General features: G+C 33.2%; 9 protein-coding genes across 11 annotated transcripts in view; 5 read left to right on the top strand and 4 right to left on the bottom strand.

Moving 5' to 3' along the window:
- LOC110783026 (GDSL esterase/lipase At4g10955) overlaps positions 1–1,876 on the bottom strand; it is a 2,947-nt gene extending 1,071 nt beyond the window's left edge. The window contains exons 1-3 of the mRNA XM_021987323.2: positions 1,615–1,876; positions 1,250–1,363; positions 1–15 (exon numbers count right to left, since the gene is read on the bottom strand). The exon at positions 1–15 is cut by the window's left edge and continues 1,071 nt beyond it. Of these exons, the coding sequence (XP_021843015.1) occupies positions 1–15; positions 1,250–1,335 (101 nt within the window). The 5' untranslated portion in view covers positions 1,336–1,363; positions 1,615–1,876. The remainder of the gene's footprint in view (positions 16–1,249; positions 1,364–1,614) is intronic.
- A 3,818-nt stretch (positions 1,877–5,694) lies between these two features.
- LOC110783025 (GDSL esterase/lipase At4g10955-like) lies at positions 5,695–8,155 on the bottom strand. Its single transcript, XM_056838426.1, has 3 exons — positions 7,878–8,155; positions 7,571–7,668; positions 5,695–6,907 (listed from the first exon to the last, which is right to left on the bottom strand). The coding sequence occupies exons 2-3, from the start codon at positions 7,666–7,668 to the stop codon at positions 5,920–5,922; spliced, it is 1,086 nt and encodes a 361-aa protein (XP_056694404.1). The 5' UTR covers positions 7,878–8,155; the 3' UTR covers positions 5,695–5,919.
- Positions 8,156–13,904: 5,749 nt separating this feature from the next.
- On the top strand, positions 13,905–18,166 carry LOC110783104 (uncharacterized). Of its 2 annotated transcripts, none has more exons than XM_021987401.2 (8): positions 13,905–14,062; positions 14,742–14,844; positions 14,940–14,995; positions 15,621–15,701; positions 15,912–15,962; positions 16,526–16,606; positions 16,834–16,887; positions 17,770–18,166. In XM_021987401.2, exons 2-8 carry the CDS (start codon positions 14,769–14,771, stop codon positions 17,968–17,970), a joined length of 600 nt encoding a protein of 199 aa, XP_021843093.2. In that variant the 5' UTR covers positions 13,905–14,062; positions 14,742–14,768; the 3' UTR covers positions 17,971–18,166. The 2 variants fall into 2 exon arrangements, with proteins under 2 accessions (XP_021843093.2, XP_056694403.1); XM_056838425.1 differs by having other exon boundaries at positions 13,943–14,062; positions 14,712–14,844.
- Positions 18,167–18,818: 652 nt separating this feature from the next.
- LOC110783103 (serine/threonine-protein kinase TIO) lies at positions 18,819–32,925 on the bottom strand. Its single transcript, XM_021987400.2, has 22 exons — positions 32,602–32,925; positions 32,437–32,511; positions 31,443–31,535; positions 31,137–31,211; positions 30,871–30,963; positions 30,268–30,331; positions 29,898–29,982; positions 29,635–29,707; positions 29,478–29,546; positions 29,307–29,387; positions 29,113–29,218; positions 28,912–29,022; positions 27,853–27,991; positions 27,221–27,389; positions 25,960–26,058; positions 24,722–25,243; positions 22,137–23,285; positions 21,429–21,659; positions 20,470–20,613; positions 20,198–20,278; positions 19,886–20,074; positions 18,819–19,244 (listed from the first exon to the last, which is right to left on the bottom strand). The coding sequence occupies exons 1-22, from the start codon at positions 32,689–32,691 to the stop codon at positions 18,999–19,001; spliced, it is 3,984 nt and encodes a 1,327-aa protein (XP_021843092.1). The 5' UTR covers positions 32,692–32,925; the 3' UTR covers positions 18,819–18,998.
- Positions 32,926–36,509: 3,584 nt separating this feature from the next.
- On the top strand, positions 36,510–39,053 carry LOC110783054 (putative F-box protein At1g33530). The gene is made up of 2 exons (XM_021987348.2): positions 36,510–37,773; positions 38,820–39,053. The coding sequence occupies exons 1-2, from the start codon at positions 36,591–36,593 to the stop codon at positions 38,858–38,860; spliced, it is 1,224 nt and encodes a 407-aa protein (XP_021843040.2). The 5' UTR covers positions 36,510–36,590; the 3' UTR covers positions 38,861–39,053.
- A 176-nt stretch (positions 39,054–39,229) lies between these two features.
- Positions 39,230–41,552, bottom strand: LOC110783053 (B3 domain-containing protein At2g31420-like). Its single transcript, XM_056838424.1, has 2 exons — positions 41,185–41,552; positions 39,230–40,113 (listed from the first exon to the last, which is right to left on the bottom strand). Exons 1-2 carry the CDS (start codon positions 41,243–41,245, stop codon positions 39,470–39,472), a joined length of 705 nt encoding a protein of 234 aa, XP_056694402.1. The 5' UTR covers positions 41,246–41,552; the 3' UTR covers positions 39,230–39,469.
- An 816-nt stretch (positions 41,553–42,368) lies between these two features.
- Positions 42,369–48,965, top strand: LOC110783102 (wax ester synthase/diacylglycerol acyltransferase 11). 2 transcript variants are annotated; one of them, XR_008929757.1, is made up of 8 exons: positions 42,369–42,620; positions 43,588–43,800; positions 44,876–45,472; positions 45,585–45,651; positions 46,369–46,472; positions 46,592–46,813; positions 46,910–47,055; positions 48,695–48,927. XR_008929757.1 is itself a non-coding variant. In XM_021987398.2 (8 exons), the coding sequence occupies exons 1-8, from the start codon at positions 42,552–42,554 to the stop codon at positions 48,854–48,856; spliced, it is 1,572 nt and encodes a 523-aa protein (XP_021843090.2). In that variant the 5' UTR covers positions 42,372–42,551; the 3' UTR covers positions 48,857–48,965. The 2 variants fall into 2 exon arrangements, 1 of the variants encoding a protein (XP_021843090.2); XM_021987398.2 differs by having other exon boundaries at positions 42,372–42,620; positions 46,918–47,055; positions 48,695–48,965.
- Positions 48,966–49,747: 782 nt separating this feature from the next.
- On the top strand, positions 49,748–51,130 carry LOC130469308 (F-box protein CPR1-like). The gene has a single exon (XM_056838422.1). The coding sequence runs from the start codon at positions 49,803–49,805 to the stop codon at positions 50,871–50,873; it is 1,071 nt and encodes a 356-aa protein (XP_056694400.1). The 5' UTR covers positions 49,748–49,802; the 3' UTR covers positions 50,874–51,130.
- A 2,448-nt stretch (positions 51,131–53,578) lies between these two features.
- On the top strand, positions 53,579–60,810 carry LOC110783101 (protein BOBBER 1). Its single transcript, XM_021987397.2, has 6 exons — positions 53,579–54,073; positions 58,715–58,887; positions 58,991–59,039; positions 59,824–59,990; positions 60,127–60,210; positions 60,442–60,810. Exons 1-6 carry the CDS (start codon positions 53,701–53,703, stop codon positions 60,478–60,480), a joined length of 885 nt encoding a protein of 294 aa, XP_021843089.1. The 5' UTR covers positions 53,579–53,700; the 3' UTR covers positions 60,481–60,810.
- Positions 60,811–70,594: the final 9,784 nt, after the last annotated feature.

Below are 70,594 nucleotides of genomic sequence, written 5' to 3'. Positions count from 1 at the left end.
TGTTCTGCTAATCTCCTGCAATAGGATTTTATTACATGAATACTTACACCCCAAAAACTATGTAGTTGGACTAAAATGTTCTTATTTTTCATGCTAATTCCTAACCTCACTTCTCACAAATAATGTTTTGATTAGTTTGTTGTCTTTACATACATTGAGTTGAGGTGGCACCATTAACCACACTTAGACTTTGTTTCGTTCAACTGAATTTAACTGAAGTTAAACCTATGTGAACTCATTTGTTTGCGTAAATTATCTGAAAAAACTTATCTGAACTAGCTTACTTTTGCTTAAATAAATCAAAATAAGTTTAAATAAATTGAAACAAACAAACTCTTGATCCAAACCATCGGTTTTTACTTCGAAGGGATTGTTTTTTTTTTTTTTTTTTGTGGTATAGAGAGTCACACAAGAGAAAACGATATAAACGAGATTTGAAGTTAGCTTTCGATAAAACCCCCAACACTTTAACCAAATAACCTAGTTGACATCACTATAAGTAAATCTAGCTAATAGGACACCATTATTAAAATGGGTCGATAAACTATCAACGTTATTTATAACAAAAAGTTAGATATGATTATTATTACACCCTCCGTCCCAATTTGCTTGTCCATTTGACTAATTTTTGCGAGTCTTTTGATCAAAATATGCCAAGTAAAACGAGACAGAAAAAGTAATGTGAATAAAGGGATTAGGCCATATTAACCCAGTACTCCTTAATTAACTAGTGCATAGGCAAAGCAATTAACGGTATTCTATTTGCAAAAGGTCTTGCGCGCATAAGGTGTACAATAAATTTATTGTACACCAACATAACTTTAACCTAATTTTGATTAACTTTTATTAGTAAAAAAAAGTTGATAGATAAACATTGTAAATGATTAAATGATTAATTTTATACATTAATCAGTGATTTTGAAGAAATAAGTTTTATTAAAATGAAAAAAATTATCACTAAAAAGTAGATAACTTTTACATATATAAGCATAACTTTAAGCATTTTGAGTTAACTTTTACTCCGGTGTACAATAATTATTGTACAACCCTTGTAAATAAGAATTTGTGTTCTATTTGTAACTAATCTACCTATTTTTCCCCTCGAATAATCATGGTGCATACATTAAAAAAATCGTAACTAAATCTACCTATTTTTTCCCTCGAATTAGTAACAAATCTACAAAACATATGAGATTTCTATCCATCCATCATCACCAAAACAAAAATGAGAATGAATTGGAAAAATTACCAATCAATAGAAGTGAGGTGGTGAGGGCCACAAATATCAAAATTTTCTTTCTCCACTGGCTTTACTTCCTCCTTTTTTCCCTTCATTTTTTCCCTCTTTAATCAACAATGAAACCTGCCAATTAGAAAGTCAATCATTGATTAATTATCCAAATTAACTCTTACCCTTTTGTAATCAATCATAAACCAAATTAATTTCTAAGTAATCGAAGATTATAACGATGAACAACTCCACATTAATTAGATTTGCTTTTCTTTTTTGTTTTTGCAAGTCAAAAGCAAGACGATGAACAAGAAATGAAGAGTAAATTAATTATGATTGAGTAAATTAATAAAAGATTAAGATGGAATAATGAAGAAAATTACCAATAATAATAGGAGGGTGCTAAAAGCTGGACTGCTGGAGAGATGATGGAGCAAGGATTTTGCTCAATGGAGGAGATGGTGGAAAAATAGGGAGTATTAAATTTAATTTGTGAGTATTTTAATTTTGAAAAAATTAAATGAAAATAAATAAAAATTGAGTAAAATATTGAATGAGATTTGGTCATTCTTGTTCTATAATGTCCAAGAGAAGAGTTTTTCTACCAAAAAGTAGGAAGTTGGAAGTTTCCACCAAAGAGGCAGAAACTGGTATGAGGGTTTGGACTTTAGGAGATTGGACGCGGTGACTTACACCTTACTCGTTCGTGTTTGTACGCGCTTTGAGAAAGAGTGGTATATGGTAATACCTAGCACAGGTTAAGATGAGGCTTGGTCCCTGTGACCTCCAACTCTACCAACTTATGTTGGTTATATATTGGTAATGATGCGGGAGTGGATCTATAGTATTTTGAAAGCTTCGAAGTGCTTCACTATTTTCGAGAGTCGAATAAGACTGCGGACTTTTGTGCTAACATAGGTCACTCGTGTTCGTCGCTCGACTATTGTTTTGAAGATTTCGATGCTGGTTAGTTGTTAGTCATCTGAAAAGATGAGTTAGATTATTCTTATATTAAGAGTTGGCCTATTCTTTCTTCCGACCCTTATAAAAAAATGATTTCATGAAAAATATCTATACTATATATTAAAAGGCGTTTATATTACGGTCTATCTGCCACGTGACACTCTACTAAAGGATTTCATTATATGTCATTCACATATTTATATATACTTAAACATAAAAATTGAAACATTGTTAGAGTAGGAATCAAACTCATGATCTCAAGTTTAAATAATAAAGACTTAACCATTGGGCTATACAAAATTACATGTTATCTTTTCAAAATAGAATATATACATAAGAAAATTTAATCAAAGAATTACTCAATCATAAATTTCATAGAAAGCCACAACCATAATACATGTAATAACCAGGGGCGTAGCCCGGGTCCAAAATCTAGTTTTTTCAAAACTAACTTCTATGTTTTAAACTAACTCAATGTTCACATTTCTCAATGTTTCAATGTTCACATTTCTCAATGTTTCAATGTTCACATTAATCTTGTCAATAACTCATAATAAAATGGGGTCGCAACGGTTTTGTCGCCTGAGGGCGATAACTAGGGATCCTTTGAGGCCTTTGGGAGTTACGTGATGCGCGATGCGAAGCGTTATGGGCAAAGCCCTGTCTAGTTGTCTACCACCTATATATCGTCGCGACAGTTTGTAATCGTGGCTCTCATTTAGATCATCCGTGTAGTTTCCTAAGGCTATATTTGGTAACATTAGCTGAAATTGAGCTGAACTGATAAGGTAACTGAAATTGAAAGGCTAGCATCTGAAATTAATAAGGTCCTGAAAATGATAAGATACGGATTTACATCAACTGTTTGGTAAAACTAGTTTTATAAGTACCTGAAATTTAAGTAAGTTTTCAATTGATTTTCTATATAATACCGATATACTACATTCTAAATACTTATGTGTCATAAATAGTTACAAATAAAATACACAAATTAATTCATAATTTTATTTACTTTATTGTAACTAAAATTTTTATATGAGTAGTCCGTAATGTGATTATGTGAACATAAAAAATCAAGGCCATACTTTCCACGTAAAGCCCAACCCTTCCTGCAAAACAAATAGAAGCCAATAACCCAACCCTAAAAACTTACCTTCCCTACTCTCGCAAAGTCACATCTCCCCTGTCCTTCTATTTTCTTCTCGTCTTCTTCAAGTTCATTCTGGGAAAAAAAAACTTGTAGATTCGATCAAGATTCATTGGTTTATATAAACTTTCGTTTGGATTGAATTTTAGGATTTAGGCATATTAAATTTGCAACCTTAATTTCTTATAATATAGGCTCCTTGTATTGATTATGGTTTTTTTTTTTTTAATTATCATTAATCAATTTTTCTGCTATTTGTTTGAAGGAAACAAAAAATTTCAGGTCCTGATCCACTGACATTACTTTTAGTAACGATTTGATTTCAATCTATTAACCCACCTTAAATTCTATTTGAGCTCCCTACCAAACACTCCTAATCATTTAAGGTGACTTATACTATTAGCATCTAATCATTTAAGCTAGGTGACTGAAAGTGCTTGCCAAACAGAGGCTAAACCTATAGAAACACGTGAATATATTACTCTAACGTAACTCTATCGTAATACTATGGAAAAAAATTCAAATAAAAACAACCAAAATAGTTTAGGCTACTTACTCGTTCGTGTTGATACGCGCTTAGAGAAAGAGTGTTATACGGAAATATACAACGCTTATGCTTTGTTTGATTTAACAGAAAGCATTTTTCATAGAAAAAAACTGTCAAACTAGTTTTCTTTTATTTTTCTTTTGCTAGAAAAGTTTATTATAAAGAAAAGGAAACAAAAGTAGATGGATGGGAACAAAGGACTAATGGAACGAGAGAAGACGGAGGAAAAGTGGTTCCTTTCCTTTCAAAAAGAAATTGTTTTCACTCATTATTGGAAACTTGTTTTCTACCCACTTATATAACCGACATAAGAAACAACAGAAAATAATGGCAAATGCGAAAATCATGAAAATCATGAAATTTATTTTCTTGGAAAACATTTTTTTTATCAATCTAAACAATCAAAACGGCATATGAAGATATAAAAATGAAATACGAGTTGGTTATACCCTCAAAATCTCTTGTTACTCTTACAACGCAAATTTATTGCCAATACAGAGTAAGTTATGTGTAAGATTTAGATACACATTATGTTTTTCCTCATTTTTGTAGGGGAAAGCACGATGGCAACGGATTTTTAACAGGAGGATTACGGTTTCGTACCTTATAATTAGCAATTTTTCTAAACAAAATTGAACAATTTTTTTGAAATGTCATCATCAATATCAAGATTTTTTTTAATCTATTTAAGGCAAATGAAGATTTTACGGGTACACATTGTCACGAGACGAGCGCAAATTACATGTGTGGTGCCTAATTCTCCAGAGGCTTGATCCAGGTCAACCAGCTTTTTCCACATGTGTTATAGTCCGCATATGATAACATGCTATCCTAATACTCCCTCCGTTCCGGATTACTTGAACCGGTTTGACTGACATAGAGTTTAATAAAAAGTAATTGACTTATTATTTAATTAGATGGTAGTTGATACTCCCTCCGTCCCTTAATACTCGCACCGTTTTCCTTTTCGGGCCGTCCCTTAATACTTGCACCGCTTCTATAAATGGAAATTTATATCAATATTATATTATTTCTCACACTTACTTACTAACCCCACCTACACCTCTATTCCCTACAAAAATCATTTAAAAATTCACACCCCCACTCACCACCTCTTACATTTCCCACTAACTATATTAAAAAAATACCCCAATACCAACTAACACCCATTAAATTAATAAGTCAATTCAAATGTCTTAAACTCCGCACCGGTCAAACCGGTGCGAGTATTAAGGGACGGAGGGAGTAGTTGGTTATTTTTAATATAGATAGGGATCTGTGTCAACTTTTTAAAGGGGGTAAAATGGTAGGGGGGGGGGTGGATGGGACCCCAAAATGACATGTGAAGGGGGTAATTGATATAATATTTATAAAAGTTTACCATGTATAGAAACTGTGCAAGTAATCCGGAACGACTTTATAAGGAAAGCAGTGCAAGTATTCCCGGACGGAGGGAATCTTAATAATACGTATGAATATTGCTATTTCATACTCTTGAGCCCGACCTGATGGGTCGACCCGAAAATAGCGGATTTTGGGCTAATGTCTGGGTCCGATTTTGGTCCTGACCTGACCTAGCCCGATTTAGAGTTTTTTGGGCAACTCAAAATTCAAATTTTAGTTATAAAAGTAGTCCATTTCGAAAATGGCCTAGAATAGCGGATCTTAGGCAAAAAACCAATCCCGAAGTTTGACCCGATCCAACCTGATTTAATGGGCATAATTCTTAGACATAACCCAACAGTACCGACCCATCTTTTAATCAGGTCTACTTTGTCAACACAAAGAAAAAGTAAATGCAAGAAATAGAGCCAATTAATCTCTTCCCACGATTTCATTTGATGATCAATCCAATCATGACAATTTGACAATTACAACAAAAAAAGTAGAAGGCTTAACTTGTGGTAAAAAGTATACACTATTTAGTGTGAGACGTCAAAAGTACCCCATACAAGTTACCCCGTGCAACCACCCAAAAAGCGCACAAAAATAACTCACACAACTCTCTCTTTGTAGTTACATGACTTCATGTCACCTAAATTTGTAAAGCTTTGGGTGCCAATATGGATGAGGTTCCCACCATTGATGAATTCCATGGGCTAACTTCAAATCTTGTTCCTTAACAATCACATTTTGAATCACAAATGCAGAAGGAATCAAATGTAACGCCTCGCCTTCTCTCCCTAATGCACCCGATAACAAACCCACGACCGAATTTTTGGTTGCAATCCTTTCAATCCCACCTATTCCCCATCCTTCCATCTTCTCCCGATGCTCGAAATACCCGATATACTCGCAACAAATCGGGTCTTTCGGGTTCACAAACAAGTACGGGATCCAAGAACTAAGTACAGTAAACGGGTCATGTTGTTGTGTCGTGTGTTTATTTTTAGTACCCTTTAGAGCAAGTGAAAGACCAGCTGTTACAACACTAGTAGCAATACGGGCCCCGGTTTTGAGTCTCGGGTTATTGAGTTTCTCAATCGGGGCGGACGTGTACGGAGGGTTAAAAAGGTAAGTTTCTATGTAACAACCTTTTTTAGCCATTTCTTTTCCTGCTTGTAGTGCTATTGCTGCCCCTAGAGAATGCCCTGCTAACCAAACATTCCCTTGACCAACTTTGGTTATAATGTTGTTAACTGCTTGGAGTGATGTTTGGTACCGGGAATTACGGGTTATACCGTTTAGAGCGAGTTGGATATCTAAATGGAGGTCTCGTTTTCGTGTGTCGGGTTTGGTAACCGTGCCCCGGAAAGCGATAACGTACTTAGGGGGTGCAGTTTGGGATGCCATTGGGTGGTAATAATTCGGGTTGTGGTGTTTGTATTCGAATACCGCCCCGAATGTGGAGGAATCGACTTGATCTACAAGGATTTGGATCAATTGGAAATGGAAAAAATCCCACCAAATTGGGGCTAATGCTTTGTGCCCTAATCTCTTTTCTTGGCGATCTCTTTCTAGGATGTATACTCCTTGAACTAAACTAGCTGCAATTGATCTTCGTTGGTCCGGTATTCTCCTGTAATTAAAAATTAGATATGAGCATTTGGTCAATTTGAAGTAGAGCTGGCAGTATCTGAGACGACATGATTGAAACTGTAACGAATTGAACACGAAATTACTGAGAGGAAACACAACGTCGACACAACAAGAAACCAACATGTACATGACTACACGACCATTTCAAATCATGTATTCCATGTATACGGGTGTTTGATTCGTGAATTCTAAAGTATGAGTTTAGAATGGTTTAAATCCAATTTGATTGATAATTTTAAGAGTTCTCAAACTCCCTAGGTATAAGGTTTAGAAATCCGATGAGGTGATTTTGACTCATACCTCCAGTGTATGTATCAAATTAAAGCAAAAACTCATTCTTGAACTGAACAAACACATAGTTTTAAGAATCACATTCCAAACTAATACCATCTTGATACCGATTGATATAATCATGGTGTTATTAGTATTCATATAATCATGTATCCAAAATTTATCTACTAGAAAAGCAAATTGAACTAATACATCCTACTCTTAGGAGTGATAGAATCAAATAAATAAGTGACAAGAAAATGTGCATATATCTCTATGGTTCTATGATTGTCTTACATGTGTTTTGAAATTTAAAACACGCATCACGTGTATTTAGATCTGAGCGAAAAAGTGAGGGGTTTAGAAAAATTACCAATCAACACAATTGAGGTGTAAAGGGCCACATATACCAAAAATTTCCCTCTCCGAAGTTTTCGTCTCCTTTTCATCTTCTTTATTGTTCCCCTTCATCTACACAACCAATAAGAAGAAATTCAATCAGGAAGATCACAACATTAACTAAAAATTTCATTAACTCAAATACAATTATTCATTAAAATTAAAATGGAAACAAAATCAAAGATCTGGTAGATTAATCTTTATGATCAAGAAAAACAATAATGCTAGCTAATAAATGTACAAGCAATTAAGGAAAATAAGATTTAGGGCAAGAAGAATACCTCAAAAACAGGGGAATGCAGGGAGATGATAAAAACTTGATCTTTTGCTTTAGTTTAAGTATTGTGATAAAAGAAGAGGCCAAATCATGGTGAGAAAAGCTCAATGGGTGTGAGTAGACTTAATTAAATCCCTTGATGGGTTGACCTAATTTTGTACTTCGTATATCAAGTCAATGTGATTTGCCAAAGTCAATGAATTTTGCCTATTCTTCCCAAATTCCGAAAGAGTGAGTGTGGGGTGAAATAAGGAGAGATAGAGAGTTTTGAAGACGAGTTAAAGATTTCATGTTCCTAGTACTACCATCTCATGGACTCCGTGACATGTGAAGTTGACCCTCACCAACTAAAGATAGATGTGGGTCGGGCCGGCCCGAGGCCCGACTCGACACAAAAAAACACGGCCCGATATGAGCACGAAATCGTGTGCCGGGCTTAGGCCGATTGTTTGGGGGAAAAGCACGACAAGGCACGACACGACTCGACCCGACACGACAAAGCACACTAAATTTAATAAAATTAGGCTTAGGCTCGACGGCCCGGCCCGACTCGACACGAAAGCCCGTGGACCTGGGCCCCGTTTTAAACTTTTCAGCTCGGCCCGGTCCGGCATGAAGTTGAGTGGGTCTGGCTTGGGCCCGACCCCGTTTAGGCCCACGACCATCTCACGTGCACTCTAGAGATTTGAATTCGTAACCTTAAGCTTAAACACTAGATGCTTATCCAATGAACTACGTTTTATTACATGTTTTCTTTTCAAAATTATTATACTAATTACTAACATAGTAAAAACTATTTTGTTCAAAGGATTAAGTCATAATTTCATGCATAATCCGATATAACATTAATTGTCCGCGTAATACCCAAGGGCATCATTCAAACCCTAAAACTAGTTAAATTATAAATTGCGTATTGATCGGTGTCGTTAATATTTTCATTTATAACTACTTATAAACCATCTTTTTTACTAATTGACTACATATTCAAGTATCATTTTCCTGTTAAATATTATAAAAATTTAACAAAAACTTAGCAAGTAAGAATTCACAAACAAGATCATACTTTATACAAAGTAAAATGATAAAATAAATCTTCTTAATGTTGTCAAATTGTAAAGTGCGCAATGCTAAAGTTGTTTTGAAAAGTTGTGATAGCGAATACAACAATCATGTGGATACACGTCAGATACTCAATGGAAGTACATAAAGTATTGCATGGGAGGCCATTATCCCTTATTGTCATGGAACGTCTCAAAAATGAAGACCACAGAATTTTGCTCAATACAAAAATAAAGAAAAATGCAACTTTTTGCTCTGTTTATTTGAGCGTAAAATATATTTTCGGCCTAAAACATAAATAGCACAAAGTTGCATTTTTTTGTATTGAGTAAATAGTGTTTAAGTTGGTTCTACAAATTTGCAAGTTCCCTCCTAGACAAGGTGTGACTTTTTACCATGATTGACTTAGTAGAATAGTTGACTTATTAACTAATGATTGACTTAGTTATATTTATTACTATTATACGCCTACTTGGTGTATATAATTAGCATAGTGGCTCTTTAATTAGGTTTGGTTTCTGTCATAGATCTTTGATTCCAATGGACAAGACACTACAAGAAATTGTACTATTAACGACGGGAAATTCCATCACTAAAGGCCAATAATTGTTGATTAACGACGAGATTTTCCGTCGCGAGCCCGTCATATAAGGGGGCCGTCGTTAATGAAAAATCCCGTCGTTAACTCATCGTAAAAGACATTTGCGACGGTTGTTCCCGTCTTTGTTGGGTTGTTATCCCCGTCACAAAAGTCCTTTTACGACGGAATTTTTACCCGTCGTTATTAGGTTGTCATAAAAGATACAAATTTTTGTAGTGAGATATTAGTTAGTTAATGATGTAATGTTATTAGATCTATGAAAAATAATTTTCAGTTTTCTAAATTAACATGATTATTTAAAATGGATATTGACCAATTTGAAATTTATAATTCAACCGAATCAACAAACTTGTAAAATTATAAAACCAAAAACTGAAAGTTGCATGGTATTAGGTCTGAATCCATATCAATCATGTAGTTGTTTTTCTGCTAGCATTTTAACAAAACTTTATTTTAGACGATTAAGTAACAAATTATATCACAATTATTGTATTTTTTAATTTTTATGAATTTTCACATTCATGAATGAGTAAGGATGAAGTGAAAATTTGTGCAAGTTTGAAAGGGTCTTGATTGACAAGAATATGATAAATTATACATAAAATAAAAATAGATAAAAAGCTAATGTGGAAGTCTTAAGCTCATATTCCACTAACGTTGATCTAAGGGGAAAAAAACATAGACATGTAGGTTTTATTTGATTTCACGCTTCGAGTGTTTTAAACATTTTAAATTTTATAGTTTTTACTAATACGAAATTAAAGATAGTAATGATTAAAGATGTATACTAAAAAAAATATGCACAGTTAAAATAGAAAGATCAATGAGAAACGGGGAAGTAGGACGGAGAGAAAATGTGGGGTCTTAGGGAACTCCGTAACTACCAGTCAACAAAAGTGATATGGACCGGCCCACAAATGAAAGCCCGGCTAGTAAAGCCCACACAAATGATTAGCATTTACATTAAAGTGTTAAACACACACAAATTTGCAATTAAACACATCCTTTTTTGCAATTAAGATATCTAAGATCGAACACGTACCAAAGAGGGGGAAAAAACATGTAAAATCAAGAAGTTAAATACTTCAGAAAATTAAGCGAATAAATGATGTTTTTTACTCCGTACAACCAAAGATTTTTCAACTTTAGACACAAATTTCAAAATGTCAAGAGTTTTTAGAAATTGAGGTAGTACCTTATGATCGAGTTACAAAGTGCACGGATTTCAAAGCAGGATTATTAGAGGTTATTATGTTGAAAAATATATATAGATGATGCATTCGTCTATTGGTGATAGAGAAAGGAGAGTCAAGTTTGAAGGGACCTTAATTATTTATTAGCTTCAAAGATGCCATTAGAATTTGGAAATTGTATTCTTTAAATATAATAACATGGTTAATGACTTGATGAATGTGTCCTTTTTATGCACTTTTTGGACCAAAGATGACAATGTATATGGAGTATATGGTGGAGTACTTAATTATACGGAGTATGAAAGAATGCCATTGTTTGAAACTTTTCCTATAATTTTATGGGATTATTACATTGTCCACATGTATCATACTATATATACATTATTATCCTCGTGAATAATAATTTGACAATGTGAGAAAATTATTCCATGCACTCGGGATTTCATTATAAGGGATCAATTGCGATCAGTTTGACAATTAATTTTTGATGGAGGATGTATTTTTTTAATGGATTGTGAATATCATAATGATTTTTCCCCTAATGGATTCTAAACATGATGATTTTGAATCATGTTGTCATTTCCGTATAAGAATGACATATTTTCACGTTGTTAATTCATGAATAGAAACCATTTCTTGTTTCTTTAATTTGTCACGATGCATTATAATTGTTTTAGTAGTAGATCTTGTATGCAATATTTTACCATGGACGGTATAATCTTTCTTTCCTTCTCAAATGCCATAAAATTCTATAGTCTTGAGAGAAGACTATCCTAACTTCTGTGTACTATTAGCATAAAATTTTATAAAAAAATGCCATAAAATTCACTTTTATTACTATTATATATTATCAATTACCAAACGGGTTGTATCTACTAGCCCCTTATATGAGTCTAAATATCTACATCAACTTTTCTCTTTTTCTAGGAAATTTCCATGCATGTACTTGATCAATCTAACTCTAGCATGCATCTTGCTTACTATGGAGTAATCCAAATAACACCTTGCTTACTAAAATACAAAATAACAATGTTACCAAAATCATTACTAAATACTTGAAAAATATTTACAGAAAATAGACATAGGTCAGTAATTAGTAAAGGACGGAGTATGAGACATTGGAAAGGCATGCTCATATGTTGAGGCACCCCTGCCGTTAACATCATTTGTCCTTTGGACACATTAGGGAGTTATATTCCTAATTATCTTTTTTCGGTTTTTTCACGAGATGTCCTTGATTTGTCACAAATACCTTTCAAGGGTTGTTACGTTTCAAAAAAGGCCAAACACTCTCAATATTTAACAATTACACTCAACTGATCATACTTCCAAGGGAGTTACACTTCTAATTATGCTTATGATCATCCAAGAAGCATAGAAAGTGATTGTACTCCCAGACAGTGACGGTTGTCACTGTTGGACATTAGAGCATGGTGTGTCACGTGATAAGAGACGAAAATAGTACATACTATGGGTATGCACTTGCATACCCCTAGCTTGTAACTTGATTAAAACATTTAAGGGACAATAATATCAATTACATCAGTTTGGCAAGTTAGACAACGTGTTCCACATAGAGCTCTAGATGATCATGGGTTCGATTCTTATCTCCATAATTATGAAAATACTTAACTATTTGGGCATGTGAGCCTTAACAATCATGTTATAAATAATTTTCAACTATAAGAATCGTCACGTTTTAAGCATCTATATCCTCTTAGTTTTTCTTTTCCTTTTAAAAAAAGCATCTAATCTTCATTATTCATTGCCATGGGGCATCAAGACATGCTTTTGTCTCCTCAAATTTGGTATCAATTCATATTTCATAACCCCTTTATAGAAATGCAAACCTACAACTTCTATTATTAGTTAAGTGAAAGGAGATTATGATGTTTTGTTCTTAGATAAAGTAGACATGCACGTCATAAACCTTGATATAATACATTACCAAGATCAATATATTGACTTCAACCCTGTTTCTTTTAGTTCGAATGAATCATATGTACAATACAAATTTAAATGAAAATCGGAGAACCCAAAAGATAGCCTACATGTAGCTTTTTTTTCCGTAAGCAAGAAGCTAGTGAAGCCCAACCCATTACATCAACTATTGGTCCGGCTCAATTTCAACTTATTAGCCCATGATGGATCTTAGCCCAATGCTGACTTAAATAATTTGCTCAAGACCTTAACGACCGACCTAATGTATTTTTTTTTTTTTTTTTTTGGTTCTACTACGAGGAGTTCCTACCGCCTTCGCCGAGGTAATCTCCCGTGGGAGTTTGTATGGGTACCTCGATGGGCAGCATCCCTCCCAGTTGAGATTTTTTCCATTCCCAAGGCTCAAACCCGAGACCTTGGTTAAAGAGTAAGAGGCCCATATTAACCACTCATGCCAACCTCAATTTGTGCCGACCACATGTAGTTGTACAAGGACATTATAAAGTATAAATTCCAATGATGTTTTGGCGTAGTGGTAAAAAATGAGGGCACGAGTACAACAGGTTTCAGGTTCGAATCTCCTCGCCCCCATTTGTAATTTATAGCTCATTCGCACCAAAAAAATATCATAAATTATAAATGGGAAGGAGAGGTATTCGAATATGTGACCTTAGCGTTTGATAGATTGTCATTACTTATTAGCCCGACACCTTATTAGTAGTCAAACTATGCTATAAACTAAAAAGCAAGGGGGGGAGTACTACATACTTTTTTCTTTGCTCGAATAAGCCACAAAGTGATACTACCTACGTTTTTCAAATAGCTGCACTACTTTGACTTTTGACACTATTTATTTATCTTACTTTGACCATAATTTTCTACCAATAAATGAAAGCGAATATTATTATGTAAAATGTTGTTGGGTTTATCTCAATGTAGTACGGAGTAGCATATTTTAAATATTTCAATTTTTTATACGAGTAAACTAACATATGCCGATATTAGATTATTTACAACTAATCATTATACTAAGACCTCATTCGCCAGAGTACACCGTCAATAGCGTCATTGAACTATTGAAGACATATTGGGCTAAAGCCGCTAAACACATCAATACGGGCAATATGTTATTTTTTTGGTGCAAATGAGCCATTAGGGCAAATAAATTACAAATGGAGACGAGAATTCGAACCTGAGACCTATTATACACAGTAACACAGACCCTCAGTCTTAACAATTAGGCCAAGACCTCGTTGGTATCAATACGGGCAATATGTAAAGACACGTATCCTTGATTGCTTGATTCAGAAAGCTGAAATTCAACCGTACTGAAGCCGTACCCTTAGTTCTGTTCTGTTCTTCCGAGGTCTAACAATCTCAGGTTTCCAAACCCAGGTACTCAAAACTGTCGTCTTTTTTAATCATCCCTTCTTTAATTACTGCTTGTCTGCAAAGTATTTTTGGGGAATCATAAAATTATGGAAAATTAATTAAAAAGATGAATTCTTGTATGAAGTTAGGGATGTCTAATTGCTTATGTTGTTGAATTTTTCCTGTAATTTACAATAATCCGTACGATATTCTGTTTTCAATTTGGCAACGATTCCTGTGATGTTTGAGCTGTTTTTATTTTAATTGTTTGGTATTTTCTATATGAATTTTCATGGGATTTATGCGTTCTGAAAATTTGAGCCCACGAAATTGGTTTATTGATTGTTATATGAATCCTGAATTCATGGTAGAAGGGATAAAGTGTTACAAAATAGAGGAAATTATTGAGGAATAAACGATTTCGGGTTCGAATAAGTTATTGACTTGTGATTATTAAGTTGTTGTGGCATATAGAACATTAGACTGTGTGAATCACTTAGGAGAAAGGATGTATGTTGTTGTCAATGCCTTGCATCTAATTACTTTCCCTACATTATTAGCATTGGTTTCGATATGTTTAATTGTCGTAAGTTATGAATTGCATTCTGAACTGTCTTTTATTGACTAAGAATGAAATGATAGTATTGAATTTTGTTTAATTTTTCTGTTTAAGGTAACCTGATGTTTAGTTTTGTAATGCTAGTTCGTGTTTCGTTGACTTGAGAAGGACATGGTTGATGTCAATGTAAGTAAAAGCAAACTGAGGGAAGCGACTGATTCTGAACTTTCTGATTCTGATTCTGAAGGTATATTTACCTTCAGTCATTATTTCTGATCACCTTATGATACCTTGTATCCGTTTGACTCCGTTTTTTAATCCATGAAAGAGTTCTTTGTGCAGATGATAGTAACGAGGTTTCTGATTCAGAGAACCTTTCTGACATAGATGATGCAGAGGTCTGTTATACTTGTTAATCTCACTGATTCTCTATCATTTTGTGATTCAATTTTTTTTTTTTTGTTGAAAGGACATGACGACTTGAGGATTTAGAGAGTTAGAGAGTTAGAGTGGTAAAAACCTAACAATAGACAAAGAAACAAATGTTAAACCTGATAACATTGTCATTCACCTCAGGTGTGCTTCACTGAAAACGCACTTGCAGGAGCTAAAAATGCATACTGTAGAATAGTAGTATTAAATGTGAGGGGATGTTCAACTTTTTTTTGGACAAATTCTACTTTAAGCCCTAATTTTCTCTACTGATGCTGCTTTCCCTTAGAAGTTCATAAGTCAAAATCCGCCTCTTTTTTTTTCTGTTGTCCAGATTACTCATGTTGCAAAGAATGTCAAACATTGACAATGCTCTTTTTGGGTTATGGAAAACTCTAAACACACATTACCTTTTACTAGTCGTGGATATCATTTACTCTTGTGGCTCATTTCATGAGGATTTCTCAAGAATTATGAGAACAAGGGTAACAACTTCATTGTAATGTGTCTGTTTGTAATAATGAACTTTAGCCTTTGAGTGAAAATTTTCTTCTAATTGTCTTATATTGCACCTTTTTCTTCATTTTGTAGATTGGAAGCTACTTAAATAATGACAAAGAAAAGCATTTCAAGAAAATAATCTGGGAAATGATGAATCGGAAGTATCTTCAGGTGACCAAATGTTCAATGCTGTAATTTACCATGTTCTAGCATCAATATCCCGAGGGAGGACATGTAGTTTGCACTATTTAAGGAAATATTATGTTCTTTGTCACTCTGGTCCTAATGTGAAGCTGATTGTTAACCCCCATCACTTTTGATCCTTGTTTCCTGAGCAAAGCAAGTAAATTGTTATTTGCTTATATTTTTGTTTGTATGCAGGATCAAGCCAAAAAAGGTGCTGCAGCTGATAATGTCAAGAACTCCAAAAGGGTGAGTTCTTTCTTTACTGCACTTGTGCACACTCTAGCTCCAAGTGCGTTCCTGTCACTGATTTTATATTGACCAACTATTGGAAATTATTTTCACAACATGCACAAAGTAGGAATTTACTTAAATCATCAATCGGATCGTGATAAGCTCAGGGAAACTTTTGTTGTGGAGGTTGAGAGGCATAGTATTCCAATAGTCTGGAAGTAATCTTGTGTTCTGGAAATATGTAATCAGCAATAGAAAGAATCTCCTGATTAAAATGTAAGGATTTCTGCTATTTAGCTGCATTGATGTGCTAAACTGTATAACTTTCGCGCATTTATGTTTGGGGATACAGATCAAGGCACTATAAAGCTACATAGTTGTCTACATATCTTTCCAACTCTTGTTTTCCAATAGGGGCGGGGTAGGCTTACGGCATAAGCTATTACAGTCCTGAATTACCTCAGGATCTGTGTATATCCTGTAATTTTAATAATTGCCTTAAACTTTGATCAATTTTGATTAGGATCTTCATGTATACTCTCTATCTCTGCTGCTTATTATGGAAAAATTGTTTGCAGGAACCCAGACATAAAAAGGCAACAGGTGTAAAGAAAACCCAATCGACAGCTAAACCAGCTCATCCAACATTGCCTAAGAAGGTAAGTGTGAAAAATGTAAAAGAGAATAAGTTTCCATTTACAGACTATGATGACTAATGTATTTTTGCACAAATTGGAGTCTTCTTTCACTTATGCACAATGTATGGTGAACAAATTATCTGATTGAATAACTAATGTTCTATACTGCAGAACTTGTAAATTCCCTTTGCATTCATACAAAATTTGAAATTTTAGCCTCTCTCTAACAATATACAAATTTTTTTCAGAGGCCTACCACTAGAATCAATTATGAAGCGCTGGCCAAAGTGCTAGATGAACCTGTAAGTCTTGGTTTTGTCAAGTTTCCTTTTCTTTCTTTGTGGTTCTTTAAATCTAGGGTTGTGCTTGTGCTTTACTAGTTTACTGTATACTTCTCATTTCGTAATCAAGAATCTGGTCATGGTATAAGAGAGCTGGAAGTTCTTATGAACTTTTTGTCATTCTCTGGATGTGTTTGAATTTCAGGGTAAGGGGGGATTTATATATCTCAAAATAATCCTTTCCGCTTTATCAACAGCTTTTTTTGTATAAATTGTTTTTTACCACCTAAAAAAATCGAAAATTTGTTTTTTACCACTTAAAAAACTAAAACTTCTATTTTACCACCTAAAAAAACAATTAAAACTTGTTTTTTACCACCTAAAAGATGAAAAATAAATGAAAAATGTTATGTGAGGCCACAATAACGGTAATATTTCTGATATGTTCTCTGCTTCCACGTTTGCATTTATTTAACTTCCTTCTCTTCCCCTACTTCTTTCTTTTCCATGAATTTACATAATTTTCCCCCATTAATTCACAAAATTGACTAAATTCAATGACGAAAAAGAGAGGAGGGTGAAAGAGGTAAAGAAAATCACACATGTGGTGTAAAATATTGGAGGGAAATTGAATTATTGAGCCCCACATAAAGGTTTCATCTATTTTTCCGTTTTCAGTTGGTAAAAAATAAGTTTTAAATTTTTTTCAGGTTTTAAATAAGTTTTAAAATACAAGTTTTAGTTTTTAGGTGGTAAAAAAATAAATCGACTTTTATAGGTGGTGTAAAAACAATTTATCTTTTTCTATTTAATTAAAAAAAAGTTGTTTGTATGGTTAACAATCATGTACAGTCATGATCAATTTCCTGATCCCTAACTAGCAATGCTCTGCTTGCCTAGCAGTTGCCTTCAGATTGCTCAAAGAAAAGACGGACAGATTCAGTAGAAAATGCAGGCGAAAGTTCAGCTGGAAATCAGGTGAATGACGATGCAGAGAATGAAACCGAGGATGGAGAAAATGGCTGGGAAGACGATCCAAATTATTCAAATTATAATAATCAAGAGGAAGAGTACAACTACGATGACGATGATGGGTTATTTTAAGCAACTAGAATACTGACAATACTTACATAGAATGTGTTATACTGAGTTATAAAGGGTTATTGAAGTAAGTAAATGTACACTAGTAGAAACAGCAACATGTATGAAGTGTAAGACAATAGATGTTGAAGTGGAAAATCTTGCAGGCTAAATTGCTTGTTTGAATGGCCAGATTGTTCATCTGCTACATTTTTCTAAACATCCCCAAATTACCTTGTTTTCTGTTATTTATTTGGATTGTTATTTTTTATGGGTTCTTTATCTCAGTAGATTGATGATTTTTGCTGGTTTCCAAATGTTCCAAGGACAAATTTTGGATAACTATTGTCCTTTTTTCTTTTGAATTATACATGTGGTGTATGTTAGTGTGGTTACGTGTTAGGGATGTTTCGTTATCAGAGGTTTGGGGGAAAATACTTTTTGAGGTGAACTAGGGATTGACAATTTTAAAAAGCTAACGGGAGTGTTGGAAATAGAGCATTTTTTGCATTAGAGGTTTGAAAAAATGGATTTTAAATAACAACCTTTGTATTGTCTAAAATTAAAACCCTTACCAACCTACATCACTTTATGTTGTTGTCTTAAATGGTCATTTTACACAAGTACTAGAATTTACACGAATAGCTAATACAAACACTTAATCCAATCAACTAATACAAACCAGCTAACGGCCGACAACTAACATCTAATTGCCAAAGAGGGCCTCATCATTTACATGTAATTTGTGTAATGCTATGTGCATGACATTTTAGTTCTTGATTATTTCCTGAAAGTTCCTTCAATCTTGTACTTAACATCATCAATATAAAGAAGAAGAGCACAAGCTTCTCGGATGCTTGAAGAATAAGATAGATAGATAGATAGATAGATATGCTGAATGCTTGAAACTATTAGTTTATATTACATTGCAGAGGAGAACAAGCCTCTTGAACGCGTGTTGTTTTCCAAAGATATTGATCAATCGATCTTCATCTTCTTCCCCTAATCTTTACATTTGATCTCTTAATTATGTTCTATTTGTAAGATATGGTTCAAACTCCGTTGGCTTTACCATAAATCAGAGACGCATACTTGGCTATAGCTTCTTCAGGTGATTGTCGAAGTTGTGCTAACACAGGAAATAACTCTGAAGAACGAATGCATTGTCTGCAAGGTGAGTGTGTACACATTTTGTCCAAAGCAAACAGAACAATTTTCAGAGGAGACTCGTTCACAGCATCCCTTCTCGGAGGATTCAAGGCTACTGTTGAGCAGTCTGATACCACCTTAAGTAAAGCCTGCAGATATGGAAGTGAAATTCCATGTTATTAAAGACAAAATTCTGTTAGTCAAAGCATATATCAATTGAGAAATAAACAATAGGTCTTGGACACACTTTTGTAACTCTTACCTAATTCTTGAAAATATGAATTTTTGTTTACACAATGTTCTTGCAAAACAAACCTGAATGGGAAGATCTCAGAGAAGCATTTCACAGTGACATTTCGAAATTATATTTTAACATGATTATCTTCCCCCTTTACTGGTCTACAAGGAGGCCTTTTCCATTTGACAAAATATATGTGAGACCCTTTTTTTGGCTAATTAGTACAGGAACTTCTTTTTTTGGTTGAACCTGTAATTTTCTTATCTCCAATTGGAGTAACATTCAAAAAGATCCAAATTTACTTCTTCTACTCTTCACTAAATCCTGTTATACAATTTTTCGAATTCCATATTATTAATCCCTCAGATAATATACCACTGAGATATTAGGAAAAAAGTTCCAGATGTAAACAAATGGGGGAGTGAGCTTCTATCAGTAATGTTCTTTCCTCTCAAATCCCACCAACCAACTAAACTCAATACTGACATTGTGTAAGAAACAGAAAACAACAAGCTAAAGCAAGCATATTACTCCAAATGTAATGAAGCAAACCTGTATAGCACCATGAGACACAATGTCTTCACAGAGTTTGCTGGAATTGCGAACAAGATTACTTAGAGCACCAGCAGCATTAGCTTTTGTCTTGTCTTCCTCAGGTGAAAGCAGCAGATTTGTTAGTTGATGTATGGAACTTCTAAGTTCATCATACAGCAAACTGTTATGGAACGCTGCATTTCCAATCTGAAACAGCATTTGAAAGAGTTAACATACATATCCCAAATTACTGACAATACAAAAATGGTAATCAAAGTAACTGTACAGTGGTGAAGCAAGATAATAGGTATTTAAGCAGACAAATCTTACAGCAAAACAGGCAAATTTCCTGGTACGCTTGTCCGTGTCAGCACATCGATCGATGAGTAGACTGATGATTCCATGTCTTGCCTGAGCACCAAACAATTAGGAAACACATACAAGTATACTACATGTATGAAGTAAATTACTCTGTATTAATTAAAGAATGCCAGGAAAAAAACGTATGCGACCACATGTCATTGCTATAGGAGAGGAAGTCCCTACAAGCATAAGGATTGCTTAACAACAGTAAAAGAGCAGAGCTTCAGTCTGCAACCTACCAGTGAATCATAAAAGTAAGAGCTATGCCGACACATGTTTCCTATAGCACTACAAGCCTTTGCACGTAAATCAGGATCTTTAGAAGTGAGGAACTCCTTTAAGCGTGTCAATATGTTTGCCTTGTCGATGTATTCATAGAAACCCTGCAAAACATACATGACACGTTATTTGAAGCGGGACTATAATATATTTTACTTTTCAACAGACTAAAACAGTCTTAAGCCTGTATTTAAGACTAAAGAGAGATGGTGAGAGCTTTAGATATTCAGTTCTTGAAGAAACAATAAAAAAAAGAGATTTCTCATCTTTAAGTTTACAGTGCAAATTAATATACTATTGCACAAAGGACAAAAAAGACTAATAGTTATACTTTGAAATTTGAGTGAAGGGCATTATGTTAGTCAGGTGTTTGTTCTAGAAGGCATGAGGTACTTCAGGCAATTGTGTTTGGGAGCGAGTACAAGGAAAAACCAGGAAGCGAGGCACATGTTTCACAACTACAAGACTCGTTGCTAAAGAAAGAATATTATTTGTGACAAACTCCAGCAGATTGCAGAAAATATTAGATGAAAACAGCACAAAAATTTCCACTTTTAACAAACACAGATAGTTAGATTAATATCATATGAGATATGACAAAGCAATAAAAATCCACAATTTCTTTCAGGTAAAATTAAAAAGCAACAGGACAAAACTAGGTCTCAAAGGTGCGCCACAAGAGCCCATTAATTGCACTTAGTAATATCACTTGAAGTGCCACTGGCTCCTCATGACTCAAGTTGGTAGAGCCTAGTTGTGCCTAAGCTATACATATGCACTTTCTAAAATATTGGTTATAACAAATATCAAAATCTATAGGCCAATTTGATGTTAGTGAGTAGAACTGAACCCCAATTCCAGCATTTTTCATCAAGAAAATAGCAGATAAAAGAAAATTCTGATTTTATAATAAACTAACCTTGTTCATACGTGCTAGTTCAGATACGACCATGAGGACATCAAGGATGACGCCTTTCGGGCATGAACAATCAAACAATCTCCTTATCCTGGAAGCTTGCAGTATCCCCTTCCCCACAAGAGGAGCCAAGTGTTTATGGCTAGTCATTTTCGCAAGAAATGCCACTGGCCTTTGCATATCTTTTAACTCCAAACCATCAGCACATCGCAAAATTATGATAGGCAATCCTGCCTGCAGCCAGAAAGAAGGGATTGATTATCAAAAATTTATGGACGGGGAGCATAAAAGCTAAAGAAGGCAAAGCTTTCAAGAAGTTGTTTCAATATGATATACTTAATGCTTGCATTTACTGTGAAATGTGCATGAAGAACAGCAGTTAAATATATACTCATTACTCACGCATGTGCAACAGTGAAAATGATAAATTCTTGTAAAAATTTCCGATTGCACTCCATAAACTGCAACGAGTTCATGAAAGACAGCAGTAAAACCACTTAGTTTAACTCATTGTTCATGCAAGTGAACATGATAGTATTCTTCATACAGAAAGACAGGTCATACACTTTCATTCTCAGTGCCGGTCATGCAGAATTATGATAAAGTACATGTATAAATTATCAGAAAACATGTCCATAGATTTGCTTCCAAATTCATGGAGGCATAAAAGTCGTACAATTTGGATATAGAAATGGTAAAAGACTATCTAACCTCTAGAAGAATCTTTGTGTACTTTTCCATGTTTTCCTTGATTGCTTCCGTAATGTCTGAGTCTTTGCTGCATACTTTTGCACCAGGTGAATCTACATTAAGTAGAAGTCCACTACTCATGGAAGCAGTGGTAGATGGCAAACCAGAGGCATTTTGAACGGCAACAAAAGGAAAGGCCAAAAAATCAATCACTGCATTTATGATATCCCTCACTCCACTCTTCCCCCCGCTAGGCCCAGCCCAAGTTTTAAGGAGCTTCAGATGAGCATCAGATACCAAGTCGCGAATACATTCAACATGTTCATTCCGCAGTAATATCTGTCGGAAAGTCACAGAGCTACCTGGAAGGCAATGGCTTAGACATGAAATAGCCCACAATACTCCAGTAGGAGATAGCCCAACTAGATCGTAACCTGTTGCTTGAGAATCAACGCTAGGATTGTTTCCCAGCAAATCTATAAGGAGTTGTGGTAGTCCACTAGCACAAAATTGTTGGACAGCCAAAGGTCCTCCCCATTTTAATCTACATTCAAGCAAGCCAACATATCCATCCCGTAGCCCATGCCAATAAGAAAGCATATATGTGGCATTGCAGTTGTTCTCATGCTCGACTCTATAATTCATTTTGAGGAGGTCACACAGAGTAGCAGTTCGAGGGACAAAAGGCATTGCAATATCAGATAATGAAGACTCAGCTGAAGATCCAGTCTCAAGAGATAGAATACATGCAAAGGCTAGCATGGCAGATGCACAGTGAGGGTGAAATGAAGATGGAATTCCATCATCAAAAGAAAACAGTTGCGCAAGTGATGACAGCCTTGACTGCTGTTCCTTTGAGGTAGTAGTCAGAATGGATGTTGAGTATCTTCTCCCAACCGACTTAAATGATTGAGCAATCGTTGCAAGCAGCAAACATGAATGCAAAGCAAGCCCATGAGGATTAGCTAATTTGCACTTCGAGCCATTAGCTTCACCAATTTGGGTATTTTTGCTCAAATATGGTCCACAGAGAGATATTATGGAGAATATCTCAGAAACAAACGTGTGATCCCCTCCACCACTAACCTCTGTTGTCACAGGCAAAGAACTGGGAAGGCCACAAAGTACACTCGGCAATATTCCACTGCGCATAGAACACCTCAGTAGGAGCTGAAACAAAAAGAAACCTCATGTTAAATTTGTTTAATAAAATATCAATGAAAATTTACATGTATACACTGTTTGAGACACATCTGAAAGACTCCTGCTTCATTGATTTATAGTTCCCGTTTTGATTTCTTGAGTTAAATCCAGAAACCTCATGTTAAATTTTTTTAATAGAATATCAATGAAAATTTACATGTTCAGACTTTTTGAGACACGTCTGAAAGACAGTCCTGTTTCATTGATTTATAGTTGCCGTTTTGATTTCTTGAGTTAAATACATAAACAAGGTGGTTGCTTCTAATCTTTAAACCAAATAAAACATTCAACATCTCCACCACATACAGGATATGATATCTGATATATTCCTAGTAAGAGAAAGTTCTGATAAGGAAAGCAATCTTTTATGATAAGCCTGTAAAAAAAACAGAATACCCAAAACTTTTGACATGATAAATACAGTTTGTCATTACCTCTATCCCTACCACAGGGTTGGTTAGCAGTAATAATAGAAGGCCTGTGTTCTTACGTAAAGCAGGGTTTCTAGAATCTCCAATAACTTGTAGTTTCTTACAAGACTATGATAAAAGGAAATCACTTCTATGTGTAACCTATTGCCAAATCATTTAACGAGCATGGATGATTCTAGGGTGTGGTTAGGAGATTAGTCAGGGATTATTCCTGTAAGCCCTTACTTATTTGAATCATCCTCCTAAATATCCTACATTTCCACTAGCAAATTTCATCTGGAAAGCAAAATGCTCTCAAGATAAAAGATATGTTCGGACACTAGCTTTGGGAAGGATCGACACGAACTATACGCTTTAGAAGCGTAGACTTGAAGTTGGCTATCTCACCAGATATATGCTTGCTTTGCCAAGTTAACAGTGAATCTTGCTAACATGTTTTCGTACACTGAAATGGCTAGTTATCTCAGAAGAAGACTCTTTACAGTCTATAAACAGGAGATTTGGGAGTGCTCTTCAAACATTCAGGAGTGTTTACAAATTTGGGGTTTGGTAAGGCAAACTATAAAAGACAATCTTGTGGTGCATTTGGCTAGAAAACAATGGTCATTTTTAAAAAAATATTATTATCCCGCATGATTTTCTTTGGGATAAAGTGACTTACTTAGCTTCATTATGGGCTAAGGCCTAAGGTGGTTGGGGCTTTTCCCAAATTATTCTCAAGGGGAGAACAAAAGAATTGGGCTAATCTGTAATTTCAGTAGAGTTTCTTTGTGAGAGCACCTTGTCTTCTTTCTATGTTTAGATGTTACCCTTCTTAAGATTGCATAAATTATTATTTTTTATAAAAAGTAAATAAAGAATACACATTGTAGACCATTTTAGGTTTTTAACATTCCTGGCTATCAACAATAAACTGCCTATTCACACCAAAGGATGGAAGAAAAGATCCGAATCAAAGGCATAATATCAAACCTGGATACCAGCTAAGAGCACAGCTTCATTGCGCTGACGAAGGCAGTACAATATAGCACAATGAACTGGTTTGGAATCCAGAAATGCTCTTGTTATAGCATCAAGAACTTTCTCACAATCGGTTCCAATATCTGGAGACCTGTCGTGCTCTCTGATATCAAGTCGGGCTAATGAATGGCTGCGCAAAGAAGTGAGTGGAAATGTCCCAGCTTTCTCTTTGAGTGACAAACTTTCCAATGCATTAATTAAAAACCAAAGTGCTTTACATCCTTCCGTAGCAACACGGGACAAATTAGCAGAACCCGAAATCAAACTTGTTCCTGAAGCTGCTAAGCACGCACAAAGTTGATCAACCAAACCACTTGTTTTAGCATGATCAAGGATTTGCTTCAGTATATCCATAGGAGGGACGGAAGGAGAAAATGTTTTAATAGCCGAAGTAACTTGATTTAACATGACTGCAATAGAGGAGGTAGATTCATAAAGAACTCTGCCACTCGAATCTTCTGAACTACTAAGGACCTGTCATGAAGGTAAAAGTTTCAGATTTGAGAAATCATTTTAAGTTAGCTAAAGAATACTCAAAGAGAATGAAGAGCACAAAACATTTTGCTAGCGGACAATTAAGTGCTACGGTGAATAGGGTTCAAAAGTGGTTCCACTCCTTCGAAATACCATATATCAAGCATAGAGCGTCACCTTTAACCCTGTCAATAGACGATGGTAACTTTGGGAACCAGACCAATAACAACAACATCAACTAAACACCACCAACCTGAGAAATTAACTTTTACAGAAGAGAAATTTCCCAGCATGGAATGGCCATCACAAAAAAAATTTAAAAAAACGGCATTCAAATTGCAATAATATTTATAAGTCCTATATTGTGCTAATAGTGCAAAGTCAAACAAGTAAGTTGCTCTGGTATCTGACTCATTTTACTATGACTGAAGCATAATACCTGTCTGGCAATGCTCTTCAGCAAAGAAAAGAATGAAACATAATAACACAAGTGCCTTCCAAACGGACAACCAACTTTCTGGTATATGGAAAATTCTCTCATAGAACAGTCCAAATGCATATTTAAGACAAAATGTGAAAAACCATTCTTTGTATTCTTTTTTATTAGATAACCTTTATTAAATGCAATGCTCAACAGTATATTATATACATAAGTTGTCGCATCTATAAAACGTCCATAAAGGGCAAAAACCTACTGGAAATTTTGAAAAACTAACCTGTAAAAACAGCTCGACAAGGGCAACCCACTGGGTAAAACATGAGCTCCCAAAGCTGTCTCCACCACCATCAATCAATTTTCTAATAATCATAAAACTCTGCACAGACAGAAAGCATAACTCAAAAATGGGGTTCTCCAATAGAAGGTAAAAAACTCTTTCTGTGGCGTGATAACATATAAACAAAATTGAGATTTTAAAGTGAAGCTGATATTTAGTTGTAAGTTAAATATGGTGGCAATAAATGACTTCCAAAATCACAAAAAAGACCGCGAGACAATTAAGTAGTGCTATTAGGTTTCTTGAAATTACTACTTTGTATGTTCTTTAGCTCTTCCCGTGACTGTATTGGAAGCAGGGCCTAAAAGCAGACATCAACTGCGTATTTGCACGAAGTATTAAATATTTCACGATACTAATTGGTATTTCCAACAATATAACTGAAGCAGATATGTTTTTCATTGCAGAAAGGTCAGATTATTTAGAAAATGAAATTTCAGGACCTACAGGGTTTCTTTGAAGCAAGATTTTTGTTCTCTTGGTTCTCTAGCTAGGTGCCAAATTTTCAGTATTTTAAGGATGCAATTCAAATATTTTTAGCTACCTACTTATGCCTAACTAATTTACATATGATAAGCTGCAAGGCTTCCTGTGTTTTTTTTTTCTTTCTTGATTGGTTCCATTCCATCTCCTACTTTTTTGAAAAATTGAATAAAATATATATCAATGGATCAAAAAATTAGGCTCAGAACTCGTGAGAGAACTATTAGGAAGATAGTAAATAAAAATGACATTTGATAGCAACAACAAAATGGAGGTAATGCTGGCAATCGAGAAAATTCAACAAGTATTGATATGAAAACTTATTCAAAACTAATACAGAACCTATGGTTCTACAGGTACTTAAATAAATAAGACGTGTACATTTTTCTTAAATAACCGGACTGCAGTTTCGAATCAAAATAAAAAACGAATGTGAAACAGAGAACTACAAAAGAAATAAGCAATCAACTCAAATTTGAATAAGAATCACAAGCAATGGCGTATTTTTATTTTTGGAACCGAGAGATTCCTGAATTCGAATTTGGTGCATGTATAATACTTCAGCAGGAGTAACTTTTCGAGAACATCTGGAACATTCACTTCTGAACAGAACAGCCATTAATAGTCTCTTGTTGTAACGGGTCTAATACTCCAATATATTCATTGAAAAGTGATGATGTTGGTGTCTAGTTCCGATAAAGAAACAACAAAAACATACCTTAGCAATCAAGTCATAAGCATCAATCTTTTTTTGGCTAAGAAGAGCAGAAGTCAGCCCAAGAAGCTCAAAAATGATTTCATCCCGACTAGTATGTGTGACAGCATCAGCTGCAACTAAGTTTGAAAGAATTCTGAGTGACTGACTCAAATTGAGAATGTCTTCCTTCCTGCCAAAGTTACAACAGAAAATTTATTGATATTGCATAAAGCCAAAACAGGTGATTCACTTCAGTTTTGACAAAATCCCGTAGAAACTTTTCTTAACCACACCTCAAATTAGCATTCCGACAAAGCTCTGATACTGTTGTTCTAGCACATTTCTTAATGAAACAAATGAACAACCCAATATTTCGATGCTCAAGATGTTGAAGCTATTTATAATAAAGTATTTGCATTTTAATCAATTCAAATTGAGTGTGAAATGGCCAAAACTATGCAAAACAGTTCAAAGGATACAACTAATGCTGTTGACAGAAACATATATAGAACACAAAAGAACAACAGGACTAGGCTATAAAAACAGTCAGAGAACTCCTATTAACAAAAATCTTGTACTCCATAGAAAATAAATTAGATTAAATTTTGGTCAATAAATGTACATAATCAAATTGAAGCTAAACATTCCTTTACCTGATACAGTTCCCAATTCCTTTAGAAAAGACTTTGACTGGCTCCAGAATGAGTGTTAGGGCCTCCTTTTTTTGGCCTATCACCTTCGCACCTTTGATGGTGCGAGAATTATTTTCCAGCCTATCTACTGGTTGACTGCCTGAACAAAGTATTCATTCTTGACATAAGAGAACAGAATAGATAAATATAATTAAGGTGATTATAATGGATACTTTAGACAAATAAAAAAGATGATTATAGTGCCAATTACAGTAAAAGAGAATAGCAGCAAGGTACTGCTGTGCTGCAGTATAAATGTGAAATGCGAAGTATAGATCTATTAGTGTATAATTTTAAATAAAGTTTTCAAAGAATAAAAAACACAGATTTGAATTTTCCAATAGTGTTCCATAAGACTAGAACAGATACCTTCCATTGTGAAAGGATGAAATATAATTGTATTTCATGACAAAGATAATACAAGACCATTATATTACAAGCATAGACAAGCTAAATATGTACAACGCTGATCAAATCATTTCAGAGAGATATGATATGAGAATTAAGATATTATCACACGTAGTATATTAACATAGTAAAGTCAAATATATGATACTCTACATTCAGAAAAGAGTCATGAAGAATATGTTGGATATAGCAGAATTCTTTCTCTAACAGAATATACAATCAAGACTTTAGTTTTGAGATGATCTTGGAATATCTTAGGCAATCCTTGACACATTGATCCCATCCACATGTACACTGGTGCAAATTGATGCCACCAAAAATACTCAAGCTTAAGTCATACTAACTCATAAGTTATCTTTTCAATTAAAAGAGAAGTAATAGGCTTTAACAACTTCCTGCAAAAAAAAAAAACAAACAAAATTGAAGAAGAAGAGGGTTTAACTACGTAATGGATTCAGAATAACAGATGCAAGATGCTGCAAGTGAGAGAAGTGACCAGTCACATTAAGTGCATCAGTAATTCAGTATCCAAACAATAACTACATAATGGATTCAGAACATTTGTCAATAGGACAATAGAATTTCAGCACAGTATGATAAGGTTACAATAACCTGTAGGCCCAAGAGATGCCTCTGTCACGGCCAAGTCAGACTCGCTGGGTTGGGCATCAGACAGAAGTCCTGGTGAATTACTATCAGAAGCACAAGGGGTATGATTATTACCTGTGGCAGTAGCAAGTAATACAGTTCAGTAAACTATAGTTGCCTAACAGTAAGCTGAATGTGGGTGATTGGTAACTGGTAAGGCCTTACTTTCAGGAGTGACAGTCTTAGAGCGTACTGGCGGGGGAATTTTTGGAGCCTCACCTCTCCGAGCAGCTTCACGCCCCATTGGCGGCTTTATCGGAGAAAGCAATTCCTGAGGAATAATTAAGCAAATACCAATATTAGTCATCTGCTAAAATTATTTGAAAAATGCCTCCACCTACAAAACAAGACCACAGTACCCTTGTCTCCAAATCATCTGAAGAATCTTTAATAAACGGGTGCTCAAGAAGGCCAGGCCAAGAGAGTCTTTGCTGTGGGACCTGATACCCAGGAATGAAATAATAAATTAGCATGAGTTCCAGTAAGACTATTCAGAAGGCTAGGAAAACAGATGTGATGATGTAAATAACCTTATTAAGTAATCCTTTCAAGAAGCTTTTAAAATCTGGGCTCATATTTTCAGGATACTTAACTGGATCCTGCAAATAAAGGAAATAAACTCACGTTTTGGTGGAGCTATAATTTATATTCCTGATAGCATCAGCAGTTTAAACTTTACAGTAGTACCTTGATAATATGTCGTATAAGTGCATACACTGAGTTGGTATAAAATGGAGGTTGGCCAACAAAAAGCTCATACCTGGTGCACAGGCAAGTTAGTGATGTCAAATATGATTGACTTTTTACTGTGCTGATACAAGTATTAAAGTAAAATGAAAACCAGTAAATTTTGAGGTAGGCTGTAAGCCAATGGCATCATTGAGGAGGTTGAGGTAAAATTGGTTATGCATATGATTACAGCGGGATCGGGATAATGTCGAGGTACATACAAAATCACTCCAAGAGACCACAAGTCAGCTGTGTGGTTGTACGGTTGTTCACGAACAAGCTCAGGAGCCATGTATAATGGAGTGCCTGATACAGTCAAATGCATTGTGCATATGAGCAAAAGAAACAGCAGTAACATTTTTAATGGATACATGACCAACTTCTTTAACCCTTTCTTTTTTGCATTGTTTGGAACTGGTGGGAAACTAACAAGGGGTTTGAATGTAAAAGAAAACTAATTGAACAACATAAATGGAAAATTAAGTCCACAGAAAAACAAGCAAAAAGCATTTGCATCAACCATAATGAACTTGGAAAGTAGAAAGTTAGGTCTAAAGTTTACTACCAAAGCAAACAAATCACAAAACTGACCTTTAATGGAGCGAAGTACAACAGTGTTCATTGACATGGCACGAGCAAACCCAAAATCGCAAAGCTGAAGTAAAGAAGACCACATATAAGTACAAGTAGAAGCAATTGGAAAATGAAACAGTAGTACAATAATATCTAATAACACAAACTTAACCCTATTGTCTCTAAGGAGGTGACCGCACTCAGCGGGAAAAGGGGACTAGATGTAGATAAATTTATCCTTGTGCTAACCGCTAATAGAGAGATTGTTGCCAATTGACCCTTAATATGAGACGCAATAGCAATAAAAGGCACAATCAGTTTACTGAGCCATTTCAAGTCAACCCATTATAGTATAAAACCCAGCGAATAGTGAATCTTTGGCTCCGTATTGGACAATTACAGAGTCATAGTCATATCAATCAGACTATGTAATTATGTTAATCCGTGAAACTACAAGCAAGTTGACTTTAAGTAAAGGGCTTGGAAACATAATGTTTCTTTAGCAATGAATATAAACTATTACCACAGAAAATGAGGATAGAAACTATGGATAGGTAAAGGGCCAAAAGTAAATATGTCAGGTAAAAAGTAGAGTAAACGGATAGTTTCTGTATACCTAACCTTAACAATGGAGCCTGAACCAATAAGGATATTCTGCGGCTTCATGTCCCTGTGAATAATTCGATTGGAATGCAAGTAATGCAGCGCTTTTACCTGGAATTTTGGCCAGCAACACAATTAAAAACCACTTTTATTCATTTCAAGTGAAACCCATCAAATATCACACAGTACTTTAGAGCGAAGGAATGTAGAAGTTTGAGAAACACTTTGAAGAGAAAAATGATACGATGTAGATAAATAAAAGAAACTTAAAGATGAAACTGTACCAACTGCTTTGCAATTGCTTTAACTTGTTCCTCAGGCAGGCACTTATCATCCTCAAGGACCTCAAAAAGTTCACCCTAGACCATAAATAAATTCCATCAATTATCATACACGAAAATACTAGAGAAATGCAAGTAGTAGATGCCTTAACATACTTGTGCAGTATGAAAGGGAACCGTAATGTTTCTTCAATGCATGCATCAAGGTCCCCCAAGTTATTTCAAGTCTAGCACTATTCATACAGACAACTGTGGCAGACGTGCATCTGCAGTTTGCCTTTCAAAAGTATGAAGCGGGGAGAAAATAACCTGAGCAAACTCTGTGACTACACAGAATTCTTGTGCAGTCTCAAAGGAGTCGAGCATTTCTATAATATTCTCATGTTTCAGCTTTCTGAGTATCTGGAAATTACATGAAAAAAAGTAACATCAGTAAGTCAGGTAACTGTCACAGTGATCATAGAATGGAATAGATGACTACAAACCAATTGCTTCTGCAAAAAGATCTAAGACAAGTAATTGAAGAACAAACAAACACACATAGTAACTGAAGGTAAAACAGAAACACTTCGCATTTTTCAGACCTCAACAAAATCGAACAGCATGAGTTCAGGACACAAGGAAAATGAACAGGATAGATAACAAAGGAAAATAGCACAAGAAAAAATATAGATCTGTTTTAGTGTATGTTAACATATTTGCACGAATTGCAACTAAAACATTTAAAGTCCAATGTCTAAGAATTGTAAAATGTAAGTCTCCGATACCAAACCCATAATGAATTCATGTGATATTTGTAGGATAACTTATCAAATCGAAACACGTGGATGAATCTCAGCAAACATCCCCTTAAACAAAGAGTGAGACTACGAAGGTGCCAAAGCATTGAGTATAACATTCCCTTCAGGAAGGTAAGAATGAAAAGAAGACCTGGGACTTTTTGAGCATGTAATAATAAGACCTGGGACTATATCTTAACCAGTGACAGTCTGACAGATACTCAAAATTGTTCTGGGTAAATGATAATTCTAAGATTGTCCAAACATGGAATTATTGCTGTTAATGTTTCCTTACTTGGATCATTTGGATAACACTTCTCCAGTACAGTTTCAACAAACCCACAAACCTTCATTCCATTTTCAGCACCAATCATCAAGTACATAATACGATTCACAAGTACACTAATTAAGAAATTCAACTATAATTGCAACTCATAATTCGAATTCCAAAGTCCAAACTTCCCATGTATGAAACCAATTACCATTTTTAGAATAAAAGTTAATAAAAAATCTGCAAATATTACCTCAATCTCCTGCCTAAGATTGTGAAGATCTTTATCACTCTTCCCATGCTTCATTATAAACTTCATAGCAACAGTCTGCAGTTTTACAAACCCAAATCACTAATTAATCCGCCGGAAAATTATGTAAACCCTAAAATCAAACTATAAATAAATTAATTAATTAACCTGGCCAGTGAACTTTCTTCTTCCTTTGTAAACTTTGCCAAAAGATCCTTCACCAACAAGCTCAGTGACGTGATAATTTTCAACCCCCATTTCTTCCGATCTTTGACTCAATTTGATGAATATGCTTGAAATCGATAAGCTTGAAGTTGGAATTTGAAATTTCAATGCGATTTAATCAGTAGAAATTATCGGGTAGGGTTTACGAAATCCTGCGATTTAGGGGTGATTGAGGGATATCCGTTAACTGTGTGGTACGAGGGGTGGAGTTTTTGAATTTTTGCCGCTTCCTCGATTTTCAATTTATTTTTGTCAAAGTATAGGGCTTTAGTCTTGCGAGTTGCGAGTATGTGTTTGAATTAACTAAGGTTAAAAATTAAGGGTCTATACTCTATACTCTATACTGTGAATGATAAGTTTCAATTTTGAATTATCTCATGCGTATACGTTCTATTAAATATGATCCTATCAGTTGAAGAGAATGTATCATAAGTTAGTTGAGTAAGACTTGAGAGTTACTTCGTGTGACTTTAAAATTTGCTGAAAAGACTATGTTTCTTCTCAACTTATTTTTGTCCTACTTTACTTACTTTTTTATTTTTAAAAAAAAAACTTTTATTAGCTAATCTAAAAAATTAAGTAACTTTTTTTCAAATTCGAAATTTTGTCATTTCAGCAAAACTTAAATCTTGTAGCATAAAGCTATTATTCAAGTTTTATCTCTTTCTTTCTCACACAAAACCATTATTCTTAATACCTAAGCGGTTGGTAAAATACCGATTGCTACAACATTCGGTATTTTATTGGTTGCCTAGGCAGTCGGTAAAAACAGACGATAAAATTTGTCAACCCCTTTTCAATCGATAATTTCCCAAATAACGACCCCGTTTATATTGTCCACCCTTTTCGACCATCAACGCAGAACTTTATTTACCGTTTTAGACGGTTGGTAATGACGCGATTTCTTAATTAATTCATTTCGATCACTAATGTGAGTATGTTTTTCTTTTATGTCAAATCTATCAGGCATTACTCTTCCTAATTGTTTAATTTGGAGCTGTCCCATCAGTGTATCTTTGAGTTGGTGCATCCCACAAACTTTTTCTGTGCGACGAGAAACGAAGGGAGTGAAGTCATGAGCATTCTAGCATTGATGAATCTTCAAGGTTCTAGATGGAAAAGTCTAGAACAGTCTTGTATATTTGCAATGTTGTATCTAGCTAGAAGCCTCCATGTATGTAGAAGTTTCTAAAGAGATGGAAACATTTTAGATAGTGTTGGAATTATCCTTTGAACATTGTGAATATTCTAGACATAGGTGAAGGTGACTATAAATAGGTATCAAGTTGTTCACTTGTATGTAATTATAGAGTCTCAATAGAGTGTGTTTTTTTTTGTCAAATATAAGCATAGCAATATTCCAAATTAAATCTCTTTATGAAAACCAAGAAACTTAGTGTGTCAAAGTGTGGGGGCATGGGCATGCAAGTAAAGTTGAGTAACTTGTGTGTAAATCGTTCTATAACCAAAGAGTGAACTTTGTAGCTAGAAATCAAGGGAGGGATCATAGCAATTAACACCTCTAGCAAGAAACTTTGCATGTCAAACTAATTAATTGGGACTGAGAGGAAAGAAAGGTGGAATCTCTTACTCCAAGAGAACTCTTGGTTTGATCCAATTACTTTGAAGTCATAAAGATAAATCTTACTTGATTCATTTCATGTTTTGCAAAAAGAAACTACAAACAATTTCATAAATTAAATAAATGAAACGTGAAAAATTAACGAACGTAATACAACTTCTAGCAATGTAAGAAATCCCATTAAATTTGTCATTTTTACTTTTCTGTAGATATATTTGACTTTTTGTCGACGTAAAATATCTTAGACAAAATCAATCAGCCACGGCCTGAGGGTAGGGGAGGAGTGCAACCGTCTAGGGCCCAAGGTAGAAAGGGGCCCAAAATTTGAAATTGGTACAATGTATTAGTACAATTATAAATTAACGCGCTGAAGAACAAAAACATATCCTTGGCTCAGTAGTAAAGTGCTTCCATGTATACTTCGTGGTAAAGTGCTTCCATGTTATACTTCGGGCCTTGGGTTCCAGTCCGCGCGTCAATGAATTAATTCGCAACCCTTTGCATTATGTTTCACTCAATTATTTTGTGTTACTTTTTAGCTTTTTTTTAAATGCACTTTTATTTTTGAGGAATTGATTTTCTCTGTTTATTTTGCCTATGTTCATTATTAACTTATTAAAACTCTCTCTTTCATGTTAGCACTACGTTTAAGACAAATAAGTCCACACCGAGCTTACGTATGTAGTGCTTGATATCTAGAGCTTTTAGTAATGAAAGAAAACAAGAATAAATAACTACTAATATAAATATACTGATACTAATTTTTATTTTTTTTAACAAATAACAAACCTTATTATTTATATTGAATACCCAATACTATAATTAAATGATTATCTATTTTACTAATAGTTTGCAAGTGCTTATTAGCAACCGACCGATGAAATTCTAGAAGAAGATAAAATAATTTTTTATTGATTTGAAATTGAATATGTAGTGGATTGGACGAAAATTTTGATGCGTCTATTTCCCAATAGTGAAACGATATATTTCAATTATCTATTAGACATATCATTTTGAAAGGGTCCTAATCCCTTATTTCGCCTAGGGGCCCCAAAAAATCAGGATCGGGCCTGAAAATTTGTTGAAGGTGGATACAATGGACATTAATGTTCTTTTTTCCTGACAGTCTTTCTTTGACTTTATAATGTTCTTTTTTCATCTGTTGTTGAGTTAATATTCATACATTTTGGTTTTGGATTTTAATCCAAATTAGTCACATACTCGGAATTGTTTTCTTTTTTAAAACAAACCACGAACTGTAGGACATTTTATGTATTTATTTTTGAAATTAATTCAAAAGAATCAACAAAAGTATACACGATAATACTTTTGGAAAACAACAAAACTGAATCAACAATTGACACAACACATATGAAAAGTTTAAGTTCAAACAGAAATTTTAGTAAAGTAAATATAGGCTTTGGATTTCCAACCCTGTTTTAACAGGTTTTTGGCATTAGAATTTCGAGGTTTCGGCTACTCACATAGAAGTGGGAAACGGGTCGTTTAGATCGAGTTCGGGTGGGATCAAATTCAGGTGAAGAGTTAGGTTTGGGTCAGGGTCATTTCAGATATATATTTGTCCAGTTAGTTATTCGTATTATGTGATTTCGATTAGAGTTCAGGCTTGAGACCTTGAGTCATGTAATCGGATACATGTCAGTTTTATCGGGTCTCCTCACGAGCCTAAAATTCATTCTTATACCCAAATTAAAACATGATTTTTTTTCTTTTCAAATCGCGATCCTACCCATGACCTCTATTTAGGCCCTGTTATGTTCGACTTATTTTGACTTATTTCAGACAAAATAGTTCAGATAAGTTCAGTTAAGTTCAGTTAAGTTCAGATAAGTTCAGTTAAGTTCAGATAATATAAGTTCAGCAAAAATAAGTTTTTTTCAGACATTTTTACACACAAATGAGTTTATTTCAGACAAAATAAGACTTTTTCAGATAAAATAAGTTCAGATAAGATCAGATAAGTTCAGTTAAGTTCAGATAAGTTTAGATAATATACGTTCAGTTAAAATAAGTTCAATAAAACGGAGCCTTAGTAGGGATTAGCTGTCAGGCCTACTACAACCTTATTTGCTCGTGCTAATTAAGTTCCTCTATGTTAGAAAATAAATCACAATATCATTATGTATTTCGGATAATGTACTTTGTTCATTGTATGACAATTTCTCATGGAATATTTTATTTTATTTTATTTTATTTTATTGAGATCTTAAAAGATATTCTCTAAATTCGAACTAAGATAAAATATTTAATGTATCTAGTGGGACAGGACAAGTTGAGCAAGATAACGGAGAGAGGGAGTGAATCCGTAGTACTTCGTATGTAGCTGCCAATGGAAATAATGGGGGAGCCAATAGGAATGCATCATAAATCAGAAAACTATAGTGATAAAATAAAAGTTAATGCATTATTTCTTCAAAAAATAATGGACCTCCCTCATGATCTTATACTACATGATATTGTTACAAGGCTACCCATCAAATCCATACTCCAATACAAGTCAGTTTCCAAACAATGGTATTCTTCTATCTCATCTTCGTGTTTTGGTAATGCTCATTTCAAATCATCATCTCCAAATCATCTCCCTTTTTCGTGTATAAACTCTGTTCTTATCCAATCCAAGAATGGTTATTTTCTATATTCCTTTGATGAAGATAAAGGAGAAAGAGAATCATGTACTAATAATGTTGATTATGAGAAGGGTTTGTTTAGATTAGATATTGATTTTGATGATGAGATTAGTCTTATTGGTTCATGTAATGGGTTAGTATGCTTCTATTCTTTGTCGGGTTACTTGATTGTTTTGAACCCAATTACACACCAAAAGACTAAGTTTATGTACCCTTTATTGGAGGGTTTTCGAGATTTCAGTTTTGGGTTCGGGTATGTATCTTTGAACAATGATTTTAAAATTGTTAGAATCAGTGAATCCGAGGAAAAAAGAGGGATAATCTTAGTTCATGTTTACTCATTAAAAACTCATAAATGGAAACAAGTTTATGATGAGAGGATTATTCATGGGTATTCCCTACATAGGAAGCCTACATTGAGTGGAGTTTTGGTTAATGAGACTCTATATTGGATCATGTATGAAAAAGGGCGTATTGAGAAACAAGGCGTTTTGGGGTTTGATTTGGTCCAAGAAAGGTTCAATGAAGTTAGCGGTTTGGTCCCTAGTGACTCTTATTTAAGCTGTTTTCGGTTCCTTGGTTGTATGGGCGGGTTCTTGGGTATGGGCCGGGTCACCAACCGTGGTGATGTGAGTATATCGGTTTCAAAACAGAATGGACAGATTGAATATATTGGACTTTATAGGGATATGAATCTAAGTTCTTGTTGTTCTGTAACTGGATTTACCAAATCTGGTAAGTTTTTCATTCAATTAGGTGATCAGGAGTTAGGATTAGTTGATCCTAACTCTTCGCCTAAGAAGTATACTCGGGTTGTTAGATTTGGAAATCAAGGTAGTATTCGTGTGTTGAGTTATACTCCGAGCCTGATCTCCCCTTCTACAGGTATGTACCACTCAACCCGTTCCTAAAAGATTGTCCTAATTTCCTTTTTAGTCTGTCCCTTTGAGTTTGGTATGTGGTATTTCACATGTCCCTTCTCATATTCTATTATTTAAATTAGCAAAAAGACAAAATTATCAACCACTTGCTTTTCTTTTGCCTTTTATCTTAATAAGAGGAAATATTTTCGGATATGTAACACACACATCAGATTAAAAGATAAATAGCTAAAAGACAAAATAGGAAGGAAAAAAAGTATCATTCATGTTAAAAAAAAGTATCATTTTGTAAAAATAAAAAGTACCATTTTTGTTTTAAAAAAGTACCATTCAATTTCTTTTTTGTCTTTTTCCGATTTTTTCTTTTGCTATGATATGCATTTGCAAGCACATATCAGATATCCGAAAATACTTCATCATCTTAATAAAGTAAACAATGTGCTATGAAGCAATCTTTTAGGGACGGAGGGAGTAGTAACTAATCCACATCACTGTATATGTGCTTTCTGCTAGCAGTTTTGGCTTCCTGTGTTCTGCAACAGTTCAGATAGTTTGATACTAATATTGTTAGATACTCCCCCCTTCCCATAACTATAGTCATGTTTTCCTAATCAGACGTCCCAAAATTATAATCTTATTTCTATTTTTGGTCATTAAATTTCTTCACTTTTCCATGTACTATATTAACTAAAAATGCATAGAAAACAAAACAAAACAAAACAAAAATAAGTAATATATTCCACTTACCCATGTACTATACTCCTCTTTCTCACGTACTTTATTCTACTTTTCCATGCAAATCAATCATCAATTGTACTTTATTTCACTTTCTCATGTATTCTCCGTGTTTTTGGTCAAACAAGACTATAAATGTGAGACGGAGGGAGTATATAATAGTGGTAAAACTGAATCTGCATCTGAGTTGTATGATTCAGATGATGTGTTTGTGAAATGTTTAACTTATTTCCTGATCAAATTACATGATTGATGATTCCAAATGTTACTCTTAAGTCTTAAGTAGTCTGTCTGAACTCTGAAGTTGTGTATCAGGAAAGGCAATATCGATAACATGGTTGGAGACTTGGAGTTGAAGCTGAGATTGGTGGACTGACATTGAAGTTACTTCAGAGAATGAAGAGCTTAATTGTTAATTTATGTGTTATTAAAGTAGTTGATCTGAATTGTATTTTGGGCGTATAACTTCTGATTCTGTTTATATATTGTGGATTTAGTGGTGCACTATTGAAAACAAGAAAGCTCATAGACTGAATACAAAAACTTATATATTGACAGTCTTAAAGTTCTTACTACATAATTGTATTTTTTAATCATATAGTTACACGTTGTGATCAAATACTTATGTTCAATTAATTAATGATCAATCAAATAAATCGAATAGTTATACAAACAAATGAAGCACGAAAATTAAGTGAATGTAATACAAACTTCTAACAATGAAAAAAAAAAAAATCTAACCCACCAATAAAAAAATAAAACAATAAATTCTCTATAGATACGTTTCATTTTTCGCACTTACAAATTAAATAAGGCAATACTTCGTATAAATTACAAACTATGCGAGGGGTTCAAAACTAAAACTTACCGTACACAGACCCTCAATCTTAACCACTAGACTAAGACCTCTTCACTATCTCCCGTCTATTGTAATTGGGTGCCGGGTGGCAAGGCAAAACTATTGATCAAATCCTAACTAGAGCAAACCCAAGTTTTGTTTGACCTTCACCAACCCTAAAAGACCAAACATGGAATACTTGATGTTCCTTAATCTCATTCCTTTCCACGACAAGATTCCACTGTTTGGTTGTAAGAACATAACCCCCTTTCCACTTCCTCAAATCAATATCATTAACAACATGCCCAATTTCTTCAACAAATTTTGGCTGAATCAACATCACCTTAATACTCCCTCCTTTCTCTTCCAACATCTTCTCCTCATCTGCACGTAGGAAATCACGTGACTCGATTTGTAATTTTCCGAATGGCAATAATAGCCTTTCTTGTTTATTGTTTACGTCACTTGCAGTAATTACTTTCTTCATGACCAATTTCACATTTGTACCTCCTCGTTTATTTATTTCTCTCCAAAACGACATTTTTAGACGTCCAGCTTCCTCCGCCGCCTTTCTGTTAACGGCAACCATTCGTATCTTTTCCACTAAATTTTCTTCTAATTTGTTGATTAAGAATTTTTGCGCTTTTTCCTTTTTCTCGATCACATTGCGTCTGATATTTGCTAAAATTTCCCTCGGAGATTTCTTTTTTTTCATCATTTGTAATTGATCCAAGTACTTTTCAAATTCGATGAGACACTGTGGTACAGAATCTAGGGGAAAATTGGAAAAATATCAATAATAATTTATTTATTTTGACAAGAATAATAATTTATTTAACTATTAACATCTTGGATAATCATGCCTTTTAACGAATTATAAGAAGTTGATTTTACAAAAATTAAAATGATCACACATAACAATATAACATATACTCACTCTGTCCCTTAACGTTTGCCCCATGCGATAAATGTGCTTTATTAAGAAATGAGTAAGTGAAATTGAGAAGAGACAAAAGTGGTGGGTCAAATTTATTTTATGTGAGTGTAAAGTTGTGATCCCATGAACATGTATATATAGCCTAGGGGTAATTTTTTGAGGACGGACATATAGATGACAAATGGGTCAAACAAAGAGGGACATAGGGAGTAAATTATTACTACCCGTTTAAAAATGTTCTTTACACTTTTTATTTTAGTATGTTTTATAAAGTTTCTTTATATTACGGAGTATGTTTTATTGTATTTTTAATATAAAAGAGTACTATTTTACGTCTCTTACCCCCCACATAAGAAGTACGAAGTATAAATTTTCACTCATTTGCTCTTAGTTTATTTTTCATTTTTTTCTTACACAAACTCACCTTTTTATGAAACAGACTTTCGGATGTATATCCCATTTTTTGGATGATCTCAGTCCTTTCTACCTTACTTTATTCATACTTTATTATATTCACCTAGCTACTCCGTATTTTTTATCCGTATATATTTAGTCTACCTCTTTGGACTCTACTGTTAACGACGAAAAAGAAGTATATTTACTTTATTTAGACAATTACGTACACACAATAGGAAATAATATCATTAGCATACAATTTGTAGGTTCCATGGAAGTTGTTTGGTATTATTGTCAGTTTTCAATTTTCTTTTATGATTTCAAAAGTCATATAATTTAGATTGATCGACGAACTAATTAAGAAATAATTATCCTATCTTAATCATACATGTTTATCTTGATAAATAACAACCAAAAAAACTGAAAACGAATCTAACAATATCAAATAAACACATGTTTTTGTCCACTCGATTATATTAATTACAAGCCAAAAAGATAGTGCAAGTTACCTTCATTCATAGCTTTCTCCATGATACTCGAAGAACTTTGAGTCCTTGAAGCCAAACTCATATTGATCTTTGTATTGATTTTGTTTGACAAAAATTATCGTATGAATTACGTTCTTTGCAAGGTTAGTTGTAATAGACTGAATATTTATTTTTACTTTTTTTTTGACATAGGGAAGACTGAATATTTATAAGGTAGAAGAAGTTCAATACTCCGTATATCCTTCCTATATTAGGTTTTGGTTTTGGTTTTGGTTTTGGTTTTGGTTTTGGTTTTGGTTTTGGATTTTAATTTCGTATTGTTTTTGTTTGACAAGAATTATCGTATGTTCTTTGCAAGGTTTAGTGGTAATAGAATGAATATTTATTGGTAGAAGAAGTTCAATATATCCTTCCTATATTAGGTTTTGGTTTTGGATTTTACTCCAAATTCGTCACATACTTGAATTTGGTTTCCTTTAAAACAAACTATGAACTTTTAGGACACTTTATTTATGAATATACTACGTAGTATTTCATTATTTATTTTTGAAATTAAATAAAAAACTAGGAGCATTCAGGCAGAAATATCGAGTCCAAAATTCAGGTAGGCGTCGGGTTTTAGGAAATAGTGGCGATGCCCGGATTATTATGTGAATAACGATTCATTTTTCTTTAATTAAATTATGTTTGAATTTTTTTCACAAAATAATTTTTCTGTATATATTAGTACGAAGTATTAATTTGACAAAGATAGCATGCATGTAAAATATCAAAGTTCAATTGGATAATAATATAATGTTGAAATTGGAGGTTGTAGGGTCGAACCTTGTAAAAAATGATTTAAATACGAGCCATATATGTAAGAGTTTGGCTCGGCTCTGCTCGTGTTCACCCACACTTACAACTTCTGAAAAATAGATTTTAGTGGCAACTTTTTAAAAGAATGTCAAGAAGACATACCCATAAAAGTTATACCCACTGAGACGAAAAAACAAGATCACACATGAATATATTTTAAAATACGTATTGGAAGAAAATTAAAAGATTCTCTTCAATTGTAAATAATGTCTAGATTCCAGAAGTGACTAATATTCGAGAACGGAGGGAGTAAGTGTATTTTTTGGTTCTATAAATTAATGATCGATCTAACCCTCTATAAGACTATAACTAACCCCGGCAAGACGGCAACATTGCAATTTATTTGTCATGCAAAGATAGAGGTGCCAAAATTGTGACTCGAAATTTTAGCTTAATTGAAGTAATTAATTAATAGAACCAGCAAATCAAATAGTTGTTGCGTGCAATTTTATTCACCATTATCATTATCACTACACATTATTGAGCTCTAATTGAGAAGATTGAAACTTGAAGAATTTGAATTTTTTGAAATGGAAATCCTATTTAAGATTTTGAATCGGAGAAAGCTAGTCGACATGGCAATGACGACTTTGTTATGGGTATGCATTTTTTTCAACTCTGTTCCTCTTTTTTTGAGAAAATAATTAGGCGTTGTAATTTTAAAATTGATGTTCATGATTAATGTTTACTCGTATTATTAAGGAAATATATAAACTTCAATTATATATTTATATCACATATCAATTATAAGAGTATCATATAACAACAGTAACCTCGCGGATGTCAATTAACTAATTTAATTGGTAAATTCTTGAAGGGTGATACTAAAGAGTCAAGTCTCTCCTACTTCGGGTTGGGTATGGTTTCGAGTGGATCTATTAGAAAATCGGGTATAATTCGATTTATACGTGGTCGGATCGGATTTGTTCGGATCAATTTGGATATGTTCACATTGGATCGATTTTTTGGGCTAGACTAGCTAATATTTAAGGCTGAACGATTCAAATCAGTTCAATTCGGATATTTTAGTTCGATTACTTGGTTCAGGTCCATCGTTAATACAAAAATCTATTGAGCCAACTTTTTAACTTCTTTAATTTTTTTTATTATTATGATAGAAAACACCAAATTTAGCATTGTGTCAAATAATTTGTATGTAGTAGTACATTATTAGAAAGTCACTCCTTATTTTTTTATTTGAAGAATGATACACACCAAAAAAAAATCTAATAGAAAACTTGATGATTTGTTTTGTGTGAACATATCTTAAAAGATATTCGATCTAGTCAGAAACATATTTGGGGCAACTAATTTTCACGGAATATTTTTGATACAATTAGACTCTTCTACGAAGGAACCTTTAATAGGCAAGATATAAAACATTAATAGTAGTATTTTTTTATTTTTTATGGAAAACATAAAAAAACCAAAATTGGTGGGAACTTTTGTACTTCTCCTCTTTCCCAACCTGTAAGGCTGAAGAACTTCTTCAACCAAAACCTATAAAATCCCCGAAAAAAGCTATATTTTCTATCGAATTAACTAAGCCAGATGGCATGTGATCAGTGGCTGAGGCCTATCAAGACAACAACAAAGACGGCGGCAAAAGAGGAGGAAGTGGAGGAGCCGCTTAGTCCGGCGACGCGTGTGTTCCACACGCCGCAGATGAACTGCTGCATAGTGGCGGTGGTTGGGTGTAAGACGGTGATCGACGTTGAGGTTATTAAAGAAGGGATTTATCAAACTTTTGTTAAACATCCTCGCATCTCAAGCAAATTGGTAATATTATTATTATTATTATTATACTCCCCTTTTCTCTCTTTTTTGCTTTTCGTGCATTCACGTTGCATACTTGAACTTTTAAAAAGTCAACTTCACGTAATGCGGAGACGACGCGGTCTGCGGATTTTAATATTTCATCAGTCTCATTTTACTTACTCTATTAACTACCGGAGTAACTTTTATGGTAAAGTATTTTAAAAAAAATCAAAATGAGATAGTAAGATGAGACGAAAGAAATATTTTATTATAAATTCATGTGATATTTAACATTGTCACCATCCATACAGAGTAGAAGTGAAAGATTCATCATTATCATGATCCATAAGGAGTAGCACACTTCATCACGAATCCGAGTTATATACAACATGACTACTTAAAAGGGAAAAGTTTTACACACACTCTATTGAGATTAAATTACGTAGTTATTATGCATCACGGTTTTTCATGAAAGGTCATACTAAATAGGGAATATTCACTAGAAAGGAGGGAAATAAAACTTGTACTTGATGAGAGGGTGAGTTGGTGACTATCATATCCATTTACAATTTGGAAGAGGATGATCACGGTTCTATATTTGTTGGGCCAAGAACCCATAGGCCCAATTGGTTATTTATAAGAATAGTGAAAATGAATTTACAGTCACCATAAGTCCATAATAATGAAAGTTTATAATAGCTGTAATTAAAATTTAGGACTCGTATTAATTACCAATGTAGTGTATCTATCTTGCACATAAGTGTTCCGTGTGTGAATGTCAATTAGCTTTGTTAAGACTAAGACTGTGATCAGTGGCGGACCTTGAACGGTTTTACGAGGGGGGCCGAAAATTTCGTTTACTCTATTTGTTGTCTTGCTCTTAGTCTTTGAACTAGATTAGGCCTCGTACATGCATGGATATTTGGAAATTATTAATTGACCATCTTTTATAAAATATTTAAATGAATCTTTTTCGAAAATGATTTTTGACGGGAAAATTTTGCACCAGGAATCCTGGTGTCTGTTTTATTATAATGTAATAGATATATTTGGAAAACAATTACATTTGAGGCTAATTTTTTTCCATCCAAAATAGGTATTTGATCCCAAAAAACTGGGTAAACCCATTGGATGGATCCGAACCAAGGTGGATGCAAACAACCACATAATCATCCCAAATTTAAATCCACAAATGGACTCACCAGATGAATTCATTGATGAATATGTTTCAAACCTAGCTCAAACTCCTATGGACTTAACAAAACCATTATGGGAAGTCCACATCCTCAACACCAAAACAAAGGATGCTAACTCCATTGCTATCTTCAGAATACACCACTCAGTAGGAGACGGGATTTCCCTTATGTCCCTTGTACTTGCTTGTACTCGGAAAACCTCTGATCCTAACGCGGTCCCTACATTCCCTACCGAAAACAAGAAGAAAAAGAAGTTATTGGTTGACACGAGTAACTCGTGGTTTTTATGGGTTTGTTTTCTATGGATGATGTTAGCTTTCAAGATGTTTTGGAACACTATCATAGATTTGTGCATGTTCTTGGCCACAATTGTGTTTCTTAAGGATACTAAGACTCCTTTGAAAGGCTCTGTTGGGACTGAAAGGGCACCGAAAAAGTTTGTTTACAGGACTCTTAGCCTTGATGATATCAAATTGGTGAAGAATGTCATGAATGTGGTATGTTTTTAATCTTCTCTTACAACCATTGTTTCAAAAATATTTGTAATTAGTAGCTCAAATTAAGCTTCTTTTAATGGATTAGTGATGAATTTGGTGATGATTATTTCAGACGATAAATGATGTGGTTCTGGGGATAACTCAAGCAGGCTTGTCACGTTACCTTAACAGGAAGTATGGTCAGTCTTCAGCTTTCCTGTATGATCATTCTGTTTTGTACTCTTTTTACAACGTTAATCTGTAATTAAATTATACTCACTCCGTCCTATATTTATAGTCTCGTTTGACCAAAAACACGATTTTTAAGAAAAATTGAATATAGTACATGGAAAAGTGGAATATACAAATGATGATTGAGTTACATGAAAAAGTGGAATAAAATACATGGGAAAAAAGCATATAGTACATAGGAAAGTGAGATATAGTACATGGGTGGGTTAATCAATGCATTTTTACTTAATATAGTACATGAGAAGCTGGGGGCCTTAATAGTCAAAATTAGAAACAAGACTATAATTTGACACGCCCAATTTAGAAAACAGAACTATAATTTTGGGATAGAGGAAGTACTTCCTCTGTTCTTTTTTGAATGGCACAATTATTTAGGCACTTTTGTCAATGCACGATTTCAAACATTAATATCTTCAATTATGGATAAATAAAATTATAAAATGGTGATATTTAAAAAAACACGGCGATCATTAGAAATTCTAAAATTAGAGATGCTGTTTTATTGCCGCGAATCTAATAAGACTCAATCACCACTATATCTTTTCTTAAGTATAAAACCCAAAAGGAAATCAAAGAAGCTTGTGTGAATAGTGTCTAAAATCCAATTGTGTCATGTAAATAAGAACTGAAGAAATAGTTTCTAAACAATATGTTCATACATTCAGGCGAGTCCAAGGGAGCCGGGAAGGTGCAACAGAACAATTTGCCTAAACATATCCGTCTCAGATCAACACTCCTTGTGAATATCAGACCAACTTCCAAGCTTGAGGTATTAAGTTCAGTTCAGTTCAGTTCAATTCAATTCAATTCAATAGCATTCAGTTTAATAAAGTTCAGCTCAAAAGAATATGCCATAAATTTGTTGATGATTATTACGTTCTCTGACAGCATTTAGCAGAACAAATGGAAACAGATGATCCAAAGAAGAGAAAATGGGAATGGGGGAACTCAATTGGTTACATCCTCTTACCTTTCCACATAGCGTTAAGAGATGATCCAATGGATTACATACGCAGTGCTAAGGCAACCATTGACAAGAAGAAACGATCACTTGAAGCAATTGTCACATTTATGAGTGCTAGAATTGTTTTGAAGACATTAGGGCTTGGGGTATGCAACTTTATTAATCAAAATCAGCTTAAATAATTAATAACCTAGACTTGTAAAATTTTACTATTTTGTATGAAAGTAATACTTACATGATAGTTTTACAGGTGGTTGCTGGTATAACACATAGGGTTTTATCTCATACTACATTTTCCTTCTCGAATGTGGTTGGTCCAAAGGAAGAAATAAGCTTCTATGGTCATCCCATGACTTTCCTTGCTCCTAGTGTGTATGGACACCCACAGGTATGTAGTTTAGTAGTTTACACATGGGTATTTGGTTGTCGGCTGTTTTACTTGGCTGGTTTGACTGGCTGTTGGCATTGGTTTTTCAATGGGTTTGTCTGACTTATAAAGATGTTTGGTAAACTCATTTGTTGGCGGTTGGTTGTGACGATGTAAAATGACATTTAAGGACACTATTATATTATAAAATTGTTAATTTGACCATTTTTTATAACGTATTTGAGTAACAAAGAATTGTTCCAAAATAAAGTAGTATGAGTATAAAAGATTTTGACAGATTTTCAAAAGATTAAAATTTTAGTCAAAATATATACTAAATCTTTTCCATAACAACTTATTGAGATAAATAAATGAATATATAAAAAAAAAGTTTGGGTGGGAAAAAAAATTCACCAGGAAGTGACACGTGTCACTCCTGGCGTCTGTTTTAGTAAAATGTACTGTAATAGATATCCATTTATTATATTCTTGGTAATTAATTAACCAAGTTAATTACTCCCTCTGCTCCATAATGTTCCTCATGTTTATTATTCATATGGTCAAAGTTTAAAAACTTTGACCGTAATTAATAGTATGATTAAGAGTATAAATGTTAACTTGTGGGATATCATTTGATTCGTTTCAATATAAATTTTTTAAATATCAATTTTTTATAATTTTTACTAATACGAAATTAAAAAATTTAACGATCAAAGTAGCGCATTGGAGACCGCGCATAATGAAAAAGTGGGCAACATTATGAAACATTAAGAGTAGTATTTAATTAAATTAATTATTTAATAAATTATGACATAATTCAATTAATAAAATAACATTTTAAATTAGAATAAAATAAATGAATAACAAAAAATAATTACTTCTAGTTTAAAGAATTATTAACTTAATTAGTTATTACTTGAAAATTATGAGTTAGTAATTAATCGTTGTTGATGCATGGTTAATCATTGGTTACTCCATATTAATTATTTAATAAATTACTAAATAATTTAATTAGTAAATAGTACATATATTAATTAAAATTACTACTTAAATTAATTAATTAATTACTTCTATGTTAAATAATCATTAATTTAATTAGTTATTAATTAGTAGTAATTAATACCACTCTAAAAGAAATTAATAGTAGTAAGTAAAACTACTACATATGAGTTTGTAATTAATTGTTCTAATGCATACTCCGTAATACGTTAATCATTGATTAGTCCGTATTAATATCTTAATTGCTATTTATTTATTAATATCATTATTAATTTTTAATTACTGAAAAACTGAAGATAGAAAAGTAATTTGAAGTTTGAAAAGCCAAAAGAGCCACTTTACTAAACATTTTTTTGGTTGTTTGACCAACATAAAAAGCCAACAATTAAAAACTAGTGAAAAAGACACTAAAAATCTATTTGCCAAAAACCCCATAATGTTTTCTATCATTTCATAGTAAAAACACTCTCGGTACTTGTTATATCAATTAGACGTAAACAAACTATTGAGAGGGTAACGCAGTTACCCTAGATAATCGAATATCATATGTGATAGAGTTATAATTTTGTAGACAATCCCTACTATAATACCATGCTAAAATATGCAGAATGGATTTGATTATAATTTTGATTTGAGGTAGTTTTTTTTGTACCTGTTGTAGGCTTTGACAGTACATTTTCAGAGTTACATGGATAAGATGACTTTGGTTCTAGCAGTTGATAAGAATTTGATCCCTGAACCGCAACTACTGTGTGATGATATTGCGGAATCACTTGAACTTGTAAAGCAAGCAGTTCAGAAGATAAAGGTCTTCAAGATTTAGCATCTATGTTTTAGTTTCTTTTTGGAGCAATACACATTCATTTAAATACGGAGTATTACATATTCCTTTCATTTGATTGCTCAAATATAACAAGTTTTTGCACATATAATTACTTCGGATACAATTGCTTGATTCATTAATCATCGTAAACAATGTAGTCATCAGATTTAATCCTTACACAACGCTAGAGCTTAAGAAACGCAATACTTAATTTGTAGCAAATATGCATTAAGAGGGTGTTTAGTTATCAGAGCTTTGGGGGGTAAAATAGTTTTTTTAAAGTGAATTAGAGGATTGGCCATTTTAAAAAGCTAATAATGAAAGTGTTTGGTGAGGAGAGGTTTGGACTTTTGAAAGAGAGTTGTAATAAAAAGAAACTAAGTTTGAAAAAGTTTAATACGACGACGTATAAGAGTTTTTTGCATTAGGTGTATGAACAAGTAAATTTTAAATGACAACTTGTCAAAAAAAACACATCCCTTACAAACCTGGCAACCAACAACACTTTATGTTAGTGTTTTAATGGTTTTTCGATTGCTTTAGTTTTGCTCTACCCTAGCCATATTCCCAGTAAAAGTTGTTCGATATATTTTGATAGACAATTAATTTGTCCTAAGAATATTTTTTTTTAGTTACCTTAAAAATAAAAAAATAAAAAATAAAAACTAAATTAGTGAACTTTGCCTAAAAAGAAAAAGAATTGGATAAAAAAATACCATATGAAAAATTACTTTATTTTATGTTTTTAATCGGGAGAGACGGTTTCCTTTTTGTACAAAAACTTGGTTTCCTAATTTTCATGCTAATTTAGTTTCCTATTTCACTTATAATTAGAATAGACTCGGTTGATCGAAGTAATATAAATAGTTAGATAATGATCTTTATTTAAATATTTCTCGATAATTAAGAAGCAAAATTCACATTAAAAATATTGCACTTATCAACCATGGCTAGTCTCCCTCCCGATCTTGTTCATGAAATACTTTCGTTACTACCCGTTAAAGCTCTTCTTAAGTTTAAGTTAGTTTGTAAAGAATGGTACAATTTAATTCAAAGTCCGGGTTTTATTGAATATCATTATAATCGTTCTCTCGAAATGAACAACAATGTCTCCCTAGTAACTATTCAAGATTCAACCCTATATCATATTCACGACCTTAATAGTTTCACCCACTTCACGAAAATTGAGTTACCGTGTCAGTTTAATTATCAAGTTCGTGGATCGTGCAAGGGCTTGTTATGTCTTAGGTCAAAACAAGGCTTATTTTTGTGCAACCCGGCTACACGCGTGCTTAAACCCGTGGAGGTTCCCAAAGGTATAAACTTTGATTGTTCTTCCACTAGTTTAATTGGGTTTGGGTTTGATCATATTAGTGATGATTTTAAGATTCTAATGGTATTAATGCATTATCAAACATGGGTTTATAGCTTAAAGTCGGATTCTTGGAGAAGAATTGGGTCAACGCCATGTGGGTTATTTATTAGTGATCGTCACGGTGGTGCTGTGTTCAATAACAACAAGTTGCATTGGCTTTGCCCAAACAAACAAAGAATTGTGTGTTTTGATCTACATGATGAAGAGTTTGGTGAAGTACCTATTATGTCTTATAGTCAACATCTAGACATTGAATGGATGCATCTAGTTGACTTTGATGGTTGTTTATGCCTTTCCTTTTCGACAATTTCACGCCCGATAGACTGGTATGCGGAAACCCATGTGTGGATCATGAAGGAGTACAATGTTAAAGAATCGTGGATTCAATTATTTCATTTACGTGACACAGAGCTATACCCTTTGACGTATAACAAATATCAAAACCAGATTATATTCCGAGAGTCCTACGAAAGGAGCATATGTCAATATAACTTAAAAGGAGACAACGATATACACTATGTTGATGGGTTTTTTCCAGGAAATTATATTACAGGTAAAACCATAACATCTTGTATAGACGGTTTAACTCCGTTCTTGTGTGGGGGAAAGACTCAAACTGCAATTATCAATGACAAAGCTTAAGAATTAAGGTCGATTTTATTATAGATTTATACGAGTATAAGTATCTAGGTATAAGTGTTTGCAAGATTATTATCCAAGAAGTTTCAATATTTTATGCAATTTTTTTTTTTTTGGGGGGGACAAATTGTAGTTATTATTTTTACAAAATTGTGCTTCTATTGTTTCTCCTTGTTTGTCCCGTTTGCCTTTTTCCATAGTTTTGTCTCGTTTGCAAATTATACTATTGCATAGCTTAATAATACTTCAAAAAGTTTCAAGGCGGACACTACATGTACTGTATACAGAATAGATTAATTCGTATGAGAACTCTAATTTACACAATTACACAAAATCTATCTTTACAAAATATAGAAAAGAATATTAACACATACGTAGTACGTAGTACTACTTATTCTATCAGTTTTGGCATCCAAACAATAATAACATAAAATAAAAAGAAAGTTGCACAAGTATGAGATATTTTCCAAATTGCGTAAGGATCGGATGACATAGTAATATAGTATGAAGACATAGAGAAGAAATAACATGCTGTCTATTTTGCTTGCAAAGATGGTTCTAAGATTGGTTTCCTACAAGCCAACGAAACCCGTGTTTATTATGTGTAAATTAAATAATGTCTCCTAATTAATATAAAATTAAAACTAATTTCCAAGTTTCTACACTGTATTCAACGATCTTATCCATACTTAATAGTTAAAAAAAAAAAAAAAAATCTTATATGATTTGAACATCATCAAATAATTTAATAAACGATTAGATGGAAAGTTTATGTCTTTATAATACATGTACTGACCAATTTAAAATTAATTTTATTTTAAGTAGTTGTGTTTTTTTCTTTCTATTTCGTAAGTGTTTTTTATAATCCTACAAACATAAACTTTAACAAATTCGCATTTCGCAAAGTACACTAATAATAATGTTATAAAAATGATTTTTTCTATCTTTTGGAGACCGCACGTAATCAATTTCGTATTATCAATTACGTGCAAATAGAACTTTAGCACTGTTTTTCTAACATTTACCATAAATTTATATATCTCGTCTTTTACCTAATATTTTTAGGCAAATTGGTGAGAAACCACCTTTTAAAAGAGTATTTTTGTGAGGAACCACCTTTTATAAAAAAAAATTGTAAGAAGAAACCTAAATCATATTTTTTTTGGTCAAAGACCACCTTTAGCCGGAATCCGGTAGACGGTAGTTGATCGCATTTTCCGGCATTTACTTGACATCTACGCACACGCGACACCTATTTCTTTTTTTTTCTTTTTCATTTTCTTTTATCTCTTCTTCCTTTTCTTCCCTTCTCCATTCTGCAGTTCATTCACTGTTTCCAATTCATCACAAAGTCCCTGTTTTCTTCTTCCCCAGCCAATTTCATCCTTTAAAAATTACCTAGTAAGAAAATTCCGACTAATAAAAAACCGAAAGGTTCTCAAAAGAAAAGAAAAATACGAAGCTAAACTATGTCTCTACTGCGCTTTCCGAATCTAATCAACATCAAGCTCAATTAATTCACAAGCGTAGTTCAATTATGTTGTTACAGAATTTGTCTATTTTGTTTACAAGTTTATTAATTAAACTTGTAAGAAGTTGAATTTAATGCCTTTGAAAGTCCAAGTATTTGCGATACTTTTTTAAAAAATAGAATTTGTGGCGATCTTAGGCTATTTGGTGAGTGTAATTGAAGAACAATAATCCTTCCCTATGATGGTTTCCATGGTATTGCAATACAGGAGGAAAATAAATGGGTAATTTCACTTATGGGAAAATTAGTTAGGGGAGATTAATTAGAGATGAGTCAAAATCAGTATGGACATGGTAGATTAGAGGAGTTAATGAAGAGGAGCAGATGGCTTGCAAAGGAGTGAATGAAAATGGAGGGGATGAAATGGCAAAAACAGGAAAGGGAGAGGAAAGTGGGTCACGTGCTACCCACATGTCAAGTCAATGCCGGAAAACATAGTCAATCACCGGATTCCGGTTAAAGGTGGTCTGTAACAAAAAAAAATTATAATTTAGGTTTCTTCTTACAAGTATTTTTTTAAAAGGTTGTTTCTCACAAGTTAACACTTTTATAAGGTGGTTTTTAACAAATTTGCCATATTTTTATGAAATAATTTTTTTATACCTTGGGGATCGTGCACGATTCAACAACTAGTATATGTCAAAAGCTTAATCGTACCTATATTTATTGATAATCAGAACTTCAAAAGGTATTTATGCAATGAGAGACCTTGCATAGCAATACTTACTGAGATTCTAATTCTTGTATAATCTTTTAAAAACGTAACAATTAGTGCACTTTATACTCGTATCAAACACAACATTGAAAAGTTAGAGTTCAATATCCCAAGTAGGAAACCAGCATAAGTTGGTGGAGTTGGTGGGGAACTCATCTTGTGACTTGGAGGTCACAAGTTCGAGCCCCATCAACTACGAAATGCTTGGAAGTGACTAAAGCGATAACCTGCAGAGTTTGGCTGGTTAACCTGTACTAGGTGCTGATTCAGTTAGGCTCCCTTCTTCTTACCTACTTCCTCCATTCTTATTTATAATTGTGTCATATAAATAAGAATGGAGGAAGTATTAAAAAAAATATCCCAAGTAGGACCAAAAGACAACCAAAGAGAGACCTTCTGGAATCCTCCAAAACTCATTAGTCCTACTTTACGCTTCGTCGCCCCTTCATTTTCTCTCTCCTTATATAAACCCACCTCTCTCCTCTCTAAAACCCTCTTTACTGATTCATACTCCCTCCTTATTACGGAGTACCTTTTCTCACGACCGAAAGTCCCTTTCACTTCTCTCTCTCCAATTCACAACAATGGCGATCCTCTCAGATTACGAAGAAGAAGAACAGCCACAACAAAAGCCACAACCACCACAGAAGAAGCCAACTCCGAAGCCGTACTCTGCAACACTCGACCCGTCGAATCCGTTAGGGTTTCTTCAATCGGCCATTGATTTCCTTTCCAAGGAGACGGATTTCTTCGTCAGTGATTCATCTGAGAAAGCGGCGGCTGGTTTGATCAAGAAGGCGAGGGAGAATAAGCTCAAGGAGGAAGCCGAGAAGAAGAAGAAGCTTGCTGATGAAGCTGCTTCTGCTGCGGCTGCCTCTTCCTCGGTTTCGGAGAAGAAGAAGGAAGCGACTCCTGTGGATGCGGACAAGGATGATGAGAAGAAATCTAAGTACATAGGTTGACTCTCTTTCTCTCTTACTATCTCAATCTTTTGAATTTCTTAATTTATTTTGTGGATTTATGTGCAATTATATTGTTTGTGCTCCTAAATGTGGTTCTTTCATGAAATTGATTGACAATTATGATAACATTTGACCTCTTTTTATTGTTGTTATTGAATTTTGATTTAGCAATTGATACATTGCCTTAATTCATAGAAAAATGGAAGAATTAAAAGAGTGATATGATTGATTCTGTATTTGATGTTTAATTAGTATGTTTATGGTGTTTAATGAGTATTTGATTGTTAATTTTAGGGAACGAAGCATCTATTTGGTTAGAGCATTGTGTGTAGCCGACCTAACTTTAATCTGTCCTGATTCTTGCGTTAATTATTAATTTGTGATTGTTAGGCTTTGTTTGGCAACATTAGCTGAAATTGAGCTGAAACTGATAAGATAACACCTGAAACTCATAAGGTGCTGACATGATCAGGTAGTTTGTTGCATTACCTGTTTGGTAGAGCTAGTTTCTTAAGTACCTGAAATTTGCAGTACTATTCTACAACATCTATAAATGTTTTTTTTACTTATTTATTTTTATTCTATATATTTGACATTTATAAATATTTTTTCTTCCCCCCAAAAAAAAGAAAAAGAAAAAAAAAATTGTAACAACAATTACAAATAAGAAAAATATGTTTTTTATGTTAACAATATATTAAAATTATTTTTTTTATTACCATCTATATTTATATGTTAGTATTATATTTTTTGTTTGTTAGTGCTAGTAAAAGCAAATAACCACACAACTGCAAACCTTCAACTTAATTACCGTCAATTTGTGCAAAGCAACAAGCCGAACCCCACTCAGAAGAAGAGAAGTACATAAACTCTGAATTGCAATTTTTTATCGGCCACTAAACATTAATCTTAACGAAGCAGCTACATAGTTCTTATCAATGTCAAGAATTTCAGCCGCTGAAAGTCATAAGTTACAAATATTAACGTTTCAAAATAAGTCATTTTATCCACCTTAAATTTTATTTCAGCTTTTTACCAAACACTTCTAATCATATAAGATAACTTATATTTTAAGCACCTAAACATTTAAGGTGACGGAAAGGGTTTGCCAAACAAAGCCTTAGTTTAATGTTATGTTGACGATTAGTGCTAAAGTTTGTGAAATTATCTTGGTTATCCAATGAGTATCAATTGATATCGTTTTGTTGAAGAATTGTTGTTATTAATATCTGATTGTATCAATGAGAAATTAGAATGCTTTTGTACCTGTCCCCATCACCCTATTACAACTACTACTATTTTCCTCCTGTAATATAAACAAAATATCAATTCCAAGCCAGATTTAACAATGATATCATTAATCTACTAAGAGAGGATGTGTGCGCCCTTACTCTTGCTGAACTGTCTTCAGTTCTTTTGCAAGAACCTTTAGTTCCATAATCCATGCTATACATCAACCATGATAAAAAATATACTAATTTATCTTCAGCCGGGAGGAAAACTTATGAATATGCAAGTTTATGATAGACTCAGTTAGTAGAATGGTGTTTTAATCACCCTGTCCATCACTCACAATGAAAAGTGAGGGAGAGTGACAACTATAACCCCTCATCCTCCCTGTAATCTCAACAAACCTTAATACTAAGAAGCCAGAGTAAACAAATTTAGGGTCCTTCAATCAAGATCTGGAAACATGAGTCTACGTTAAGAGGAAAATAAATGCAGTTGATGAAATGTGTAGAATCTGTAAACACACATAAACATAAACAATACACTTGTTCATTAATCATATAATGGATCAGGCTATCAGCTAAAAGACGTCAGTTTAGCTATTCATTTATTGAATTAACTAACTTGGCTATAATCCCACTTAAGAAAACCCCTGCAGTCTTGCTCATAATACACCTCATGTATTGAAGAATTCTTTCACTAAAAAAATCTTTCAAGGAAGATAAAACCACCTATTCTAGTACTCGACTGATCACTACTATGTCATTATGTATCATGTGCTACACATCTAAGTTATAATACGAAAATAAGCATCACAACTTCTGTTTTTAAATGCATAAAATAAATTAAGATGGATTCAAAGTAGTGGACCAGAAAAATTTTACTCAAAATAACAATCCCATATAACAAGTGGTGATGACTATGTACATCCATACATAACCACCCTTTCATTCTCTGAAATTTCAGATGATTTGAATCTCACTATTCTCATCATCAAAACTAAACTTGAACATCTTATCAAACTATTAAAAATTAAGAACTTGAAAAAACCTGCCTCAGTTGACATATGTTCTATTTCAATATGTCAATATGACAATATGTTAGTAGTGTAATTATGCTACACAATGGTCAAATGTGAAAACCTGTACTTTTCTTACCCCAAATAGTTCCCCTCAATTTACAACATGGAACAGAACTAACACCACAAGGAGTAATAATGAGATTAAAGTATTAATAAAACAGAGAATAATAAGAAAAAGAAAAAGAAATACAATACAAAGACTAAAAATTTCAAATAGTGATGAATTCATACACACTTTGTTTCAAGGCAGACGAAGAAGCAATAGTTGCATATTTCTATTTATATCTTTGTTTTTGCTGGCTCTCTCGTGAAAGTAACTCCTGCCTACTCAATTATGCACAAGAAAACAGGAACATGCCCTGACCCTGAACAAATAGTGATTTGAACAGGGAGATTCATGCCAGTTCTATGAGTTGCCTCTCTTTGAAAGTTCTTATAAACTCGAGTTTCATTCTGAGCCATAAATAAAATACGATATGCCTTAAGTCCACAACATATTTGCGCAAATAACTTAATGCAACTCAAAGCAAGGGTAAGAAGGAGGCATGATAATGTGCAGAAAAGCGTGCTACTTAAAACCATATGCAGCTAATCTGCTAATGTATGCCATTGGCTCTCCTTTAGTTTTACATTTACTTAAAGCTTGTTAATTCTTATAAAAATATCAATTGAAGTGCTGTCACATAAGGTATAGAAAAAATATCTAATGAAATAAAAACTGAACTAATTCCCTTTCTTTGGATTCTCACCTTTCAGAGTGTATAATTCCCTAATAAGTCCCTGGGTAATAAGCCTTCAAAACATTAACTAAAAGGTTCCCTAACAAGTCCCTGCGTATTCCTAATAGAAAAGAATAATAGCCATACTAAACTCATTACATTGAACAGAAGACTGTCTATATTGGCCATATCAATCTCAAAAAACACTTTCAAACCTTTTATCTTCTCAAAAAAAGTAAGTCTAGCCAATTTTCTGATTCAATGTTGACCTAATCAGCTCCTTAAAAGTAAAACAAGCACAAATATCATCACTAACTGCACTATGCAGTCCAAATGTCGGTGTATAGAGCAAATAAATTAGTTCAGACCACCGTATATTAACTGATTAGTAAAGTTAAATTAGCTAAAAACATCCAACATATGAAAATCATATAATAATAACCAATAAATCGCCCCAAAAAAAAACAGATCAAATTAAGAAGCTCAACATATCAAGTCGATCAACAAAAGGGAGACCAACCATACAATTACACATAGATCCAAGAGTAGTATCAAACTCATTGGCAAATCCATTTAAGAAGTATAGTATACCTTGGTTCCGAGAGTGAGGATTCAAATAAAGAGTTTTCACGTTCTTCTCAGTATGAAATTGTCCAAAGTTCATCTGCCTCTCCATAGGCGATGGATGAACATCCAGGCCCTACATGACACAACCATCAATTCAAATACGTTGTTATTGCTGTTAAAATCAATCAATCTCTCGACGAATAATGTCATTGATTTCTCCTGTCAGTTGATTCCTCAGCATAAGTACATAAAAGTTTGAGGCTTTATAAGTGTTTGAATTATTAATTTGTGAAAGTTATGTTAGCGGTTAGTGCTAAAGTATGTGAAATTATCTTGGTTATGTTAACCAATGAGCGCATCAATTGATTAGGGATGGTTGATGAATTGTTGTTATTAATATAATTGTTAATGCATCAGGGTTGAGTTGGTGTATGTGTGGTTGTTGTAGATCATAAGTCAATAATGCTAATACGAATAAGAGAATGTATATAGTGATTTCGTGTGTCTAATTTTATGCGGAATGGGGATGGTTTGTGGTGGTTTTGGATGGGTACATAGAAATCTCCTTGCTTAGGAAGACCATAGATGATTCAAACAGAGAACAATACAGCCTCTTACAGTTTATCAATAAGAGAAATCTTATCAACCTTTTATGTGCATTTTAGTTTCGGGTAATGGACATGCACTGTGGCACATTTACCTTAAGTGAAAAGTAGTTTATCGTATTCATACATTCTCTTTTACCTTCCATTTGAGATGTTTAGTAATTTGGCACACGGGGACATTGGGGTGGTAAAATACTTTAACAATGTGTTCATGCGTAGTATTACTGTGTTTTTTGCCAAGAGTTATGTAGATATTAAGTAATTTTTCATATACTTCCCTTTTATACTGGTTTCTGTAAATTGGCACACAGGGACATTGGAGTATTAAAATACTAACGATGTTCTCATGTGTAGTATTGCTGTGTTTTTGCTAAGAGTTGTGTAGATGTTGCGCAAGTACTTTTTCATATCTGTTCTGAAATATGTTGATGCAGTACCAAACAAGGGGAATGGTCAAGATTTTGAGAACTATTCGTGGGTACAGTCCTTGCCAGAAGTTACTGTTAATGTACCTGTTCCATCTGGAACAAAGTCTAGGGAGATTGTTTGTGAGGTTAAGAAGAACCATTTGAAAGTTGGACTCAAGGGTCAGCCTCCTATTATTGATGTATGTTCTCTTCATTCAACCTAAGCAATTGTTTACCTTGTTACAACAAGTTTTACAAGTTTAAGGCATCTTATCTGACCTTCTAATTTTCAATTGGTTGCAGGGTGATCTTTGCAAGTCTGTGAAGCCAGATGACTGTTTTTGGAGTTTGGGTATGTTGAAAATTCTTTTCATAACTCCTTGCCCTTTCTGTATCTGTGAACTCAGCTTCACAAATATGATCAAACCTGTATATATGAAATTGCTATCTATCGATTTCCTTTTTCTTACCTGTAATTTACTATGCATAACTATATCTTCAACATTATTCCCTATCCTAAATCCATCCACATATTTTTACACATCTCAATTGTGTACCAATAATTCTTTGCACATATAAGCTAGTAGATACCTCAGAGTTCCGTAGTCTGTTTTCTTTTTAATGAAATTATCAGCCTAAGACAAATGTTATTTTTTTTCCACCTGTTGCTGTTACTATTGAATATTTACGCCTAGATCTTAGGTTATGTTTTCTTGTTCACCTCTTTCGGTCTTTGGTTTTATTTCTTCATATGAGAGCCGCTACCCCCATTCCTTGTCACCGATGAGGTAATTCCTGTCAATGGTGGTAAACTGGTGAATATATTGTTGTGAATTGTGATAGAGAAGTTGCTGATAGGGGTGGAATGGCTTACTTTTGGGAAAAGAAAGGGATTGCAATTTATGTGTGTTTGAACAAAAGTGGGAGAGAGGAAGAACTGTAGAAGGTAGTGCTGTAGTCCCCAAATTGAATCTGAGGGTTGAGAGTTTAAGGCTCACTGTCACCAGGTAGGGGTGTAGGAAATTACCCTTTTGTCCTAAGCTTTTGGTCGGGGCTTAGTAAACACAAGGTTGGGAATGTAGTCTCTAATTGTTAACTGGATGTTATATTTCTGACACTTCTTTGCTTTTCTTCAGAGGATCAGAAGTCTATCTCCATTTTACTAACAAAGCATGACCAAATGGAATGGTGGAGATCTCTGGTCAAAGGGGAGCCTGAAATTGACACACAGAAAGTTGAACCTGAAAGCAGCAAGCTCTCCGACTTGGATTCTGAAACAAGGTCAACTGTGGAGAAGATGATGGTAAGACCCGTCTTATACTAATGCCCTGATGTTTATATTGGTGTCCGTAAATAAACTAGGAGTTGAAGTGATTCCTTGCATGAAATGTGAAGATTTCTACAACGCTATAATGATGAATTATGTTTCCATCATGCAGTTTGACCAAAGGCAGAAACAAATGGGATTGCCAACAAGTGATGACATGCAGAAGCAAGAGCTGATGAAGAAGTTTATGTCTGAGGTAATCACTTTGTTAGTTTTTTTGTTTCCATACTTGTGAAATATGTATAGAGTATACATTCTTGAACGAAATATAGTATTGAAGTTCTCACAATAAACAACACATTATCTAACTTTTTGCTTGTTTCCATATGTGAAATCTGTATAGAGTATACATTCTTGAACGAATATAGTATTGAAGTTGTCACAGTAAACACATGATCCTAACTTTTTGGTTGTGAATTTCATGCAGCACCCAGAAATGGACTTCTCAGGCGCAAAGTTCAGCTAGATGGTGAATTGATGGTGGAACGTGAATCAATTTTTGGCGCAAAGTTGAGCAGGGTAATAGACATGAAGAGAACCAGCAGTTGGAGCTGAATTTGGAGCTGAGTGTAGTTTTGTTTTGTTTGTCTGGTGCAGAACTTGTTCATAATAGTTTCATTATCTAGGGTAAAATCCTTAATTGAAATATTTTTACATTTGGTTACTGGATAGATACAGTAAAGAATGGTATCTGGTTTTTGGTAACAGAAGTACAATTGCGAAATGTGACTCTTGCTCTTGTCTTAGGCTTGTGCAATTAACACCACCTATGCTGCAAGTTGGATTTATTTTGTGATTTTCTCGTGGTGGTTGTCTTATTTGTGTACTTGAATTCGTGTTTGTTTTCAAAGCAACTTGAATTCTCATGTGATGAATGTGGTCCTTGTTTAATGTTCCTATGGAGGTTGAAAATATTCAGACGGCAAGTTGAAAGAGGTTGGTTTTAACTTTGGTGTGTAGCTGAAGGTGGCGAAGGTGACTGCCACCTGTGGTGCTGGACATAATTGATAATTGTGATTTGCTAAATGCTCAAACTGCGTATGAAGAAAATTTTCGCCTACATTTGCATTTTATACAGTTTACTCTAAGATGTACGTTCATAAATTTCATACAAGTAAAATTAATAATATTCAACTGTGAAAAAAACAAAATCATCTTATATTTTTATACTATATGGCTGGTTATTCCTGGTTTTTTTTATTAGTAGGTAATAGAAAGAGTGAAATCAAGCAAGATTTGGCCAAGTGGTAAAGATTTGGCTGATAATCTCAAGGTCATGATATCACATGCCACTAGGGGCTTTTGTACGAGAGGATGCATACATAACATGTACAATAAATTTAATATATATTAGAATAACTTTTACGTAGTTTTTTTTTTATAATTCTTAATATATTTGATTAACTTTTATATTATGAAGAAAATGCTAGACAAAATTTTAAAGAGTTAAATAATTAATTGTATTAGTGATATTGAAGAAATAACTTTTATGAAAGTGGAATTTTATCACTAAAATATAGATAACTTTTGCATATTTAAGGCTATTTAAATATTTTGTTAATGTATATTTCGGTGTATAGTATTTATTGTACATCACTTGTAAATAAGAATTTGTGTTATTGTTTCTTTGTTTTATTGTTACTTTTATTTTTGGTTTGAAATGATTTTTTTTCTAGAAATTATTGTTGGTTTGAAATGATTTTTTTTTTTAGATATTCTGTAGGGATACCAGAAAGTCAAAGACAACAAGAGTTTCTTAACAAAATAGAGATTTTGAACTCTTTCTAGCACAGTGAAGCTTATAATTCTTTTAGTGTAGAAAAGGCCATGTGAAATACATATAATCAATTAATTATACATTGGTAAAACCTCATAAACTCTATCAGTTAGTCGTATCAGATCACGAACAACGATGTAAGTTGGGTAGGAAATAGGTGTAGTGATATTGTGGTGTGACAGTTTACAAACTAGTGCATGGTCTTTTACAATTTGTATTATTGCAACCAAATCCTCCCGCTTTATTTAATTACCAAACATGTCTATTACAATACGAGATTCAAGTGTTTACATGTGGCCATATTCTCTGTCTTATTTCTTACTTACTTACTATATTTTACTTATTATTATTAAAATCAAACTTATCAAAATTAAATAAGAAGAACTCAGATTATACTAGTAAAAAAAATAACTTACAAAAAATATTTAGATCAGAATAGAAAAGATTAGACCATACATTATTAGACCAGACGAAGAAAACCTATCATAAAACCTAAACATATGATTTTATCATTGAATTACTTTATTACCTATTGGTTTGTCAAATTTGTCCTCAATATAGGACAATATTATAAAACCCCAATTTTGACATATGTGTAATAACACTAATATTTTACAATCAAATTTCATGAATAGAGAGGGTCATAGGCCTACAAAAAATATGGCTCACAAGTCAATTTGTTGAGGTGGGCTTTTTCTCCAAGTTGCTATAAAAATGGGGCATAAATGCATAATCATAGAGGGAGTAATACAAACCATAATTCCAACTATGAACGTCTCCAACTACTTGATGACACGTGGATAATAATGCCACGTAAGTCTCCATCAAATGGCATTTTCTTCAAAAAGTTCATATGCCAAATTGAGATGCCATACCATTTTGGCAATAATTGTTTATGTCTTGTTTGGGGAAGGTAGTTGTTGCTTAGGTATGGTCCTATACTTAAAAGGTCCCAAAACTCCAATAGGACCAATAGCTTTTGAGATGGTACACTTGTTATTTTATAAATTATTGTAGGTAGTGCATAAGTTCATTGCTCCCCTCAAATAAGTGTCTTAGTGATGAGAATTTTATGACTCATTATGTCCTAATATGTTAGGTATATCAAATACCACCTTGTTTTCTTTAACCTTATTTTCACTTATTTTATGAAAGTAGTGTCCATTTACTCCTTAGAAACTCAAAGTTATGGACTGTCTAAGTATTTCGTATTATTCTTGGTGTATATATGTAATGCTTAGATCTTCACTTTGCTGTGATTCGCAAGATTTCAAATTTGAGTCTCCCAGACCCCACTACTGCTTGTGGGACGTCTACCTCTGTTTCCCGTAATCACGTGCCATCGATTTCACAAACATACCGACTTTAATATATCTAAGATAGGTAGGAGGAAGTATTTTTCCATCTCAGATATGTTTTTACAAAAATATATCAGACCAAAAAAAGTTCGAATTTGGTATCCATAAGTTTAAAAATGATTTCATAAGTTCAAATATGGTACTCAGAATTTCAAAAATGGTAATCAGAAGTTCAAAAATGGTATTCAAAAGTTCAAAAATTGTATACAAAAGTTCAAAAATGATATTCAAAATTTCAAAAATGGTACTCAAAAGTTCAAAAATGATACTCAAAAATTCAAAAATGGTGTTTATTTCTCAAATATGGTACTCAAAAATTTCAAAATAATGGTGAAATTACCGCCTAACCCTCAGATATGCGTTTAGAAACACATCTCTGAAATGGGTCTCTCCGCCCTCAGATAGGTATATCAATCTCGAATCCCACTTGTATCAACCCCCACCAAAATTATTCGTACCAAAGTAGTGTAAGTACTATGAATTGAGCTAATAGTACATAAGTACTATGATATGAGTTTTGTGGAAACCATTTAATCAGTGCGTGGTCACTTTGTACAATATGTAAAATGTACTAAGAATTGGACAAATTGAGGGGGTTGGCCTTTATTCCTCTCCAAATAATTGAGCCTTTGATTATTATGCAAGAGATTGTGACTTAACATACATAGATTAGTAGTATTTGTTATTTTTTGTCATTTGCAATCATCAAATGGCCAGCAACTATTTTTCAATTTGGTGATATGGTCCTTCTTTTGTCCCTTGTTTTACTCCACTGAAAAAATAATAGGTTGACTAGTTCATTATTTGGAAATTTACAAGTTTGTACAATTGTACATGTTGACATAATTATATATGTGACACATATAATATTTCATTTCACCCTTGACAATCCGTGGACTATGGACCATGGTGAACAGTGATCATGGTGCACCAAAAGAACATATATATAAACAAATGTGTATAAACAAAAGAACATGGCACTACGACAAATGAACATGCAATATAATATTTTACTTTTTTGTTATAAAAAATAATATATTATTCCACTATTATAAAAAAATATAAATAAAAAATATTTCATGTTCTTTTCAAGTAACTAGATGTTCTTAAGGTGCATCATGCTCACTGTGCACCATGATCCACTTTCTTAATTGTGTTCAAATTATACATATTTTGTACAGAGTATTATTTAATCTTGATTGTTTATATTTTAAAACAGGAAAATTTGCTAAATACAATATAATAAAGTTCTCTATTTGCCAATTACAACCTCAAATTTCCATTTTTGTCAATTACAACCTTAAACTTATACATCTATTTTAAATTACAACCCAAAATTATTTTCCGGCAAAAATCACCGGAAAATTATGTCATAATGTTATTAAAAAAATAATTACATATTTTCTATAAAAAAAAATCGAAAAATAAGAATTAAAACAAAAAAAAAATAGAAAAAATAATTTTTGTTATAGATATTATGTACTTCGTAATTTTTTTTAACAACGTTATGACATCATATTCCGGTAATTTTTGCCGGAAAATGATTTCGGGTTGTAATTTAAAATAGATGTACAAGTTTAAGGTTGTAATTGGCAAAATTAGAAATTTAAGGTTGTAATTGACAAATAGAGAACTTTATTAAAACAATATCCTTTCGCTGAAAATATTTTTCGTTAAACAATTAATGGAATCGTAGATATGTTGAAAATATTTTAAAAATAAAATAAAATAGAGAGTGATTCCTTGTAATGATTAAGAAAATGAATTTACCGCTTCACTTTAGTTGAAGTCAACCAAAGCGGAAGCATTTCATATCAGTGTGTGAAATGAAAACAAGGTCAGCCAAAAACCTTGTTTTTTTACAACATAAAGTGGGGCAAAGAGCTCATATTCTCCGGCAATCAGCATCTAACATTAACTCCAAAGTTCTAATTTTCTCCTCTTGCATTTTCTATTTTTTAAAAGCTCTGATTTATTTGGTGGAATTTAAATCAAAAGAAAATAAACCGAACTAAGTTTAATGGAACTGAATTGCATGAAACCGAGTTAAACTAAACTGAAATAGAGTCCAAAAGAATAGAGTCTTAGTTTGTTGAAGAAGAATCCTCGTTTGAATTCATTTTATATCTTACTGTAAGTTGATGTAGACTTGTTGTGGGGGATACAAGCATAAATCAGTATTACCTTCGTCATAAATTAAAAATAGTATGTGTGACTATTACTTTTAGGTGAATATGTATTATATATAAATTGAGTAATACAAATATCAATTAGCTAAATTTTATACTCGTAGCACCTTTAAATTCTTTAATCCATATCATGATCTCAAAATCCTAACACACAAATTAACGCACACATTGTATTTCGGAATTGTAAATATTAGATATCCAGCACTTCAGTTAACCTAAAGTTAAAACAATGTACGGTGAACCTTCTTTACTTGTCGAACCCTTCTTTAATTTGCTTTAGTATTGAAGTATTGATACTTGGTAACGTTGATATTGATATTGATGTTGTTGTTATTGTCATAGCTAGCTAGCTAGCAATGAGTAAAAGATATTAGTAGTAGTATCATGTACCTATCACATATTCACATTGTATATGTAGTGGCTTCTAACTAATGCCCTATGTTGATGCATGATTCCATTACATATCATTGTTAGAATCTTTCATTTTCCGCGTTTCAGGTTTTTCAGAAGAGAATAAAAAAATAAAAAATCACACGTTTCGATTTTTAAGCAAAGGGAGTGTAGAATAAAAAAGTTTCTCTTCTGGAAACCAAAAACCAAAACAAAAAATTAAATAAATAATAAGAAGAAAAAGGGGGGAATACGCAAACAGAATTTTGGACCAATAATAAAAGGTGTCCAATCATTTTGTTTTTATATACTTTTAATACCCTTTATTCATTCATCAACTTCCAAAAATGGCAAAGTGTGTATTTCACTTTAATCAAAAGGGGAAACTTTATCTTTCATGCAATTTGCCGAGCCAATGTAATTTACATTGTAATTTTGGATGAAATAGATGGGAAAGTTAGATTTTTGTAGCTTGCATAGTTGCATTCATCAAAATCTAACATAAAATGTACAACTATGTGTGGGTAGGTTAAGTGTGGGGAAGCACATGTATTGCATGCGTCTATCACGTGGTGTACCAACAACTTCACGTACATACGGTCCGTGTTTTGTACATGCTAATCACGTGTCTTTTCATTTTTTGGGTAAATTATATTAATTTCATTATCGAAATGAGACATTCTACTCATTTTTTTTCCTCAAATGTGAAATATACGTAATTCTTTTCATTTGTATTCACTAGAAATTTGTACTCCGTAATGAAAAGTACTCCGTAACTAGTAGATACTATAATTTTGTATACAATATGAAGTACGTAGTATAAAGGTGTGCCATACTGCCATGTACTTCATATTTGTTTATTGCTCGTATGATTTAGTAATTTTATTACTCCGTAATTCGTAGGAAGTAGTTTTCATATCTTATTACTATAAGTATATTTTCATATAAGTATATATCCAAAAGACAGTTGATCAACTTAGCTACATAGACAAATAGATTAGTGCTAATGAGTGATACGTTTAATAGTTATTTTTCCATCATAAGGGTAATACAAATTATAAATAGGGCGGTGAGATTCGAACCTGAAACTTATCGTACACTGTACACATACCCTTAGTTTTAACCCCTAACATAATATTTCAAAATCTTTCATGCAAAAAATATGATGTTAAAGAGATTAATTATTTATTATTGCCTATAGTGGTCCCATAACTCCCATTAGTACCACAAAAGTAACTTAAAATTCTCATATGTCACTAAACTACCATTACATCCATAGGCCATTTTCACACCATCTTTTCCCAGCTGTTTTACTTTCTTTTTTATTCTTTCGTCAAGCCACTTTCTTCTCGATTCTTCTATCAAAACACAAGTCTCACTCGACTTGTGTCATGGTCACCAAATTACATACACCAATTAATGTTAATCAAATTAATTTATGTTTCATAAAACATTTTACATAATTGCATCATTGTTCTTATGTTTTGAAAAAAGTTAGTCCGTATTATGGAGAAGAATTACGTAAGGTATAATAAATTAAAAATCACATTATATTAGATTATGGACCTCGTCGTACCAAATAAGTTTGTATTATGGACTAGACATGACTTTTCTATGAATATGTTCGATTTGAGATGGATACATTTCAACTTGCAAAAAATCCAAGATATATACTTCGTATGTTATTGTATAACCTATTACCTGTACGTTTTTCTTTTCTTTTTCTTTTTTTAGGGAAAAGTTAAGCAGGGAGCGTCAATTAGTATGCCAATAATAAATCTCTATTCTTTAATAGTAAATAAAATAAAAATTAAATCTTGATTCTTGGAGAGTTTGATATCCAACTAAAATATCTAAATTGCCCTTAGTTTTTAAATTTAAAAATTTACAAGTCTCAATGTTATAAATAATTCTATGAATTCTCGTACATACTTATTGAAACAAAATAAGTATCGAGCACAATTAATACTAGAAGGAGTATATCAATGAGGTCTTAGTCTAATGATTAAAAATGAAGAATTTGTGTATGATATGTATCAGGTTCGAATTTTTGCCCCCATTTATAATTTATAACAAAATAAATCTAGAAAGAGTATAAACTAGTATTCCATATATATGAGTCATATGACAATGCACATTCCTTTAAAGGAAACTTCTTAATGGAAAAATTGGAAGTGAAATTGTGGGTAAATTCAGTTAATTAATTTCATTCACAAACTCGACACTCGAGAGTGGGGTGTTTCCATTCATGTTTATTGTTTTTAATAAAATGATTGCGAATGTTTTCTCTTTTTGCGAGTATATTCGGACGTCTAACAAAGTGAAAGTGCTCATTTGGCGTTATATGTACTTGTTACATTTCAGATTCACACTAGACTTGATCATCTTGAGTTCTGGGCAGATTTTTAGATCGGTTTTTTTGTGTGTGTGTCGGGTCTTAAATCGATCTTAACCTACTTAAAACTGAAAGTTTAATTACGGGGTGTAAATTTGGTCCGGTAGAATGGCCCGAGTTCCGTTATTTTGGTCCAAATTACCGATTTGGGCACAAAAAAGTTGACCAGAATTTCCGACCCGAAACAATGGGCTGGATATTATTTGGCCGCCACCTGACCTGAACCCGAACCCATCCTGCCTGCCCTTTGATCAAGTCTTATTCCACCACTTGTAATTTATTTATTTAATGTGTTGATTTTTCACTTTATTTTTGGTTTAAACTACATATGATGTGGTTAAACAAAAAACATATAAGAATACTATTATTTGGCATTTATGCTAAATTTTGAAATAGAGATTGGTATATTAGTGTAATACCAAGTGTTTTCTAAGTTTGAAGAGAAGACAAGTCATACTATAAATGTTCATAAATCATGATTTGTAAGTTGTTGTTTTTTTTTTTTTGACATCGGCCATGATTTGTATGTTCATGCTATAAACCATGCTTATGTTTTGTTGATTTGTTCATGTAGGAGTTCCTCCAAATGTGAAAGACAATAGTTTAAAATGTAATGAATTATGAGTGTACGGTCCATATACGATAAATAATACGGAGTACTACCATATATATATGATACGAAATACGAGTATTAGTTATGGTCGAATTTTACATTTATGGGCGTGAAAAGAAAAATATTGCATCTATAAATAAGCCGAGGGAGCACTGCCCTAGAACAAGAGGAGATATAGTTACTTCGTTTGTACAAGCTATTTCTGATTGAAGGTATAGTGATCGAGCAAATAGTTTTTTTTTTTTTTTTTTTTTTTTTTTTTTTTTGAGGGAAGAGAAAATAATTTATTGTTAATTATTACTCATCACTATTCATTCACTCATCGGCCAAAAAAAATAAAAGGGGGGTAATTCCTCCACTACTACCAAGTTATTGATTGATTGTTCCTTCACTTTTTCGTTGAAATTCCTTTTTACTTTTTAGTGACCTAATTTTTTCTATGATCTTTAATCTTGATACCTCCTTATTGTTCTTTGTTTTTTGTTTGGGTCTTGGAAAAACGTCTCATCTTCGATCGAATATTATTCCTTTAAATAAATTTCATTATAAAGGCTCTTTAACAATTGACTTAGGAAAAACGTACATCGTGCAATCTAACTAGTGTAATTGGTGGAAATTAATACTTTGGTGGATCATACTATTTAATTAAGGTTCTTTGTTACATAATTCCTTGACATTTACTTAATCCATGGAAGCTAATAGGTCATATAAACTTTTTTAAAATATTTCTAGGAATTAATTTATGTTTTCGCTACTAGCTATAGCATATAGGTTAAAGCAAAATAAATTTGATTCTCGACCTATAAAGGTCGTTTATCCACATAACAAGTCCGTCAACATCCAATACTTAAATATGCGCGCGTCTCTTTTTATGTTAAGAGGTAACTTTTATCCTCAAGTCTTATATGTGACTAGCCATACCATCAACTTGATATACGGAGTACCATACTTTATCAATATTTATTATATCCACCACCTTTTTACATATTTTTTCTACGTTGTCTTAATATTTGTGCACATAGTAACCGCAACGGGTGTAGCGTCTCATATTTTATCAATCACACATAACAAAATTCAAATATTTATAAATTTTATTTCATTTAAAATATTTTTTATTTGTAAATTAGTGTTTACGAATAATTAATAATAATTTGTAAATAAATTTAGTAACATCGTGCAACTGAAATCTAAGTTAATCTTTTTATAATTTTATGTTTTGAGTTTGAGGGAAAAGACAAAAGTAGGTTTTGACAATGATAAACACAATTTCTATGATTTTCTATATCCAAATTTTAGTGCGGAAGAAAAAGCCAATCACAATTGATAGAGAACTTGAACAAATCTAATAGAATAGTAAGCTAATAAAGAATCTTCTCTTTTAATTTTTGTTTTACAGCTAAGATTTAATTATCTGATCCTTCTAAGTTCGTTTTAAATCTCTACTTTTGATAATTAGGCCAACAATCAATTTTAATAACATTCTTCTTTAGGTATGACATATCAACTTATTTTACGTATCTCTAATTTATGACAACTAATGTATAATATGTAGGAGCTAAACCTAGTATATTGATTGTCGATATAACCAATATTAATTAGCCATATATATGGTAGATTGGTAGATGTTAGTATAAGTCACGATTTTTTATCCTTACGTACAATATATGTGGTCGTAAGGTCCCATAAAATCGAATGACATGTTTAATTAATTTTAACTTAGCAATGAATTTAATACAAAGTAGTTTGTTGTAGCTTGTAGGGGTAAAGCTATTGCACAAATTATTATCTATAAGGGTTGTACAATAAATATTGTACACCAGAGTAAAAGTTAACTCAAAATGTTTAAAAGTTAAGCTTA

This window comes from Spinacia oleracea, chromosome 3 (assembly GCF_020520425.1).
Source record: "Spinacia oleracea cultivar Varoflay chromosome 3, BTI_SOV_V1, whole genome shotgun sequence".
Taxonomy (NCBI): domain Eukaryota; kingdom Viridiplantae; phylum Streptophyta; class Magnoliopsida; order Caryophyllales; family Amaranthaceae; genus Spinacia; species Spinacia oleracea.
Note: the sequence above shows the minus strand (reverse complement) of the source record. Positions and strands in the feature narration are given on the sequence as shown.

Bases quoted from the DNA above. Each gene is read 5' to 3' on its own strand.
- LOC110783053 (XM_056838424.1), bottom strand. From the start codon at position 41,245: ATGAGTTTGGCTTCAAGGACTCAAAGTTCTTCGAGTATCATGGAGAAA. The intron at 40,114-41,184 runs GTAACTTGCACT...ATTTTCCCCTAG, and splicing joins GGAGAAAGCTATGAATGAAG to ATTCTGTACCACAGTGTCTC.
- LOC110783025 (XM_056838426.1), bottom strand. From the start codon at position 7,668: ATGAAGGGGAACAATAAAGAAGATGAAAAGGAGACGAAAACTTCGGAG. The intron at 6,908-7,570 runs GTAATTTTTCTA...TTTTAATTACAG, and splicing joins CACCTCAATTGTGTTGATTG to GAGAATACCGGACCAACGAA.
- LOC110783102 (XM_021987398.2), top strand. From the start codon at position 42,552: ATGGAAATCCTATTTAAGATTTTGAATCGGAGAAAGCTAGTCGACATG. The intron at 43,801-44,875 runs GTAATATTATTA...CATCCAAAATAG, and splicing joins CTCGCATCTCAAGCAAATTG to GTATTTGATCCCAAAAAACT. The intron at 45,473-45,584 runs GTATGTTTTTAA...TGATTATTTCAG, and splicing joins TGAAGAATGTCATGAATGTG to ACGATAAATGATGTGGTTCT.
- LOC110783054 (XM_021987348.2), top strand. From the start codon at position 36,591: ATGGAAATAATGGGGGAGCCAATAGGAATGCATCATAAATCAGAAAAC. The intron at 37,774-38,819 runs GTATGTACCACT...GTTGTGTATCAG, and splicing joins CCTGATCTCCCCTTCTACAG to GAAAGGCAATATCGATAACA.
- LOC130469308 (XM_056838422.1), top strand. From the start codon at position 49,803: ATGGCTAGTCTCCCTCCCGATCTTGTTCATGAAATACTTTCGTTACTA.
- LOC110783103 (XM_021987400.2), bottom strand. From the start codon at position 32,691: ATGGGGGTTGAAAATTATCACGTCACTGAGCTTGTTGGTGAAGGATCT. The intron at 29,983-30,267 runs GTCAGTTTTGTG...TGACTGTATCAG, and splicing joins TGTACTTCGCTCCATTAAAG to GCACTCCATTATACATGGCT. The intron at 27,390-27,852 runs GTAAAGGAATGT...TAACTTTGGCAG, and splicing joins GGAATTGGGAACTGTATCAG to GAAGGAAGACATTCTCAATT.
- LOC110783104 (XM_021987401.2), top strand. From the start codon at position 14,769: ATGGTTGATGTCAATGTAAGTAAAAGCAAACTGAGGGAAGCGACTGAT. The intron at 15,963-16,525 runs GTGAGTTCTTTC...AATTGTTTGCAG, and splicing joins ATGTCAAGAACTCCAAAAGG to GAACCCAGACATAAAAAGGC. The intron at 16,607-16,833 runs GTAAGTGTGAAA...AATTTTTTTCAG, and splicing joins ATCCAACATTGCCTAAGAAG to AGGCCTACCACTAGAATCAA.
- LOC110783101 (XM_021987397.2), top strand. From the start codon at position 53,701: ATGGCGATCCTCTCAGATTACGAAGAAGAAGAACAGCCACAACAAAAG. The intron at 54,074-58,714 runs GTTGACTCTCTT...ATGTTGATGCAG, and splicing joins GAAGAAATCTAAGTACATAG to TACCAAACAAGGGGAATGGT. The intron at 59,991-60,126 runs GTAAGACCCGTC...TCCATCATGCAG, and splicing joins CAACTGTGGAGAAGATGATG to TTTGACCAAAGGCAGAAACA.